Consider the following 72,089-nt stretch of genomic DNA (forward strand, 5'->3'; position numbering starts at 1 on the left):
CGGTTGTTGATAAAGAGCACGTTACCATTACTAGCGAGGTGTTAGTGTAAACACATAGTCTAGTGGAGAGTGTGGCGTGACAGTCGATTCGGCCTTTGGAGAGATGTTGACTGCCCTTGGGTCCGGACCAAGAAGCAGTGGGCCAATCGTACTACAGATGGACAGGTAGAGTTCTTATTTTGATCTAACTGGGTAGGCCAACCGCGGTTTAGATCTAGCCTTCAGGCCGCACAACCTTGACCATGGGGGAATGCATGGCGTGGAGAATATCCTTAGGGCAACCATGAGTTACAAACGACACATAGATTGGTTACTGAAGACACTCATGAGCTAGATGTGAAATGGAAATGATAAATGAAAGAGTGTGAGTTTAATAACATAAATAATTAGGGCAAAGTAAAACTCTCTGCCCGAAGGCTTACTGAGTAAGGTGAGTTTCCTGATAAGTATCAGTTGCAGCCTCACCCGAGTTAATCAGGTAAGGTTACAAACAATATCAGAGCAGAGAGGAGCTACATGTATGGACATGTAATCTCGCCTATCCTCAGGAACTTTCGTTGAAAAATATGGGTTGCATGTGGATGAGTTTGAAAAAAAAAATGGAATTAAAGTTTATGTTTTATATCTATATGATTATGAGTATAATTGGTATATTTTCTCATATGGTATTATCACTGAAATGGGTATATTTTGATATAAAGAAACTCATACTGCCACACACTGTAAATAATTTATTCCATCTTACTGAGATGTGTCTCACCTAAATATCTAAATATTTTAAGAAATCGTGACAGACTAAGAGATAGAGCTTTGAGATAGAGGGAAGTTGGTACCCTGATAGACAGGGTGAGTGTTTTGAGTTAGGGATGTATCTTTCCCCTAGAGTTTTGGTTGATTTTTGGGAATGTGTTAGATATGTATTGTTGGAATTGGTGTATTTCCAAGTAGGGGTGAATTAGGTATTTAAAAATTTCTCCTCCTAGGTTTATCCAAATCGGCAATATTACACAACCTAGGGTTTGTTTATGCAATTATAAACCCAATCATTCACAATAATAAATCACAAACATTCAAGTATAGAAATTTAAATTGTGGAAAATAAAAGCAAGCACAAGAAAATGTTATTGGGGTTCGGCCAATATTGCCTACGTCCCCACCTCAGCTCGCAAGCCTGAGGATTACCACTATTGCTCCCTTAACGGGTGGAGTGGCACCATTTACAACTAGGTCAAATTATCGGGACTAACCACAGCCTTTACAAGTTCTCCTTATGGGGCAGAGAAGGCCCTAAGTCAAATTCATAGGGCTGACCCCAACCTATACAATCCACTCCTTAACAAGGCAGAGTATACCCTCTTCAGACCCACGCCTGGGATACAATCACTCAGCTCAATTTTTTGCGTACAAATAAAGTTGCTTCTAATACAAGCAGGTTATGTACCAATACGCACAAACAATAACTAATACACTTCCACATGATAGATCAATAAGCTAAGTGAAGATATGTGAACCTACTCTCAAGATATTATTAATGTGCAATCAAAGTGTGAGAGTATATTATCAAACTATCTTTGAAACGGTATATAGATATATATCAATCACAAGTAGGGTTTCAAATATTTCCAATAGAATGATCAAATATCTCAAAAATGATTTTCAAAAATATTAAGCATAAAAGATATTTGTAAAACAAGCTTGTCAAAAAATATTTGCCTCACAACACAAGACAAGCTTAAGAGTCTTGCAATCAAAATGCAAAGAGTCACAGGCTAGCAAGATTTCCCCACCCAATAAATTTATGAACTAAATCTATGGGGAAGATCTTTGGCTTAACTCTCCTTTAAAAAATCAACAATCCACACAACAAAAAGAGTTTAAGTAGTGTAGGATCTCTCAAGATACTCTCACTCAAAAGGATTTTGCAATAGAATGATCAATGGAAGAGTAATTGGCTTAGTATGGAAAGATAGAACTCTCAAAATTTCAGAGAAAATTTTAGCTAATCAAATCTTTAATCTTATGCTAATCTTGCAAATGAGCCCATATTTATAGACATGCCTAGAAAAATAACCTTTGGGGACACTAGGGGAATTATTAAATTTGTTTTAAATGTGTTTAATAAAATTAACCCTATTTTACCCCAATTAACAGGGGTAAAAATTAGGCCAACCCAAGAGTTTCAGCCGACTGAGCCATAAGTTCAGTTGCCCAAACAAACACATGAGAAAAAGAGAATTTTTGATGTTCGGGTGCCTAAAAATAAGTTTGGTTTGCTGGCAAGGCGATTTTCCAAAGTGTCCGAGGTTCGGTCGCTTGGACTTAAGTTCGGACTGCCAAACTTCTCAGTTCGGTCGCTCGAGGGTATCTTGAACATGAGGTTTGGGCGCCCAGGTTGGTGGAAAAGTCATGTTTAAATGTTTGGTTGATTGAGGACACTAGTTCAAATCAGTTCTTTTGCCCGAAGTCAGGTCAACACTTTTGACTTTTCCACGTTCGGTCGACCGAGGTGTTTTCAACGCGCAAGTTCAGTCCCCCGAAACCCTTACACACTTAAGCCTAGGTTCTAATTGAGAGTATAATTTTACCCTTGTTTTCACAGATATGATTTGTAAGTTTAAGGGGATTTTTCATAAAGTGCTCATGCAAGGACCTAGGGACTTTTTAAGCTTTAGGCTTCTTAATTTAGCCCAAAAACTTGGCGTCGGTTAACCAAAGTCTTGTCTAAAGTCTTTTGATTAACCTACGGTCTGTCTACGACATTATTGAGCTTACAAACCTACCATGCATGTAGATGCATTAATTATTATAAACCTTACATTATTATTATAGACCCAAAAGATAAAATGAAATATAAAAATATAACTTAAAATAGACAAGGGCTTCATGCTCTCCTTCTCAGAAATTCCATGGATTGCAGTGAATGATGTGCTCGTTTGAGTGCTTCTTAACTACCATTTCTCATCTGTCATCCATGTTTAGAAAAGTAAACCTGCTTAAATACTCAAAGCACACAGATGAGATACTGTGGTTTGTCATAATCAAAATAGGGATCTGACCAAAATTCAACATGTATGTATATATATATATGGATGGTTAGAACTCTCCTTATTTGTATTTTGAATGGTTTATAAATATTGACTTCTGCTGTTAGGGCTATTGTATGACTGTTTACCCGGCACCCTCTTCGAGTCGGGTTATGTTTAAATGGTATAAGAGTTTTTGACGTGGCCGATGTTTGATTAATATTTATTATTTATTAGGGAAGAAAATGGTATGAAAATCAGGGCGTCACAAAAACTCTCAAAAAGGTTTTTCAAATATGTATGAATATGAGAGAGTAATGCCAAGGAAATGATTTGAAATATGCACACAATAAAACAATCAAATATTCCTACACCTTGCAATTGATTTGCAAGTAAGGAGAACTAGAAAAACAAACTCTTTATTTCAAAATGATATTTGCTAATAAGTATGTAAGAGAGTATGAAAAATATGTTTGGAATATTGAGTATATAGCAAAATAGGTATAAAAGATTTGAGAGAATTTTTCCTAATTACTTTTGCTAATCTCCTTGCTAATCAAGACATATGAGGGGGTATACATAGATATCCCTCAAATTTTGACCATTGGGGACCTATTGGGTATTTTGAAATTGTTTTAGTAAAAATTAACCCCAATTTCCCTTAATAAATCACGGTAAAAATAAGGCAACCCGAGAGATTTGGTCTCCTAGACCTTAGGGACGGTCGTCCGAACAGACACACAGAGAAAAGTAACTTTTTCACATTCAGGTGCCCGAGGGAAGGTTCAGGTGGCTGAGTGATTACGCGCTTAAATTACATAATTAGGTGTTTTAATTCATGCATTACGAATTATATTTTTTATTAAAATGCCTAATTACTATCAATATTCTAACATTGTGTTCTATCTATAAAATTTGGGTTTTATTGAGTAATGTATGAAATTTTGGTATTTTTTATTGCAGGGCAACTATTAGAAGCTAAAAACCGATGGTACTTTGTAATCTGTGCGTAACTCTCTCATCTGACCTCCGATTCAAATGATTTAGGATGCTATAGAAAGATAAGAAAACATTCTACAATTTTCATGTTTTGCGTTTTGTGAAATACTAGCTGCATTAAGGTTGAAATCAGACGTGAAATTACCATACGCTGTTTTATGGACTATTTCGACAATTCTCCGTAATATGGGTGTAACTTTTTTGTCTGAACTCCGATTGAGACGATTCATAATTATGGGGAAAGTTGAGAAATATTTCTACAACTTTTGTGTTTTGACTTTTGAGAGTTACGTACTATAGGAGGGTCAAAATTGGGCTTGAAGGTGGAGGGCAGATCGTGTACCTGTGAAAAAAGAAAAGAAAAGAAAAGTAAAAAAATATGATGCGACCCGGCCATGCAGCCGGGTCATCTTAGAGCAACACGCTGGGTGAGGAGCAAAAGAAAGAAAAGGAAAGAAAGAAAGGAAAGGAAAGAAAAGGAAAGAAAGAAAGGAAAAGAAAGGAAAGAAAAGGGAAGTTGGAAAAGTAAAAAGGGAAGGAGACATTTTTTTTAGGTTTTCTTGGTGGGGGGAGCTAGGCAGAAGGTTTGGACAAGGAGACATGTGCTGGGGCTGAAAAGAGGAGAGGCCGCACCACACAGGAGGATTGAAAAAAAAATTTATTTTTTTGGTAAGACACATAAGGGAGGCCGGACCACACACAGTTTCAGCAAAGAAGAGGTGGCTACGCACAGAAAATTAAAATCTTTTCGGGAACTGGAAGCAGCGAGCAACGACGGTGTTCGCGGCGAGCGACGGCGATGTTGCGAGTGTTGATTTTTTCTTTACTCTCTAAATAAAAGAAAACATGGTGAAATCTTTATTTGTTGGATTTAATTTTCAGAATGAACTAAATTTTTGTATTCTAGGAAAACGATGTAGCCAGTTTTGAACTATGCTTGCTCTTTGATGCTAACCTGAAGTAGTTTTCATTAATGTTTGTTTGAGTTATTTTGTGCTTAATTCTTTTAATTAATTGGCCATTAATTAAATTATATTAGTCTTGGGATTTGCTACCGAAAGGGGGGATTATAGGATAGATCTTGGATAATTCAGCGTAGGTAAATATAGAGATCGAAAGATTTGTATGAACCTATGTAGCATTAAAAATCAAGGGTCTTATTGCGTTCTTGCGTTATTAATTTGTATAATCGTATGTTAAATAATAAACAAGAATATGTTATGATTGACTATCAAAAAAGGCTTTTGGAAAAATTGGAGATTTGCTAATAAACAGAGAATACGAATTCGAATTGGCTAGATGAGTAAAACATAGTGAGAATCTTGGTGAAATCAGTTTCTTAGAAATTCTCACCATTAGTAATTTGATACGCGGCATCCAGTTTTAAATTCTCTTGAATAGTTTATTTAAAGTAGGTTTGTTTAAATTTCGCAGTCTAAAATTATTAATTTTTCTAAATAAAATCAAGGGTATTATAAATTCGGTACTTGGTAAAATGAAGACATCAATCCCTAAGGACGATACTCTACACATCATTATATTATAAAACTACGATACTGTGCACTTACAATTTGCACCGATAAAGTTTTTGGCGCCGTTGCCGGGGATTGAGTTTTTTTTATTTTTGCGAATATCGATACAAAGTAATCTTGATTTTAATTTAGAATTTTATTTATTTATTTTTATTTATTTATTTTTATTTTATTTTATTATTATTTTTTCTGTACTTTTGGTGTGTTTTTTTATGTTGGATGTACAGTGCTAGAACATGTGCCATTATTCCTTTTGATTCGGAGATTGAAAGAACACTTAGAGTACTAAGGAAAAAGAGGGTACTAGCCATGGAGAATGGACAAGTTAATGCACAGCCACGCGCCTTAAGGGATTATGTACGGCCAGTTGTGAATGACAACTATTCGGGTATCAGACGCCAGCCCATTAATGCCAACAATTTTGAGCTCAAACCCGCATTAATTAGCATGGTGCAGTAGACCCGGTTCAGTGGATCACCACTTGATGATCCCAATATCCATCTGGCGATGTTTCTAGAGATTTGTGATACTGTGAAGATCAATGGTGTTACTGAAGACACCATTAGACTGAGATTGTTCCCTTTTTCTTTAAGGGATAAAGCAAGAGGTTGGCTACAGTCTCTACAACCAGGGAGTATCACTAGTTGGAGGGACATAGCAGAAAAATTTCTTGCTAAATTCTTTTCACTTGCAAAAACAGCTCAACTCAGGAGTGAGATTGGTTAATTCAAGCAACATGATTTTGAATCACTTTATGAAGCATGAGAAAGATATAAGGATTTGATTCGACGCTGCCCACAACATGGATTTTCGGATTGGCTGCAGATTCAGATGTTCTATAATTAATGGGTTAAACAGGAAAACTCGAACTTTAGTTGATGCTACATCTGGGGGAACTTTGATGTCAAAGACACCTGAGGGTGCTACTACTCTTTTGGAAGAAATGACCTCAAATAACTATCAATGACCAACTGAAAGAACTATGACTAAGAAAGTTACTGGAATTCATGAATTGGAGCCGTGTGCTGCACTTTCAGCTCAAGTTGCTTCTTCGTCTCATCAGATTTCAGCTTTGACAACCTAGAGGATACCACAAAGTGCAGAATATGTGGCAGCTACAAGTAGGACAAATCCGAGCAATGAAGCGAGTCATGAACAGGTTCAATACATCAACAATCAGAACTACAATTATAAGGGTAATTCAGTGCCACAATATTACCATCTAGGGCTTCGAAATCATGAGAATTTGTCTTCTGGAAATACAAAAAATGTGCTACAACCTCCTGCAGGATTTGATAGTCATCAAGGTGAGAAGAAAATATCACTTGAGGATGCAGTGATATCTTTTGTTGAGGAGACAAAAGCGAGGTTTAAAAAGACAGATGCACGACTAGATAACATTGAGACTCATTGTAACAATATGGGAGCCACCATGAAGAATCTTGAAACACAAATCAGGCAACTAGCCACGACCATCAATACCCAACAGAGAGGAACTTTTCCTAGCAACACATAAGTGAATCCTAAGGAACAATGCAAGGCTATCACACTTAGGAGTGGAAAAAAAATTGAGAAGTCACCAGCAAAGGAAACCATGTCCACACCTACAACTGAATAATGGCCGAAGCAAGAATAAAGGGGAAGAAGAGGAGATTGTGGATGATACACCAGGAGAGACTGACACACATCCAACAATTTCATTTCCTGACAATCCTCCTATTCTCTTTACTCCACTTCCCTATCCTCAACGTTTTCAAAAGCAAAAATTAGATAAGAAATTTTCTAAGTTTTTGGATATTTTAAAGAAAATTCACATTAATATTCCTTTTGCAGATGCCAAACTATGTCAAATTCCTGAAGGAGATCATTTCCAAGAAAAGAAGGTTGGAGGAGTTCGAAACAGTGAAGCTTACCGAGGAGTGTAGTGCTATTCTCCAAAAGAAATTGCCTCAAAAATTAAAAGATCCATAGAGTTTTACTTTGCCTTGCACTATTGGAAATTCATTTTTTGATAAAGTTTTATGCGATCTTGGTGCTAGCATTAATCTTATGCCACTTTCTGTTTGCTAGAAAATTGGGACTTGGAGAGATGAAACAAACAACCATTTCTTTGCAACTAGCAGATCGATCCATCAAGTATCCACGTGGAATCATAGAAGATGTATTCGTAATGTGGATAAATTTATTTTTCTTGCTGATTTTGTGGTATTAGATATGGAGGAAGACCAAGAAGTTCCACTAATTCTTGGCCGACCATTTTTTGCCATTGGAAGGGTCTTAATTGATGTTCAAAAGGGCGAGTTAACATTAAGAGTGGACAAGGAAGAGGTTATGTTCAACATATACCAAGACATGAGATTCCCAGAAGATCCAAGTACTTGCTTTCAGGTAGATGTCATTCAGCAAGGTGTAGAAAAAGTCTTTCAAAAAGATGTATCATCTGATCACCTAGAATGATCTTTGTAGCAAATTACAACACAGCAGCGTGTGGGGAGGCTAGAACCTATGGTAGCAAAGAAGGATTCTATAATCTCTAAAGAAAAGATGCAGCAACCTATATCTCCAGAGTTGAAACAATTCCTTGAGCATCTTCACTATGCATTCTCAGGTGATGCGTATGAAAATGCAAAAATCTAAAAAGAGCAGACGAAGAAGTGGCATGAAAAATAGATTCTTAGGCGTGAGTTTGTTGCAGAACAGCAGGTTCTACTCTTCAACTCGCGATTAAAACTCTTCCCAAGTAAGTTAAGGCCAAGATGGACAAGTCCTTATACAATTGACAAAGTTTTCCCTTTTGGAGCAATAGACTTGAAGGACAAGCTAGGGAAAATATTTAGAGTTAATGATTAGAAACTGAAGCACTACTATGGAGAACAAATGGAGAGGAACTATGCATTTATTCCTCTTGGAGATCTTGGTTGATGAAGATTGAAACGTCTGGCTGGAGACGTTAAAACAAGCGCTTATGGGAAGCAACCTAAAGATTTTTATTTTGTTTATTTCTTTTATCTTTATTACTTTATTTATTTATTTATCTATGCACTTTTGAATAATTTAGATTTTTGATGCAGGTTTATTTGGAACGAGTATAGAGCTGAAAATTTAATTCCTCGACGGATTCACCAAAAAGCCAGGGAAGTTTCTTCCTTTTCTTCACTCTTTCTCATTTTTGAATAACATTGAAAAAAAAATTGTGTGAATATGGATGATTAGGCAATGCATGACACTATTAATGCCCTTCATATACTTGCATATAACCTAGGAGTACACACTTGGGTCATTTATGTGTCGTTTCTATTTATATGGCTAAACTATGAATCGTAACTCATTGAAGGTTGATTGGTAGTTCAATTGTGTTAATCTAGCTATATAAACTCTTGTATCTACATGGTATCTCTTGAGGCTAAAAAAATACACGTTCATGTGACTTGTTGCACTTAGGGTTCCTTGTGAACACTGAGAGAGCGCCTGTGGTGACTGTGACTCCTTGTGAGGTACTATTGAGCCATTTATCATTCTTTTGAGTTTTTAACGTCAACTCAGAGTTCATAAAACTCAACTTTCCCTATTTTTTTTTTCTGGGTATTCTTTGTACACTAGTCTTGGTTTTTGAATATCTAGCCTAAAGGTGATATCTAGTGGGGAGATAGAAACCTAAGTCGTGTAGCCTACTCAAGATGTGAAGGCTGAGCCACCCCTTGAAATAGACTTATTTCATGGGCTCTTGCGCAAGCTTAATGCACATGGGTGGTATGAAAACAATAAAAGAAGTGTTATGATTGTCCTAATTTACCATGAAAAGAAAGAAATTGAAAAATGAGCATAAGAAAGAAAAAGAGAAATAAAAATACCCTAGAAGAGGTGAAAGATTAATACCTGCTCCACACAACTACAACAAAAGTCAGGGACACGACACATGTTCTCCACATATGAAGACTCTTCACTCGCCTAATGCCTCAGATGTATTCATGCCTAGTTTGTGAATAAGTTGATCTAGGGTGGTCTTGGTTGGACATGGTGAGTAGGTGAGAAGATGCTAAGGTGAAGGACCCGACACCTCGTAAATAGGTTGGATCCTTTTCAAATTGCTCAACTTCGTACATTTAGCGTTTGTTCCTTGCAGTATGTGAGATGTTTGATCATGACACTCTTCCTCACATACGATAAGTGAACTCATCCTTTTTGAGTGTTTTTGAGGGTATACCAGTTAGGCCGAGTCAAAGCGACAATTCTTTAGGTGTCCACGGATATCCTGGGTGTAACGAGTCACACACATTACACATGTTTTGAGATTTTGCCTATTTATACTCGAATTTATATGACTACATTAACTCTGAATTGTGCTCGCTGGTTAATTTTACGTGCGTTTACTATTCTTAATGGCTATATAATGAGGAGACTTGCATGAATGACTTACTTCGGAGTTGCGAGCATTGTGTATGAATGAGATTGTGTGTAATTTGGTGATATTCTTGTATATGAAATGGTATAGTTGTGTTGCATGTGCGTTCATTCATTGAAATTTTTGGGTACCACCCTGAATTGCATTCACGTTATTTGCTAGGGACTAGCAAAACTTTAGTTGGGGGGGTGTGATTTCGCGCTTAAATTGCGTAATTAGGTGCTTTAATTCATGCATTACGAATTCAATTTTTTTTATTAAAATACCTAATTACTCTCAATATTTCTCATATTGTGTTCTATTTATAAAATTTGGGTTTTATTGAGTAATGTATGAAATTTTGGTATTTTTTATTGTAGGGCAACTATTGGAAGCTAAAAATCGATGGTACTTTGTAATCTGTGTGTAACTCTCTCATTCGACCTCCGATTCAGATGATTTAGGATGCCATAGAAAGATAAGAAAACATTATACAATTTTCATGTTTTGCGTTTTGTGAAATACTGGCTGCATCAAGGTTGAAATCAGACGTGAAGTTACCATATGCTATTTTATGGACTATTTCGACAATTCTCCGTAATCTAGGTGTAACTTTCTCGTCCGAGTTTCGATCGAGACGATTCAAAATTCTAGGAAAATATGAGAAAGAGTTCTACAACTTTTATGTTTTGATCTTTGAGAGTTATGGACTGAAGGAGGGTCAAAATCGGGCTTGAAGGTGGAGGGCAGATCGTGTACCTTTGAAAAAAGAAAAGAAAAAAATAAAAAAATAAAAAAAAGTGTGATGTGACTCGGCCATGTGGCCGAGTCATCTTAGAGCAGTATTCATCTTAGAGCAGTATGTTGGGTGAGGAGCAAAAGAAAGAAAAGGAAAGAAAGAAAGGAAAAGAAAGGAAAGAAAGAAAGGAAAAGAAAGGAAAAAAAAGGGAAGTTGGAAAAGTAAAAAGGGAAGGAAACATTTTATTTAGGTTTTTTGGTGGGGGGAGCCAACAGAAGGTTTGGAGAGAGAGGCATTTGCTGGACCTAAAAAGAGGAGAGACCGCACCACACAAGAGGGTTGAAAAAAATTTTTTTTTTTTAGTGAGACACACAAGGGAGGTCAGACCACACACAGCTTCAGCAAAGGAGAGGTGGTTGCGCACATCAAATTAAAATCTTTTTGGGAACCGAAAGTGGCGAGCAATGGCGGTGTTTGGGGTGTTCGCGGCGAGCGATGGCGATGTTGCGAGTGTTGATTTTTCCTCTACTCTCCAAATAAAAGAAAACATCGTGAAATATTTATTGTTGGATTTAATTTTTGAAATGAACTAAATTTTTGTATTCTAGGAAAACGATGTAGTCAATTTTGAACTATGCTTGCTCTTTGATGCTACTCTGAAGTAGTTTTCATTAATGTTTATTTGAGTTATTCCACGCTTAATGCTTTTAATTAATTGGCCATTAGTTAAATGATATTAGTTTTGTGATTTGCTTATGAAAGGGGGGATTATAGGATCGATCTTGGATAACTTAGCGTAGGTAAATATAGAGATCGAAAGACTTGTATGAACCTATGTAGCATTAAAAATCAAGAGTCTTATTGGGTTCTTGCGTTATTAATTTGCATAATCGTATGTTAAATAATAAATAAGAATAGGTTCTGATTGACTATCGAAAGAAGCTTTTGGAAAAATTGGAGATTTTCTAATAAACAGAGAATACGAATTCGAATTAGCTAGATGAGTAAAACATAGTGAGAAACTAGGTGAAATCGGTTTCTTAGAAGTTTTCACCATCAGTAATTTGATACGCGGCATCTAGTTTTAAATTCTCTTGAATAGTTTATTTAAAGTAGGTTTGTTTAAATTTCGCAGTTTAAAATTATTAATTTTTCTAAATAAAATCAAGGGTATTATAAATTCGGTACTTGGTAAAATTAAGACATTAATCCCAAAGGACAATACTCTACACATCATTATATTATAAAACTACGATACTGTGCACTTGTAGTTTGCACCGATCAGTGAGCCAAGGCAATTTTCGAAACTGCTCGAGATTCGATCGCTTGGTTCATAGTTCGGTTTGCCGAACATGATAATTCGGTCGCCTGGGGTATTTTTGAACTAAGTATTTGGGCGCCCGGGGAAGGTAAAAAGTGATCGTTCTTATGTTAGGTCGCCCGTGGACTTTCAGTTCCAATTAGGTTCGGTCACCCTGTCTATGGTCAATTGTTGACCCTTTGCACATTCGATCTCCTGAGCCATTTTTAACTCTCTAGGTTTGGTCGCCCGAATCCCTATTTTTGTCCTATTTGAGATTAAACAATTTACCCCTATTTTCATAGATATGACTTGTAAGATAGAGGGGCTTTTCCAAGTGATGTATAAGGACCTATGGTCAGTCTACAACCTAGGCTTTTTAATTAAGCCTAAAAATCTAGTGTCGGTCGACCTAAAGTCTTTTCTATGGTCTTTTGATTTCTCTATGGTCAGACTATGACCTTTGAGCATAAACCTATCATGCATGTAGATGCATTATTACAGATTATAATAATTATTACAAACCCAAAATGAAAACATAATGTACTACAATACAACTTGAAACAAACAAAAAACTTCATGCTCTGCTCCTCTGCAAATTCATGGATTGCACCAAATGGTGTGCGCATTTAAGTGCTTTTCGGCTTCCATTGCTCATCTGTCATCCGTGCTTAGAAAAATAAACATATTCAAACACTTAGCACACAGATGAGATATTGTGGTTTGTCATAATCAAAATAGAGATCAGACTCAAAAAGTTAACACTCTCTTTTAAAATGAGAAGTTTTTGGACCTGTAGTCTAGACACCAGAAGATGTCTAACCCAATGGATACAAATGGGTATTTGTGCGTAAGCGGAATGAAAATAATGAAATTACTCGATATAAAAATAGGCTTGTGGCACAAGGTTTCTCGCAGAAACCCGGAATTGATTATAAGGAGACATATTCTCCTGTAATGGATGAAATCACTTTTAGATTCCTAATTGGGCTAGCAGTCGTTGAACAACCGAGCATGCGTCTTATGGACGTAGTAACAACATACTTATATGGATCGTTAGATAGTGAAATTCAAATGAAAATCCCTTAAGGATTTGAATTTCCTGAAGCAAAACCTAGTAATTTATATTCAGTTCCAACATTCCTTATATAGATTAAAGCAATCTGAACGCATGTGGTACAATCGATTAAGTGAGTACCAAGTGAAAGAAGGATTCATAAACAATCCAATTTGTCCATGCGTTTTTATTAAAAGATTAGAATCCGGATTTGCTATAATTGTTGTTTATGGTGATAATTTGAATTTAGTTTGAACTCCTGCAGAGCTCAATAAAGTTGCTAATTATATAATGACAGAGTTTGAGATGAAAGATTTAGGAAAGAAAAAATATTATCTTGGTTTACAGATTGAACATTTAAATGGTGAAATTCTTGTTCATCAATCTAAATATATCGAAAAAGTATTAAGGCAATTCAATATGGATAAAGTTCATTCTCTGGGATCTCCAATAATGGTGCGATCACTTGATGTTAAGAAAGATCTATTTCTATCTTGTAATGAGAGGGAGGAATTACTTGGTCTTAAAGCACCATATTTAAGTGCTATCGGTTCTTTGATGTATTTGGAAAATTGTATAAGACCTGACATTGCATTTGTTGTGAATGTACTAGCAAGATATAACTCTGCTCCTACTTGGCGACACTGGAATGGGATTAAATACATTTTACGTTATTTGAGAGGTACATCTAATTTGGGTTTATTTTACTCCTTTGATTCCAAATCTCAACTAGTAGGATATGCAGATGCTGGATATCTATCTGATCCTCACAATGCTAAATCTTAAACTGGATATATATTTCTTTATGGAAAAACTGCTATATCTTGGAAATCAATGAAGTAGTCGATTACAACAACGTCCTCCAATCGTTTGGAAATGCTAACTATTCATGAAGCTAGCAGAGAATGCATGTGACTTAGATCAATGATTTCTCATATTTAAGAAAATTATAGCCCTCAAGCAATCAAGGATATTCCAATAGTTTTGTATAAAGACAACGACACATGTATAGCTCAACCGAGAGGAGGATACATAAAGGGTGACAGGACAAAGCATATCTCTCCAAAATTTTTTCTATACGCATGAACTCCAGAAGAATGAAAATATAAATGTACAATAGATCTGATCAAGTGATCATCTAGCAGATTTATTCACCAAGACTTTACCAACTACAACATTCAAGAGACTGGTTCATCTTATCAGAATGAAACATCTTAAAGATCTTAGTTAGATAAATTAATATATGGGTGACATCTAAGTAGGAGTGTTGTGAAATGAATGATGGATATCACCATCCCCATAAATGTCTTCAACACACCTACCCCATCTCTAATCTCCCTCACGTTTCCCACTTGAATCCATTATTATTATTATTAGACAAACCATTTGCCATTTCAATTAGAAACTAAGAGTGCAAAGTACAAAATATAGAATGCAGAATACTGAGCGTAGAACACAGAAAGAAAAGAACATGTAGAAAATAGAGAAGAAAGAAGCAGGAGAGAAAAGAGAAAGTGAGATATTTTGTAAGGTAAGAAGGTGACATATTTGTAAAAAAAAAAAAATGCTTTTATATGTTTGCAATATAAATTTTTGGGTAAAAGACACTTACTTTCCTTACAGTTTAACAAATAAATATGAACTTTTCTTAAGGTTTTAAAAATCACACATGCTTCTTCTGATATTTCAAACATCCAATATCTCTTGACATTTGATTTTTAAGACACTTGTATATCTCAAAAAAATTATTTTTTTGTCAAATATAAAGAGAGTTCATTAGACAAATCTCAAAAAGGGTTATAATTTTTTTTAAATTTCAGAAAAGTCCTTAAAATTTATAAAACTTTAAATAGAATTATATTTAAAAAAAAATATTTCTAGGAGTTTAATGTCTTTTATCTTAATTTTTTCGTTATGTTCCTTCCTTTATATATGTATAGATTAGAAAGACTCTGAAAGCGGTTTCCAAGGATGATTTTAAGGCAGCTCAATGCAGCTGAAACAGGGCCCTCTGTTTTTAACTTTTTCCTATTAAATTGAGGCACCCAGATGCGTGCTCCACGCGGGCCATTTTTCTATTATTTTTCTCAGCATCTCGTCAACCCAGAAATTTAAACTCCCTAATCTACAAATAAAAATGCCCAAACAACTGAACAAGGCACTGCCTTGAGTGGCTTCTCCATTTTCTTAGTAATTAATAATATCTCTCTTACATGAATAAACAAAATTACAGAAACAAAGAGCCACTGCATTCTTATTTTTTTAATATTGGTCTTGACCGCACGTCTCTCCCTCTCTCGCTCACCTCGTGCTTGCTGTCCCATATGCCCATTTTGTTGCCCGCAGAGGAATCTCATTCTACCCACCATTTCCAGAATCCCCTCTTCATCTCTTCTTTCTCCCAATATTTTCTGAAAGTCCCCCTTCAGAGCTCAAGGTAGTTTGCACATTACTTGCTCTATGGGTCTCATCCATGCTTCTTGCATCACTGGCTCCCATGTAACAGAAGGGTAAGTGCTCTTTCTCTTTTGCTTCCTTTGATAATTATTGTGCACTTTAAACTCTTTTTCCTTCTCATTCTCGTCCAATGATTTGGGTCTGTTGAAATTTTCTCAAATACAATTTTTTCCTAGTTCATGCAACCGTAGACGTATAGTATTTGTGTATGAATTGCTTCTATTTTACGTGTTTCTCTTATCTATGCTGTTGGGTTTTCTCTATTTAAATTTCTTATCTTGATGGGTCTCCCAAATACCATTTTCTCTATGTGAAAATTTTCTGTGTTCTTTGTTTCTGAAGTCATGCGCTTGTAGAAGAATATAATATATGATTTGTTCCTGATTTTACATATTTACTTTTGTTGTCCCACTCTCCATGGCAGATTGATGAAGGATGTTTTTGAGAAGCTACTTTGAAGCATCAAGGTCGGAATTTTTTTTTTTTCTCTGTTTCTTTGTTTTCTGTCGAGTTGGCCAGTAACCATGTCCTCTGCTTCTTGGCTCACATCCTTGAAATGTTCAAGCCCTGTTGTTCATTCCTCAGATAACACTGCCTTTTCTGTTGCAGTCCACTGGTTGAGATTCATCTTACTCTCCCCATGTCCACAAAGAGTGCTGTTGTCATCCATTGATCTTCTCTTTTTAGTCACCCTCCTTGTGTTCTTGATCCAAAAGTTTTTTTCCAGGTTAAGCTCCAATGGCAATTCTAGCTCCTCCATTGATAAGCCTCTTCTTGGAAATAGCAGGTCCTTCTCCAGAATTTCCCTCTGGTTCAAATTGACACTGCTTGTAACAACTGTATTGGCAATAGCTTACACAGTACTATGCATCTTAGCCTTTAGTGAAGGTATTTATTCACCATGGGGGCTAACAGAAGCTCTCTTTCGGTTAGCTCAAGCAATAACCCATGTCTCAATAACGATTCTTATTGTACACGAGAAGAAGTTCGATGCTGCTGCTCATCCTATGCCCCTTCGAATCTATTGGGTCACGAGCTTTGTTATGGTGTCCCTATTTGCTGCTTCGGCAGTAGCCCGCTTGGTGTCTGTCGCAGTCCTAAACAACTATATGAGAATGGATGATGTAGTTTCTTTAGTTAGCTTTCCAATATCTGTTTTTCTGTTTATTGTTGCCATTCGAGGATTTTCTGGCATTAGTAAGGTCAGAGAAACTGAATCTAGATTTGATTCAAGAAGACGATTGGGTGAATCCATTCCCGCTGAGTCCAATGTGAGTGGTTATGCTTCAGCTTCTTTGTTCTCTAGAGCTACGTGGCTTTGGTTAAATCCATTAGTGAACAAAGGATACAAATCCCCTCTCAACATTGACGATGTCCCATCACTTCCACCAGATTATCGGGCTGAAAGAATGTCTGAGTTCTTTGAGTCAAATTGGCCTAAGCCAGATGAGATTTCGAAGCACCCAGTTCGGACAACCTTACTCCGGTGTTTCTGGAAAGACATTGCTTTTACTGGTTTCCTTGCAATTGTGCGTTTGGCAGTAATGTACGTGGGCCCAATGCTCATCCAAAGGTTCATTGATTTTACGTCTCGGAAGGGAGACTCTCCATATGAAGGATACTATCTGGTGTTGACCCTCCTAATTGCAAAAACCATTGAAGTCCTTAGTGCTCATCACTTCAATTTCCAGTCTCAGAAACTTGGGATGTTGATCCGATGCACCCTTATCACTGCTTTATACAAAAAAGGGCTCAGAGTATCATGTTCTTCCCGGCAGGCTCATGGGGTTGGACAGATTGTCAATTACATGGCTGTCGATGCTCAGCAGCTTTCTGATATGATGTTGCAGCTGCATCCCATATGGCTAATGCCACTGCAAGTTGGTGTTGCTTTAGCCCTTCTTTATGGCTATTTGGGTGTCTCAATGATTGCGTCATTGATTGGAATTGTGGCAGTTTTTTCATTTGTTTTTTTGCGGACCCGAAAGAATAACATTTTCCAGTATAACGTGATGAGGAACCGTGATTCAAGGATGAAGGCAATGAATGAGATGATTAATAATATGCGTGTGATTAAATTCCAAGCATGGGAGGAGCACTTTGGCAAGAGAATTCAATCTCTTCGTGGACTAGAGTATGGATGGATTAGCAAATTCTTATATTCTGTCTCCTGCAACATGGTTGTGCTGTGGAGCACTCCTGTTCTTGTAGCTGCTCTTGCATTTGCTGCTGCGATTCTGTTGGGTGTCTCTCTTGATGCAGGGACTGTGTTCACTGCGATGACAATATTCAGAATCTTGCAGGAGCCGATCCGGAACTTTCCACAGGCCTTGATCTCTATTTCACAAGCAATGATCTCTCTTGGGAGGTTGGATGGTTACATGACAAGTGGGGAATTAGCAGAAGGCGCAGTGAACAGAGATGCAGGTTGTGCTGGCAAGGTTGCTGTGGAGGTGAAGGGAGGGAAATTTTCATGGGACGATGAGGGGGATGAGGTAGTCTTGAAAGGTTTGAATCTAGAGATCGAGAAAGGAGAGCTTGCTGCAATTGTTGGAACAGTTGGCTCAGGGAAATCTTCCTTATTGGCTTCAATTCTTGGCGAGATGTACAAAATCTCAGGGAAGGTATGATTTGATCCTTGGTTTTTTGTAGACAAGTGCAGGCATAATGATAGATCTATACGCATGTGATGCTAATTGTTTTGCCATAGATTTTCTATAGATAAAATAATCTTGCTTGATTAACAACTATCGTTCACATGGTTGTAATGGTTATGCTGAAGAGAGAAGCTGCTCAATTTTATCATATGTCATTCAATTTTTTTTTATGTCATTCAATTTTTTTTAAGTATTGCCACTAAAGAAAGCTACTCTCTCTAACCATCACCCCCCAAGATTCTATGTAATGCATGATTATAGGCATCTGATAATGAATGATAAACACTCCTGTGTATTAGTGGTTGTATGATTTGGCGACAATCACATGCACTTACTTGTAAAGTTGCTTAGATATCTTCTCTAAGCTATGTATCTCCAAATCACTAGGCACAGATTACTAGTCCAGAAAACATATTTTGAAGGAAAGTAACTACTGTATGGCCCAACAGCTTGGCTGACACAAGTAAGCTTTATGAGATGATTGTTTATGCTTCTTCTTTTATCAAATGGAGTGAAGGCCATTATGAGTGTAAATTGTCAAAATGGTTAGATTGTCAGTGTTAAGTAGCTTGGGGCTTGGTGGTTTTTATTGTACTGGATTGGGTTAAAAATTTAGACTTGTAGACTGCTGTGATGCTAAATTTAATGAATTTTGTCCAGTTGTGTAGGTTAACAACCATCCATTCTCATCTATTACATCAGAAACACAGACCTTGTTCAAAGTCCTATCTTTTTTTTTTTTCAATGTTCATGAACATGGTGCCTTTGGATTTATCACACTAGTATTGAAGACAAATGTTAATGGACTGCAAACAATTTCACTGATGCCAATATTGTCTTCTTGACTTTTTTGACATTTAAGTGACAATTCCAGTCCACATTGCTTGAAAATATTAAATGGAGTTATGAAATTCTATATTTTGTTTTGTGTGACAACAGATAATTGATAACTTGATACTTTGTCTTTTATATGCCAAGGTTAGTACGCTGTTCAAATTGTCTTTAGGTTACTCTGAAATGGATATAAACTCTTTGAGTTTACTATGAATTCTTCAGTTTCTAATGCTGTCAAGTGTCAACATTTGTTTTTGTCTTTTCCCTTCCTTCTGCAGGTCACTGTTTGTGGGACTACAGCTTATGTGGCACAAACATCATGGATCCAAAATGGGACCATCCAAGAAAATATACTATTTGGTTCACCAATGAATAGAGAGAGATACAAGGAAGTGATTAGAGTTTGTTGCTTGGAGAGGGACTTGGAAATTATGGAATTTGGAGATCAAACAGAGATTGGAGAGCGAGGAATCAATCTTAGTGGTGGCCAAAAACAGCGGATACAACTTGCTAGGGCTGTTTATCAGGACTGCGATATCTATCTTCTGGATGATATATTCAGTGCTGTTGATGCTCACACTGGATCAGAAATATTTAAGGTTGTGGCAACCATTAAATCATAATTCCAAATATAGTAACTTTTTGTTATTTGATACAGTTAAATGTGCATAATAATGATGCTGATACTGCTAAAGCTGTCTTTCATTTGATTAAAGACGACCATATAAATCACTACAATAATAAAAAAAAGAGAAAGCAGCTCCATGAATTACAATTGGGCAGTGTGGGGCCTTTCCTTACACCCAATAAACTACAAATGCATGTTCTTTTAAAGAATAAAAACGGGCAATTACTAGTAGAACTATCTCGTATTAGTTTTGTAAAAGAGTTGACGTTATCATTGGCCTTGGAGCGTGGAATTTGGTTTCCATGTAAAATAAATTGCAACTACCTAACTTTGGTAACTTGTTGCAGGAATGTGTGAGGGGAGCTCTCAAAGACAAGACCATTTTACTGGTAACTCATCAAATTGACTTCCTGCACAATGCAAACCTCATATTGGTGAGTAACATTCTCTTGTTTGCAAAAAATCATGCATATTTTGTTGTGGAATGTTCTATTCTTGCTTGTATAGATTGTAAAAATTAAGCTGTCTTTAGCATCACAGAGGTGCATTGGAGAATCGATCATGTGTTATATGTCGAATAAGATACATCTTGATCACAAATATAGGCTCTTATCTTCTTTTAGACAGTTTTGAAAGTTTATTTTATTTTATTTTATTTTTCCCAAAAAAAATGACTTGGCAGCTGGTGTGACACAATCAGGTGATATGATATTATGATGGACACAATCAAGTAGATCAGAGATAGGAAATTCTTGCTAGGATTCTCTGTATACCACCAATTCCTTCATATTGTGAAGTTGCAACTTGTATCTGTTGAATGAAGCCTGCAACCTCTGATTTTTTTTTTTATAAGTAGTCATTTTTATGACATATCATCAGAATACTATCTTTAGTCTATGCTCTGACTTCTTATTATAAATTTGTAACACCTAATAACCAGGTCATGCGAGATGGGATGATTGTACAATCTGGAAAGTATGAAGAGCTTTTAAAATCTGGAATGGACTTTGGTGCTCTTGTAGCTGCCCATGAAACCTCCATGGAACTTGTAGAAATGAGCTCTTCTATGTCTGGTGAGAATGCCCAACAAACCCCAAAGTCACCCCTGTGCTCTTCAAGCAAAGGGGAGCCCAATGGTGAAAACAAGTCTCTGGATCGACTCAAGTCTGACAAGGGCACTTCTGAAAAGGGTACGTCAAAGCTTATTGAAAATGAGGAGAGAGAAACTGGTCATGTCAGTTTCAATGTGTACAGGCAGTATTGCACTGAGGCCTTTGGTTGGTGGGGAGCGATGGCAGTGGTACTGGCATCTTTAGTGTGGCAGCTGTCTCTGATGGCAAGTGATTACTGGCTAGCATATGAAACATCAGAACATCGTGTTTTTAATCCCTCTGTGTTTATTAATGGCTACTTGATAATTTTGGCCATTTCATTTGTGTTGGTGATGGTCAGAGCATTCCTTGTTACTTTCCTGAGTCTCAAAACAGCCCAGAGTTTCTTCAATCAACTTCTTTATAGCATCTTGCATGCTCCAATGTCGTTCTTTGATACCACTCCTTCAGGAAGAATTTTAAGTCGGGTAAGTACTGCCGTCCCAGATTCATATTGTTGTGTTCTCATGTTTAGTTTTAGCACTTTTCGGATAACTTTTTATTGGCTGGGTGGAAACAAAATCAACCATGTTACTCGTATATAATGCTTGGACTGATGACCATTTACTTTTCAGGCGTCAACGGATCAGGCCAACATTGATATTCTCATCCCCTTCTTTTTGGCTATGACAATTGTAACGTATTTCTCATTGCTTGCCATCATTGTAATTACATGCCAATATGCTTGGCCAACAGCATTCCTTGTCATTCCAGTGGCTTGGCTGAATATTTGGTACCGGGTATGAAATTCGCTGCTGATAAATCTTAGCCTTCAGGATGAATTTGTGATCCAATTGGTGAAATTCTTCATTAAACTGTTTTAAGGCTTCACAAAAATCTAAAAACTTCTCTGATTCCTTTTAACTTAAAAGATCTAGAGACTTTTAATGCTTCTTCTGGTGGTAGAGCCTTCTCTGGGATTAACTCAGTGAGTGTCTTGTATGTGTTAGACAAAAGGAAAAGGTTAATTTTTGCACTTCTCCTGTCCTTTTCTATGCAGGGATATTACCTTGCTTCATCTCGTGAGTTAACTCGCCTTGATTCAATCACCAAAGCCCCAATCATCCACCATTTTTCTGAGACCATATCTGGTGTAATGACTATCCGCTGCTTCAGGAAGCAGAGAAGTTTCTGTCAAGAGAATATTGGCAGGGTCAATGCAAATTTGAGAATGGATTTCCACAACAATGGATCAAATGAGTGGTTGGGGTTTCGCTTAGAACTTCTTGGGAGCTTTTTCCTGTGCGTCGCCACCATGTTTATGGTCTTGCTTCCAAGTACTATTATCAAGCCAGGTATGGTTTTCCTCATATTTTATTCCTTCCAACTCTGAAATCCAATTAGCATTTTTAAACATGGTGATGGTGGTGTGATTTACCAATATTACTACATAGGGATGTGAATTCTCCGATGATATAATTCTGGCAATTGAATGGATATTTATTTCTGTAACATATATGAGCCAAACTCTGCTTACTTGTCTATGTTCAAATTAATTGTTGTTAGCTGTATTAATTGTTGTTAGTGTATTAATGGTTATTTTTCCGTTAATTGACTGCCTGTTGACATGTATCTTGAGAAACTTTCTTTGTGTGCGCTGTGTTAAGAGGACTGCTGTTTTCTCATGATAAAAAGAATCTCTCTCTTTATTATGTAGCCAATTTTCTCAATGGAAAACTGACTAGTGGTTATATGCTGTAGAGTATGTTGGTTTGTCTCTTTCCTATGGCCTGTCCCTCAATGTTGTGCTGTTTTTCTCCGTATATTTGAGTTGCCTTGTTGAGAACCGAATGGTTTCAGTTGAGAGGATAAAGCAATTTACAAACATCCCGTCTGAAGCTGCTTGGGTGAACCCAAATTGTCTTCCTTCTTTGGATTGGCCAAGCCGTGGCAACATTGAGCTAAAGAGCTTGCAGGTAACTTTCCTGAGCTTTTAATATCTATATTGTTAAATAAATAAAATGATATATTCCGGAATTTATTCAATATGCAAAAAAGAAGAATACAAGGGTATATATATACAATAACCCAGAACTTAACAACTAAAACTAATAGCTGAATTAACAACAACTAAACTAACAACTGAATTAATAATTTTCATACGCCCCCTCAAGATGGAGATGGTGAATATAGATTTAACATCTCCATCTTGTTGTTAGAGAAACTACTTTGCTGATCTTGAGAGGAAGAGTTGGCGTCGGCGACGGCGAGTGAGATGCACAATTGGCATCAGCAAGACGAGAAAGATGCACAGCTAGCATCGGTGAACTAAAATCTCAGATTCCAAATCTGAAAACAAGAAAATGATGAGAAAGACAACGACGCTGAGAGAAACTGGAGATTGCTTTGAAACTTCGAGAAAATCATAGTTCTCAACTCTGACGATTAAATCAAAACATGCCGGTGAAGAAGAAAATTGCTGGGAAGTGAAGACCAAAAAAATATGGCCAAGCTGAAAGCAGCAGTGAGACAAAAACGAAGGAAAAACCTGCGAAAAACTTCCTTCAAAATTCAAGAAACTCCAGCTCGTGTAGAAGACGAATTCTTCAATTGAACTTCAACGAATTGATAACGCGAAACAAGAACCACTGGAACTTGATGTTCAAAAGAAAATACTTGGTGTTGATCAAAGACAGTGCCTTCTATCGAAAAGAAATTTTTGAAGAAGAAGAAGACAAAGCAGATCAATCTGCAGTATTATCTGAAATTTGTCGAACACTCCGAGGCAAGATCTGAAGTTGTTTTAGAAGAATAGATCAACTGTCTCTGAGTAGGAGTGACGAAACATGGCATAGCCAGAACAAGGGAATGGCTGACCAGCAAATTAGACCAAATACGAGTGAGCCGGAGACGAGACGAAGACGATGACACTGACTAGTGGATCAAAGCAGAGATGAGAGTGGAGAGTTGCGAAGTCACTCTAAAGTGCGAAGCTCTAGACTGACAATCATTGCAACTAAAAAAAAATCAAAGAAAACAGAGATATGGGGCCGCATTCTAGCACGGGTGCTGGAATAAGGACATCGGAGCTGGAGAAGTAGCCGGAAAACCTGAGGTTGCGAGAGAGGATCTTGACATTGATGTCGTTCTTGCAGGAAATCTAGTAAAATTAATGAGGACTTTCCTGAAGACCTGTTTGAAGCTGTCATAGCCAGACTTCCAATTTTTTTTTTTGGATAGCGGGTCAAAGTCGGAGTCCTTGACGTGAGAAGGCCAAACAAAAATTGGGGCTCTTGAAGCAGAGCAAAAACATAGCGGTCATACGGTGTATCGACGGTACCGGCGAGCAACCTCTTGTATATCTCCGAACGCTGGAAGCCGAACTTGAAATCGTCATCGCCGGTGGCGACGGCGTTGACGGAATTTTGAGCCGCGGACATGGAGAATGCGAGGGATTGCAGTGGGAAGAGATCGCGAAAGCCTATGGAGAAGTTCTCTTGACCGTTTGCGGATTTACGTCGACCAGATCAAAGATTCATCCACAGATCTAGTCCGGAGGCACATATTTCTCTATGTCACTTATCCAAATACAACAACATCATCAGAACCAAGATCGTCGCGTGAATCTTCTAATCCATCACGCATCTAATAGAAGATCTGTCTTAAATGAAGCCTTCGAAGGGATTAAATGCATCCATCGTCAAAATAAAAATCGCAAATCGATCAATTGTCCAAGGACTTCCTGAAATTAAGAAATAGACAACAAAGGTCAAAACCTTCATCGAACAATATGAATCCACAATCAAAATGAAGATCATAAAATGATCTAAAAAGATCCTAGGAGACGATGATTCTGCTGGCGGAGGTGGGAGAGCGATCTCAGACAGGGGACAGTTCGAGCGGAGAGTCCACGCGATAAGTGACTGCACCTCGCCGAAAGAATGAGACTGTGATTGATCGCCAGCGAGAGCGAGACCATCTAAGGGGAGATCTCAACGAGGGAGAGTTAGAGGAGTGTTGGGGTGGATCTAGAAGCAACAATATCACACGAGTAAAAATAAATAACAAAAATGGAACACTGGATTTACGTGGTTCGGTCGAATCGACCTACGTTTGCGGAGCATACACCAATTCACTATAACTGGGAGAATAATACAAGGAGAAGGAGGCTACTGCCTTCAACTCAACTCTCTCTCTCTCTCTCTCTCTCTCACACACACACACACACACACACACACACACACACACACACACAACACACAACTCTACACTTCCCCTCTGCCTCACACGCTATGCACAGCTTCAACACACACCATCTTGCACACACACAGACATCCCATTTATAGCCATGGATTATTGGGGTGGGGGTGGGGGGGGGGGGGGGTGCAAGTCAACCAAGATGGGAAATGTAGGTGAAGGTGGCTACCAGTTTCCACCTACTGTAGCTCAAAATTCAACATAAGCAGCTAGTTGGTGCGGCTGTCAATGACTCCACCAGCTGCAATCTCAATAATCTCCCACTTGAAGACAGATGCAGCATCTCAACTATTGTATAGGCAAATGATGTGCTTATATCTGTCTTCAAGCATGAAGACCAACCGAAGTTGAGCACAACTTTAGCTTCTGAGTAGTCACCACCTTCATCAACATGTCTGCTGGATTCTTGCTACCTTGAATCTTTTTAAGTGCCAACACTCCATCTTCTAATAGAGATCTAATGAAGTGATAACACAGTCCAATATGTTTGGTTCTGGAATAAAATGCAGAGTTTTTTGCCAGATGTATTTTACTCTGATTGTCACTACACAAAACATTCCTCTCCTGCTTTAATCCAAGTTATGTCAACAAACCTTGAAGCCAAATCATCTCTTTGCTAGCTTTAGTCACTGCAAAGTACTCAGCTTCTGTAGTGGATAGGGAAACAATCTTTTGTATCTGCGACATCCAACTAATAGCTATTGTATCAACAATGAACACATATCCGCTGGTGCTTCTGCGGTGATCAACTTCACCAGCAAAATCGGCATCTACATACCCTTTGACTTTCAAGTCTTCTTTGCCAAAACATAAACACTTATCAATAATGCCTCTGAGGTACCTGAAGATCCACTTCACTAGTTCCCAGTGAGTCTTCCCTGGATTTGACATGAACCTGTTGACTGCTCCCACTGCTTGGCCAATGTCCGGTCTGATACAAACCATGGCGTACATGAGACTTCCAATGGCTGAGGCGTAAGGTACCTTAACCATGAAGTTCTGTTTGCAGAGCCTAATCCTTGGAGAGGTGAAAGTGTCTTGCCAATGATGTATTTACTGCTTTGGTGCTGCTCATGTTAAACCTCTGTAAAACACGGCTAATGTACTCCGACTGAGATAACTGCAATGTTCCCTGTCGCTTATCTTTAGAGATCTGCATTCCAAGTATTTGCTTCGCTGAGCCTAAGTCCAAACTCCTTTGACAATTTCTGCTTCAATTTTTTGATCTCTTCTATATCTGGTATTACGATTAGCATGTCATCCATATATAACAATAAAATGATATAGTTATACTGATACCTCTTGAAGTAGCAACAGTGGTCGGCGTTGCACTTTAGAAAATCATTCATGTGTATAAAATCATCAAATTTTCGGTACCATTGTCCGAGAGCTTGTTTGAGACTGTACAAACTCTTCTTCAACCTGCACACTAGATTCTCTTTACTTTTCTTTGAGAATTCTTCTGGCTGATGCATGTAAATTTTCTCATCAAGATCATCATGAAGAAATGCAGTCTTCACACCCAATTGCTCGAGATGTAGGCCCTCTGAGGCAACAATGCTCAATACTGATCTGATGGTTGTTTGCTTCACAACTGGTGCAAAGATGTTGGTGTAGTCAATTCCTTCCTTTTGCTCGAAGCCTTTGACTACCAACCGAGCCTTGTACCTCTTGGAACTGTCATGCTCCTCTTTGATCCTATACACTCACTTGTTGTGAAGGACCTTCTTACCTTTGGGCAACTCAGCTAGTTTCGACATTTTGTTGGAGGTGAGGGATTTCATCTCGTCCTTCATTGCAAGCTCCTACTTGCTCACATCTGCCACCTGACATGCTTCATCGTAGCATTCGGGCTCTCCATCTATAAAAAGTAAGTAATCTATAGACCTTCTATTTGGTATATAGGGCTGAGAAGATCTCCTAAACTCCAGAGCTAGAGTAGGAGGCGGTGGTGCGACGATTTGCTCCACTGGTTCCTCCGCTTGAGGATTCTCGGCATTCTGCTGTTGCGTCCCAACACCTTCTGGGACATCATCCATATCTACATAGGTTGATTCTCTCTGAACTGGTTCGGTGGATTCTGTTGTGTGTCTGTCCTTGTACATCACCTTTTCGTTGAAGATCACGTCTCTACTTCTGATCAACTTCTTATTTTCATAATCCCAAATGCGATATCCATATTCATCTTCACCATAACCAACGAAGGTGCATTTCTAGGACTTAGGATCAAGCTTGTTTCTGACATGATCACTGATATGTGCATATGCAACACAACCAAAAACTTTCAAATGTGAAAGTCTTACCTCTTTTCCGCCCCATACCTCTTTTGGTATATTGTGGTCCAATGGTACTAATGGACCCCTGTTCATCAAGTATGCTGTTGTGTCGACTGCGTTTGCCTAGAATTGCAATGGTAAGCCTGACTATATACACATGCTTATGACTCTTTCAGTCAACGTTCGGTTCATCCGCTCGGCTATGCCGTTGTGTTGAGGCGTACCTGGTACAGTTCTTTCTATCTTGATATCATGCTCATAGCAGAATTTCTTAAACCCAGTGTCTTCATACTCACCACCATTGTCTGTTTTCATCTTCTTGATTCAAAAACCAGTTTCGTTTTCAACCATAACTTTACATACCCTGAAAGCATCAAAGACTTCCGACTTATACTTCAGAAAGTAAACTCATACCTTCCTAGAATGATCGCCAATGAATGTGACGAAGTAATTCCTTCCGCCTATGGATGAGACAGGTGTCGGTCCCCCTACATCTGAGTGGACTAGTTCTAGTCTCTCATTCTTTGGGGCACAGGTGTTTGTCTGAAAACTGACCCTCTTCTGTTTCCTGAATATGCAATCCTTGCACATATCAATCTCGACCGATCGTAGACCACGCAATTTTCCTTTTGAGTACATCACCTTGAGTCCTTTCTCGCTCATGTGTCCGAGTCGTTGGTGTCAGATGTTGCTATCGTCATTTCTTGCAACAACTGAAATAGACATGGAGGCATTGGAAGTTAGATAAAGTGCTCCACTTATCTTACCTTGTGCATTTGTTAGTACACCCTTTGAAACCTTCCATTCATTGCCAATGAATGTCGTCGTGTATCCCTCATCTGTCAGTTGACCAACTGAGATCAAATTCTTTCTCAGGTCTGGAATATGTTTGACATCCTTTAGCTTCTATATTGACCCTTTTATCTTGATCTTTACAACTCCCTTGCCAACCATGTCACAAGGATGATCGTTGTCAACGTACACCTTACCGAAATTACTTGGTGTGTACTCCTTTAGGCAATCTCTACTACAAGTGACATGAAATGAGGCTCTAGAGTCTAAGACCCAAGACTCCTACATGCTCTCCAAAGAGCATATCAATGCATCTTTTTCTCCTGAGAAAGAGGTGAGATTTGCTTCTGTTTTTGCTTCAGATTCCTTTTTCGAACTTTTGCATTGGTTTCTGAAATGTCTGACCTTTCCACAGTTCCAACACTTAACGTTCTTTACGCTCTGGGAACCTCTAGGATTTTTGGATCTAGACCGCCTGGTCCTAGATCTGCCGCAATTGTTTGATCGTTCATGCCCGCTTACTTTTCCTCGGCTTTCCACGTTCAAGGCTGAACTTGAAGTGGAGGCATTATTCGACTGCATTCTGATCTCTTCCGTCAAAATCATGCTAATGACCTCATCGTACTTTAGCTTTTATTTTCTTGGGGATCTATTGATTGCAGTAACAATACTTTTCCAACTCTCAGGCAGCTGACTAAGAATCAGTAGGGCACGAATCTCACTGTCAAATGTAATTCCAATCGAGGCGAGCTGATCCGATAGCTCGTTGAAATTATTCAGGTGTCTGCTAAAACTTTCACCTGCAGATATGCTCATGGTAAACAATCTTTTCATCAAGTGTACCTTTTCGTGGTTGATGGCTACTCGTACATATTGGATAACACATCCATGAGGGACTTGGTGGTTGTCAAGTGCTTGATATTGAAGGCAACTCCCACACGCTCTCCTTCATAGATTCTGGCTTCTTCTTCAATGGTAAGTGCAATTCCTTATCAAACCAGTAGTCCTCAATCTGCATTTTCCAAAAATCGAAGTTCGTGTCGTCAAACATCTCGATCTGTGAGCTCTTTTCATTCCACATCTCGATTCTCTGACCTAGAGATGAAATTAGCTCAAACGGACAACACGGTTGGATCCGGAACGATCAAAAACCTTAGAAATGGTTCAATTCGTTTGAAAACTCGGTCAAAGTTTTGGTCAAACCTTTGGTCAACTTTAACGGAATATTCCCTTTTGACGAAATATTCTGACTGCGTTAGTGACGTCTCCTGTCGACGTGGCAGGGTGGGGACCACTGCTGATGTGGCACTATAGGGCCCACTTGCTGGTGTTTCGCTATGGGGCCCAGATGCTAACATTGTAGCTAACGTGGCGTGGGGCTCGGATGACGTGCGGCTGACGTGGATGATTGACAAGGCGGATTGCTGGCGCTGATGTGGCACGCTAACCGAGTGTTGACTGTGCGTTGATGCAGACCGTCTTCAACCTTCCGCTGCTTCACCAGCCGATCGCCAGCACGTGGGAGCGCATGAGACCACTTGTCGATCACCTATCGGCGCGTGAGGGCGCGTGTGGCACGTGGGAATGTTGTTTGACTGTTGGTGGCGCGTGCGGGCGCGTGTGTCGTCATCTGAGTTCCTTTCGAGCTCCGATTACTACCGTTGGCTTCGTGTCAACGAGAGGAACGCGATGGTGGCCTCAAAATTGAGTTTTGTGCTCCTCGACAGAGTCCAATCCGGCAACTTTGCTTCGATCTGTCAATTTTGGTCTAACCTTGCTCAGCTACCAATTGTTGGGGTGGATCTAGAAGCAACAATCACACACGGGTAAAAATAATTAACAAAAATGGAAATATGGATTTACGTGGTTCGGTCGAATCGACCAACGTCCATGGAGCACACACCAATTTACTATAACTGGGAGAATAATACAAGGAGGAGGAGGCTATTGCCTTCAACTCAACTCTCTCTCTCACAACGCACACAACACACAACTCTACACTTCTCCTCTGCCTCACACACTACGCATAGCTTCAAGGCACACCATCTTGCACACACACTGACATCTCATTTATAGCCATGGATTGGGGGGGGGGGTGTAAGTCAACAAGGTGAGCAATGTCCGTGAAGGTGGCTGCTAGTTTCCACCCATTGCAGCTCAAAATTCAACATAAGCAGTTGGTTGGTGCGGCTGCCGATGACTCTAGTAGCTTCAATCTCAATAAGGAGAGCGTGAGCGGAGCGAAGAGAAAAACACTCTGATACCATGTTAAATAAATAAAATTGTATATTCCGGAATTGATGAAAAGTTATTTTATCGTAGTATTTATACTAGTATATGAAATGAAAAATACAACTGAATTAACAACTAAATGAACAACTCTAATATGTATAATGCATATGCGCACTGCTCTTTTTGCTCATTTTTTATATGGATTTCTCTAATAACCCTTTATTACATGGAATTCTTTCATAATCTTGTATATTTTTGGAAAAAGACATGACCTTTATCAAAACAGTGCCTTCTTTCAATATGCCAAGAAAAACTTTGCATTAATGATCTAAGAATATTTGGAAATTGTTCCATACATACTCCAGTGGGTAACAAAAAATAACTGTTTTTCATGTGTATTGATGCATTGGACTGAGAGGCTTTTACTATCAAATGAATATAATTCATTATATCTGATCTCCTTGATTGTGCTTTATGGTTGGCTCAAACACAAAGGCAATGCCATCAGATAGAATTGCTCAATTGAAAACCTACACAATTTCTTTAAAAGAAAAAATAAAAAAGAAGAAAAAAGATAATTGATATAATATATTTTTTAAAAAATTGTTGTTTTGTTTTGTTTCTTTCCTTTCTAGTTACCCTCGCTAATATCTTGATCATATTCCCTTGTGTTGCATAGGTTGTATTAATTGGAATTTATTGTCGTTTCAACTTTTGTTCCATTTGCTTTTGGTTCCCATGAACCTTTAAATGGTCAAAGACTTTGCATACACTGTCTATGAGAATGAGTTGATTAGACTCATAGATTTATCTCGTATATTATGATGTTAGGAGCTTCTGGCCAACAAAAATTGCAAATCTTGCAGCAGTTTGCAAAAAATAGAAGGGGGGGGGGGGTGCACAAGGGTACAATAGTTTATGTTATGGTTTACCTCTGGGGGCTAATGCATTTAATTTTTTGATTCAATATGGCTTTAGTTAATATTATCTTACCTGCATTTGTTAGCTCTTGGGTATGAAAATGTTGACATGGTATATCTGAGCAGGTTAGATATCGACCAAACACTCCTCTAGTTCTCAAAGGCATCACTCTTAACATCCGAGGAGGAGACAAGATTGGGGTTGTTGGTCGAACGGGGAGTGGAAAATCAACTCTGATCCAAGTTTTCTTCAGGCTTATAGAGCCTTCAGGTGGCAAAATTACTATTGATGGAATTGATATTTGCAAGTTGGGCCTTCATGATCTTAGGTCTCGTCTTGGTATCATTCCTCAAGAACCTATCCTTTTTCAAGGAACTGTAAGAAGCAATATTGACCCGCTTGGGTTGCATTCTGATGAAGCAATATGGAAGGTAAATGTTTCCCTCCTTGTGTTTCTTTTTACTGTTGTCTATACACATAAAAGGAAATGCCCAATTTTATTGGTTTGTACATGTACGCATATGGCTTCCCTTGCACCCATATTTCTTGGTCAAGGCACATGTAGCCAGTAGCCTAGAGTTTGATCCCTGTTGTTAAATTTCATTTCTATATGCTTAAAACTGCTTTTGATATCTGTAGAGCCTCGAACGCTGCCAGCTTAAAGATGTTGTTGTTGCAAAACCTGATAAACTTGATGCTTTAGGTCGCTCTCTATCCGTCTCTCTCAATTTCATCCACTTGTCAATTTCTACGTTCTTAAAAAATGCAATTGGTTTTCACATTAACAATCTAGATAGGGCTAACAACTGCAGAACTTTTATGTTTCTCAGTGACTGATAGTGGGGACAATTGGAGTGTGGGACAGAGGCAGCTTCTCTGTTTGGGACGGGTCATGTTGAAGCACAGCCGGATTTTATTCATGGACGAGGCAACAGCTTCTGTTGATTCCCAAACTGATGCAGTTATACAAAATATCATCCGGGAGGACTTCTCAAACTGTACAATCATTAGCATTGCTCACAGAATACCCACGGTCATGGACTGTGATAGGGTATTGGTTATAGATGATGGTATGTGTTTTGCTTCATTTCTTATGTACAACTGCATCAACTTTTCAATGAATTAGTAAAGCATTTTATGACACATTTTGAGTGGTCAGCCTAATGGTTTAATTTGGTGGCTTTTTCTCAAGCTGCAAAAACTATGTGTGAGCTGCAAACTCTGCTGTTGCCATTTGTTGCTTACTAGTATGTGGTTGTAGTGTGACTAGAATTATAACTTTTTTTTTTCTTGTTTGTGTGGACAGGATGGGCAAAAGAGTTTGACAAACCATCTCATTTGCTCGAGAGGCCCTCACTTTTTGGGGCCCTGGTGCAGGAGTATGCTAATCGGTCATCTGGATTATAAACCTGTATTAATCGCTGTTGCACGTGGTGCCTTTGGTTCGACTTTTGGGGATGCAACATATTTTTGCCAGTGGATAGGAGACCATGATTCGCACATGGGAATCTTTCCTTTGTACCATTTTCCCTCATATTTTTCTCGAGTGCATCTCAACTACCAAAATTTTTATGCTTTCTGTATCTGGGTAAATGTGAGGGAGGAACATCTGATATATTTCTTGTTTCCGAGTTGTGGATTGGCCATCAAGGTGTTCGGGAGAAAATCTTTGGTGCAGACCGAAGTCCTTTATGCTTGTTTTTGTAGTCCTTTTGGGAATTCAGCAACAGTAGATGAGGTTTCATTTGGTTCACAAAATAGAATGGAATAGGAGTGCAATGAAAAAGAGAATGAAGGTGGAATGAATAAAAAATATAAAGAAGTCGAGTAATCAATTCAACATGCTCCACAACCTTTTTGTCTATAATTATATTCAAAGTGCAAAATGTTTGTTTTGTTTTTTATAGTTAGTTACACTTTTCATGATTGATGCTACCATTGTTGCTGTTGCCAGCATGCCAAACCATTATATAAATCCAATGCTTTTTTTTTTTTTTTTTCATTTATTATCCCATAAATTTTAAAGAATGTCATTTATCAAACATGTCTCATTTGAGTTGGGAAAATGGATCTAAAAATTAAAATTTAGAAAACTTATTGATTAAGGTGTGCATAGTACTGCCTTAGGGAAGATTTTGCCCTTCTAATACGTTAGAACCAAAGGAGTCCATAGATGAGTTTGATACATATGGGTGAGCACCAACTTGACCCAAAAACATGAACCTATTGAGTCTTGGGCCCAACCATGTATATAAACACATCATCCATTCAATTTTTTCATTGTGGGACAAACTTGCAAGTGAAATTCTTAATAATCTCTCATTCACCTGTGAGTTCCAATTGCTTCCTCTTGAACGAAAACTGTCTCTCTTATGGGAGTAAGCTCAATTCTCCAGCAGTTGCTCAAGTGGGCCTTACCACCGCGTCTTACGTGCCTCAGATTATATTCCACGTCAATCCTTCTTCCTACGTCTTGACCATATTCAAATCCATCTTCCAAGCCTAAATGATCCTTATTAGCCTTAGTCACACACTTGGTCCTCCAATTATTAGTATGTCAGGAGAATTAGCTTCACGCCTTAACTTTTTCTATAATATTGCTCACCTAGAGTTACGAATCGTCGACTTTGATACCACTTTGTTGGGAGAAACTTGTCCAATACTAGCCTATATGTGGAGAGGCTCATTTGGAATATAGCTAATAACCCTATCCTTTGCTGCTACAAAGATATGTGAAAAATCAGAAAAATAAGAAAGGAAAGAAGAGAGCTGCTGTTGCCATATAAAGTGAGAGAGAAAGAAAAGAGAGTTTTTGAAATTTTATGTCCAGTCTTGATCAACTATTTCGATCAACGAGCATTTGTGGTCCGATTGAGCTGAAATTTTTCAAGGATGTTCATGAAACGTGAATCTTCATTGTGAAAGGTGGAGATTAGATTATAAGCATTCGGTATTGGCATTTAAGCCCATGGACAGTAGCCTCTGTTTTGATGAGATCATTCTTTAATTCTTGTAAAAGTTGATTTAAGCCAAGAATTTGTATATCTCGAAGATAGTTGCTGATTGTATGCCTCTAGTTTAGACTATAGAAGACTCATGTATTCCTGTAATTGTTGATAGTGGAATTATTAGAGTGGACTACGGTCCCATGGTTTTTCCTTTCTCGCACTGAGAAAGTTTTTCCCGTAAAAATTGTATGTCTTGTGCTTATGGTGTTTGAATATATATATATAGCTCTATTTTATAGTTTCCTTACAGATTCACACAAAGAGGGATTTTGAGCATTGTTGTTTCTCCCAACATAATATGGTGTAGAAGGCCCATTGATGTCTACCCTTGAAATAAAACACCTTTCCAATTGTGTGCACTTCCAATTGGAAGATAGGAGCAACACAACTTGGTTAATCTAGACTATTTTGCAGCAATGACCATAAGAAAGTTGCCATGCTCGGATCAGCAACCAAAAAAAAAAAAAAATTGTTAGAAGAATTAATATAGGAAGAAGGAAATCACAGGATTTTCATACTCCTAAATCTCTACCTCTAGATATATATATATATATATATATATATATATATATATAAATTAATTTTAAAACGGTTATAAAATAACCACAAAATGATCACAAAAATGTTTAGCAACAACGGTCAACAATATTTTATAATGATTAATAAAATTAAATTAAATACTTTAACAATAGCTAAAGGAAAGTAATAAAGGCTTTTAAAATACTTGTACACACACTATACTCCCCCTTTGTTATAAAAGACTAATGAATATATGGGTTAACCAACTAGAATATAATGTATCGTATCTAATGTCTTCTAGGATCAAGCTTGTTTTTGACATGATCACTAATATGTACATATGCAACACAACCAAAAACTTTCAAATGTGAAAGTATCATCTCTTTTCTACTCCATACCTCTTTTGGTATACGGTGGTCCAATGGTACTGATGGACCCCTGTTAATCAAGTATGCTGCTGTGCCGACTGCGTCTGCCTAGAACTGCAATGGTAAGCCTGTTTGTATACGCATGCTTTTGGCTCTTTCAGTCAATGTTCGGTTCATTTGCTTGGCTACGCCATTGTGTTGAGGCATACCTGGCACAATTATTTCCATCTTGATACCGTGCTCATAGTAGAATTTCTTGAACCCAATGACTTCATACACACCACCATTGTCTGTTTTCAGCTTCTTGATTCTCAAACCAGTTTCATTTTCAACCATAGCTTTCCATACCCTGAAAGCATCAAATACTTTTGACTTACACTTCAGAAAGTAAACTCATACATTTCGAGAATGATCGTCAATGAATGTGACAAAGTAATTCCTTCTGCCTAGGGATGAGACGGGCGTCAGTCCCCATACATCTGAGGGGACTAGTTCTAGTCTCTCCTTCTTTGGGGCACGGGTGTTTGTCTAGAAACTGACCCTCTTCTGTTTCCCAAATATGCAATCCTCACACATGTCAATCTCGACCGATCGTAGACCACTCAATTTTCCTTTTGAGTACATCACCTTGAGTCCTTTCTCGCTCATGTGACCGAGTCGTTGGTGCCAGATATTGCTGTCATCATTTCCTACAACAACTAAAATAGACATGGAGGCATTGGAGGTTAGATAAAGTGTTCAACTTTTCTTACCTCGTGCAATTGTTAGTACACCCTTTGAAACCTTCCATTCATTGGCAATGAATGTCGTCGTGTATCCCTTATCTGTCAGTTGACCAACTGAGATCAAATTCTTTCTCAGGTTTGGAATATATTTGACATCCTTCATATTCTATACTGACCCGTTTATCTTGATCTTCACAACTTCCTTAACGGTTATGTCACAAGGATGATTGTTGCCAAGGTTTACCTTACCGAAATTACATAGTGTGTACTCCTCTAGGCAATCTCTGCTACAAGTGACATGAAATAAGGCTCTGGAGTCTAAGACCCAAGACTCATGCATGCTTTCCAGAGAGCATATCAATGCATCTTTTTCTCTTGAGAAAGAGGTGATATTTGCTTCTGTTTTCACCTCAGATTCCTTTCTCGGACTTTTGCACTGGTTTCTGAAATACCCGACCTTTCCACAGTTCCAACACTTAACATTCTTTATGCCCTGCGAACCTCTAGAATTTCTGGATCTAGACCGCCTAGTCCTAGATATGCCGCGATTGTTTGATCGTTCATGCCCGCTTCCTTTTCCTTGGCTTTCCATGTTCAAGGTTGAACTTGAAGTGAAGGCATTATTTGACTGCATTTTGATCTCTTCCGTCAAAATCATGTTGATGACCTCATCGTACTTTAGCTTCTATTTTCCTGGGGAGCTACTGATCCCAGTAAAAATACCTTTCCAACTCTCAGGCAACTGACTAAGAATCTGTAGGGCATGGATCTCATTGTCAAATGTAATTCCAATTGAGGCGAGCTGATCCGACAGCTCGTTGAAATTATTTAGGTGTTTGCTAAAACTTTCACCTGCAGACATGCTCATGGTAAACAATCTTTTCATCAATTCTACCTTATTCGTGGTTGATGGCTACTCGTACATATTGGATAGCACATCCATGAGAGACTTGGTGGTTGTCAAGTGTTTGATGTTGAAGGAAATAGATTTTGCCAACGTTATTCTGATAGCTCCGAGAACTTTTTGGTCAAGCAACTCCCACTTGCTCTCCTTCATGGATTCTGGCTTCTCCTTCAATGGTAAGTGCAATTCCTTACCAAACAAGTAGTCCTCAATCTGCATTTTCTAGAAACTGAAGTTCGTGCCATCAAACATCTTGATCTGTGAGCTCTTTTCGTTCCACATCTTGATTCACTGATCTAGAGACAAAATTTTCTCAAATGGACAGCACGGTTGGATCTGGAACGCCCAAAAACCTTAGAAATGGTTCAAGTCATTCAAAAAATAGATCCAAAATGGCTCCGAAAAGCCCGGTCAAAGTTCTGGTCAAACCTTCGGTCAACTTTAACGAATATTCCTTTCTGACGGAATATTATGACTGCGTTAGTGACGCCGCCTGCTGGCATGGCATGGTGGGGACCACTGTTGACGTAGCACTGTAGGGCCCACCTCCTGGCATTTCGCTGTGGGACCTAGATGTTGACGCAGTAGCTGGCGTGGCGTGGGGCCCAAATGACGTGCGGTTGACGTTGACTGCTGACGAGGCGGATTGCTGGAGATGATGTGGCAAGCTGACCGAGTGTTGACTGTGCACTGACGTGAACTGTCTTCAACCTTCCGCTGCTTCGCCAGCCGATTGCCGGCACGTAGGAGCGCATGAGGCCACTTGTCAATCACCTGCCAGCGCGTGAGGGCGCGTGGGAACATCGTCCGACTATTGGTGGCGCATGCGGGCGCGTGTGTTGTCATCTGAGCTCCGTTCGAGCTCTGATTACCACTGTTGGCTTTGTGTCAACGAGAGGAACGCAATGGTGGCCTAAAAATTGAGTTTTGAGCTCCTCGACAGAGTCTCCAATCCAAATATTTTGCTCTGATCTAGAAATTTTGCTCTAACCTTGCTCTGATACCAATTGTTGGGGTGGATCTAGAAGCAACAATCACACATGGGTAAAAATAAATAACAAAAATGGAACACCATATTTACGTGGTTTCGGTCGAACTGACCTACGTCCATGGAGCACACACCAATTCACTATAACTAGGAGAATAATACAACGAGGAGGAGGCTACTGCCTTCAACTCAACTCTCTCTCTCTCTCTCTCTCTCTCTCTCACACAACGCACACAACACACAACTCTACACTTCCCCTCTGCCTCACACACTACGCACAGCTTCAATGCACACCATCTTGCACACACACTGACATCTCATTTATAGCCATAGATTGGGGGGGGGGGGCGGGGGAGGTGTAAGTAAACCAAGGTGGGCAATGTAGGTGAAGGTGGCTGCTAGGTTCCACCCACTACAGCTCAAAATTCAACATACGTAGATGGTTGGTGCAGCTGCCGACGACTCCCCCAGCTGCAATCTCAACAAGGAGAGCGTGAGCGGAGCGGAGAGAAAAATGCTCTGATACCATGTTAAATAAATAAAATTGTATATTCCAGAATTTATGAAAAGTTATTTTATAGTAGTATTTATACTAGTATATGAAATGAAAAATACAACGGAATTAACAACTAAATGAACAACTGAATTAACAACTCTAATATGTATAATGCATTTGCGCATTGCTCTTTTTGATAATTTTTTATATGGAATTCTTTCATAATCTTGTATATTTTTGGAAAAAGACATGGCCTTTATTGAAACAGAGAGCATATATTGCCCTCTTTCAATATGCCAAGGAAAACTTTGCGTTAATGATCTAAGAATATTTGGAAATCGTTCCATACATACTCCAGTGGGTAACAAAAAATAACTGTTTTTCATGTGTATTGATATATTGAACTAAGAGGCTTTTACTGTCAAATGAATATAATTCATTATATTTGATCTCCTTGATTGTGCTTTATGGTTGGCTTAAACACAAAGGCAATGCCATCAGATAGGATTAATTGCTCAATTGAAAACCTACACAATTTCTTTAAAAGAAAAAATAAAAAAGAAGAAAAGAGATAATTGATATAAGATTTCTTTAAAAAATTTTTTGTTTTGTTTCGTTTCTTTCCTTTCTAGTTACCCTCGCTAATATCTTGATCATATTTGTATTAATTGGAATTTACTGTCGTTTCAACTTTCGTTCCATCTGCTTTTGGTTCCTAGGAACCTTTAAATGGTCAATGACTTTGCATACACTGCCTATGAGAATGCGTTGATTAGACTCACATATTTATCTCGTATATTATGATGTTAGGAGTTTCTGGCCAACACAAATTGCAAATCTTGCAGCAGTTTGCGAAAAATAAGGGGGGGGGGGGGATAAGGGTACAATAGTTTATGTTGTGGTTTTCCTCTGAGGGCGAATGCATTTAATTTTCTGATTCAGTATGACTTTTGTTAATGTTATCTTACCTGCATTTATTAGCTCATGGGTATGAAGATGTTGACCTGGTATATCTGAGCAGGTTAGATATCGACCAAACACTCCTCTAGTTCTCAAAGGCATCACTCTTAACATCCAAGGGGGAGACAAGATTGGGGTTGTTGGTCGAACGGGGAGTGGAAAATCAACTCTGATCCAAGTTTTCTTCAGGCTTATAGAGCCTTTAGGTGGCAAAATTACTATTGATGGGATTGATATTTGCAAGCTGGGCCTTCATGATCTTAGGTCTCGTCTTGGTATCATTCCTCAAGAACCTGTCCTTTTTCAAGGAATTGTAAGAAGCAATATTGACCCGCTTATATGCATATGGCTTCTCTTGCACCCATATTTATTGGTCATGGCACATGTAGCCCGTAGCCCAGAGTTCGATCCCTGTTGTTAAATTTCATTTTTATATGCTTACAACTGCTTTTGATATCTGTAGAGCCTCGAACATTGCCAGCTTAAAGATGTTGTTGTTGCAAAACTTGATAAACTTGATGCTTTAGGTCGCTCTCTATCTGTCTTTCTCAGTTTCATCCACTTGTCAATTTCTACATTCTTAAAAAATGCAACTAGTTTTTACATTAACAATCCAGATAGGGCTAACAACTGCAGAACTTTTATGTTTCTTAGTGACTGATAGTGGGGACAATTGGAGTGTGGGACAGAGGCAGCTTCTCTGTTTGGGATGGGTCATGCTGAAGCACAGTCGGATTTTATTCATGGATGAGGCAACAACTTCTGTTGATTCCCAAACTGATGCAGTTATACAAAATATCATTCGAGAGGACTTCTCAAACTGTACAATCATCAGCATTGCTCACAGAATACCCACGGTCATGGACTGTGATAGGGTATTGGTTATAGATAAGATGATGGTATGTGCTTTGCTTCATTTCTTATGTACAACTGCATCAACTTTTCAATGAATTAGTAAAATATTTTATGACACATTCTGAGTGGTCAGCCTAATGGTTTAATTTGGTGGCTTTTACTCAAGCTGGAAAAACTATGTTTGAGTTGCAAACTCTACTGTTGCCATTTGTCGCTTACTAGTATATGGGTGTAGTGTGACTAGAATTATAACTTTTTTTTTTCTTTTCTGGTTTGTGTGGACAGGATGGGCAAAAGAGTTTGACAAACCATCTTATTTGCTCGAGAGGCCCTCACTTTTTGGGGCCCTGGTGCAGGAGTATGCTAATTGGTCATCTAGATTATAAACCTGTATTGATCGCTGTTGCACATGGTGCCATTGGTTCGACTTCTGAGGATGCAACATATTTTTTCCAATGGATAGGAGACCATGCTTTGCACATAGGGTTCTTTCCTTTGTACCATTTTCCCTCATATTTTTCTCGATTGCGTCTCAGCTACCAAAATTTTGATGCTTTCTGTAATTGGGTAAATGTGAGGGAGGAACATGTGATATATTTCTTGTTTCTGAATTGTGGATTGGCCATCAAGGTGTTCGGGAGAAAATCTTTGGTCCATATGACCGAAGTTCTTTATGCTTGTTTTTGTAGTCCTTTTGGGAATTCAGCATCAGTAGATGAGGTTTCATTTGTTTCACAAAATAGAATGGAATGGGAGTGCAATGAAGAAGAGAATGAAGGCGGAATGAATAAAAAATATATAGACGTCGAGTAATCAATTCTGTAATTATATTCAAAGTGCAGAATGTTTGTTTGTTTGTTTTTTTTTTTTTTTTTATAGTTAGTTACACTTTTCATGATTGATGCTACCTTTAACGATCTACTTAATTAACTAGGTTTTTTTTTAAAAAAAAAAACATAACATTTAAAATGCTCTGATACCAAATTGTATCCTCAACCTAAACAGCAAGAAGCAAAAATCATATAAACATAACCATAAATCATTACATACAATACCAGAGTTCTGAAATGTTTCCCAAAATATACCAATATAACTGTATCCCCAAAATACCCTCAACCATGCTAAGGCTATACAAAAATACTCCCACAATACTCACTTTATTGTCAGGGCAGTACTGAAGCCCTTTTATCTGCGAGTCTGGTCTGCTCGCCTACTTGGATCACCTGAAAAATGGTTCAACACTGGGATAAGCCAACGCTTAGTAAGACGAAATATGCTATTACTAGTGTGTGGCAAGTGAGCTACAATATCATGAAAATACGTTTTCATATAAACATGTATAACTGAATATGTAAATACAGTATAAGTAATAAAATTCACCCCCTTTCTATGTTGCTTAACATAACAGTATCGTAGGTTACTATTCAAAATACTTCTATTATACATAAGTATGTTTCCTATTTCTGTAAATCTGTACATACGTAATAGTAACTGAAAACTTTCCCTGTGGATAACTGTGTGTCATGATTTAACCCCTCATGACAGAGTTGTGCGGCCCGTAGGCGGGATTTACCCTGGCTGGCCAACTAGGAATAAATCACTATACTTCATCGGTCTGATCTGCCCACCCCAACCTATATCTGATGGGGAGTCTGTTCACGTCAAGGGCCTAGGTGATCGACCTACTACCACGTATTATCTAAATAGGTGGTTGCACTCATAACATAACATAATATCTGTAGCAACGGTATTGTGCTCTATAACTGCATGGTCCAACAGGGTCTGATATTATATAATATATCTCTATATACCACTATCTAATTTACTATGATTTTGAAATAACCGTAATAACCATGATGCTGCATAAACTATAACTGTAATTCATACGTTATAATACTGAGAACTGCATAATCATAATACTGAAGGTTGCATAATCATAATATTGAAGTTTGTATAATCATAGTACTAGCATTCATATAATCATAGTACTAGAATTCATAAAATCATGGTACTGAAATTCATAAAATCATCGTACTAAAATTCGTAAACATAACTCCGTACTATATTCATATTCTCAAGCCACACCATACTTTAATACATAATTTCCATAATTTAATAAACTGTACAATGTTTTAAAAATACCTAGCATAACATATTTCCCTTACCTGTTTACTGAAAAGCCCTTATGATACACTAGCCTAACACCCGCAGGGCCTTCTACATAACACCCTGAAAACAATATTTGTCAGAATAGAATATCAGTATCTCTTCGCCTACATCATTTCCTATAACTGTCATAAGGGCAAAAATGGACTAAAAGACCTTACCCTGAATTTGGGATGAAATCCAACTCGATCCCACCGACGATCTGTCATAGCAAACTTGAATAGAACTCCGCCAGGAACGTCGTGGTGGCTTCAGATTGTTGATACAGCGTCTGGCGGGGCTGAAAACGAAGAGAGAAGTGAGAGGATCCGTAGGAGAGAGACAGAGAGAGAGAAGAGAGAGAGCGGCGATGAAAATGGATAAAAATCCAATTTTTAGCTATTTAAGGGCTAGATTCGTCGACGAGACATGTACTTCGTCGATGAATCCTTTAGTAAATTCGTTGACGAACCCCTGTATTCGTCGACGAAATTCACAGCAGCCTAAAACCTTTGCTCGGTATTTTCTCTTTGACGAACCCCTATATTCGTCGATGAATTTCCTTATCCACTAGTCGACGAAGTCTACTGCCTCCTTTTGTTCTTGTTTCCATTTTCCTCCCTCTTTATTATTTAAATAATACTATTCTTTGGGTCACTACACTACCATTGTTGCTGTTGCCAGCATGCCAAACCATTATACAAATCCAATGCTTTTTTGCATTTTTTTATCCCATAAATTTTAAAGAATGTCATTTATCAAACATGTCTCATTTGAGTTGGGAAAATGGATCTGAAAATTAAATTTTAAAAAACTTATTGATTGAGATGTGCATAGTACTGCCTTAGGGAAGATTTTTCCTTTCTAATATGTTAAAACCAGAGGAGTCCATAGATGGGCTTGATACACATGGGTGAGCACCAACTTGACCCAAAAACATGAACCTATTGAGTCTTGGGCCCAACCATGTATATAAACACACATTATCCATTCAATTTTTTCATCGTGGGATAAACTTGCAAGTGGAATTCTCAATAATCTCCCCTTCACTTGTGAGTTCCAATTGCTTCCCCTTGAACGAAAACTGTCTCTCTTATGGGAGTAAGCTCAATTCTCCAACAGTTGCTCAAGTGGGCCTTACCACCGTGTCTTACGTGCCTCAGATTGCATTCCATGTCAATCCTTCTTCCCACATCTTGACCATATTCAAATCCATCTTCCAAGCCTAAATAATCCTTATTGGCCTTAGTCACACACTTGGTCCTCCAATTATTAGCACGTCAGGAGAATTAGCTTCACACCTCAACTTTCTCTATAATGTCACTGACCTAGAGTTATGAATCGCAGACTCTGACACCACTTTTTTGGGAGAAACTTGTCCAATACAAGCCTATGTGTGGAGAGAGCTACTGCTGCCACATAGAGTGAGAGAGAAAGAAAAGAGAATTTCTGAAATTTTCTGTCTAGTCTTGATCAACTATTCTGATCAATGAGCATTTGTCGTCCGATTGAACTGAAAATTTTCAAGGATGTTTATGACACGTGAATCTTCATTGTGAAAGGTGGAGATTGGATTATGAGCATTTGGTATTGGCATTTATGCCTGTGGACAGTAGCCTCTGTTTTGATGAGATCATTCTTTAATTCTTGTAGAAGTTGATTTAAGCCAAGAAATTGTATTTCTTGAAGATAGTTGCCGATTGTATGCTTCTAGTTTATACTATAGAAGACTTATGTATTCCTGTAATTATTGATAGTGGAATTATTTGAGTGGACTACGGTCCCGTGGTTTTTCCTTTCTCACACCGAGAAATTTTTTCACGTAAAACTTGTGTGTCTTGTGCTTGTGGTGTTTGAATATATAGCTGTATTTTATAGTTTCCTTATAGATTCACTCAAAGAGGGGGTTTGAGCATTGTTGTTTCTCCAAACATAATATAGTGCAGAAGGCCCATTGATGTCTACCCTCAAAATAAAACAACCCTTCCAATTATGTGCATTTCCAATTGGAAGATAGGAGCAGCACAACTTGGTTAATCTAAACTATTTTGCAGCAATGACAATAAGAAAGTCGCCATGCTCGAATCAGCAACAAAAAAAAAAAAAAAATTAATAGAAGAATTAATATAGGAAGAAGGAAATCATAGAATTTTCATACTCCTAAATCTCTACCTCAAGATATATATAAATTAATTTTAAAATGGTCATAAAATAACCACAAAACGATCACAAAATTTTTTAGCAACAATGGTCAAAAATATTTTATAATGATTAATAAAATAAAATTAAATACTTAAACAATAGTTAGAGGAAAGTAATAAAGGCTTTTAAAATACTTGTACACACACTATGCTCCTTTTTTATAAAAGACTAAGAATATATGGGTTAACCAACTAGAATATAATGTATCGTATCTAATGTCTTCTAGGATCAAGCTTGTTTTTGACATGACCACTGATATGTACATATGCAACACAACCAAAAACATTCAAATGTGAAAGTCTCATCTCTTTTCTTCTCCATACCTCTATTGGTATACGGTGGTCCAACGGTACTGATGGACCCTTGTTAATCAAGTATGCTATTGTGCCTACTGGGAATGCCTAGAACTGCAATGTTAAGCCTGACTGTATATGCATGCTTCTGGCTCTTTCAGTCAGTGTTCGGTTCATCCGCTCGGCTACGCCGTTGTGTTGAGGCGTACCTGGCACAGTTCTTCCCATCTTGATAGCATGCTCATAGCATAATTTCTTGAACCCGATGTCTTCATACACACAACCATTGTCTGTTTTCAGTTTCTTGATTCTCAAACCAGTTTCATTTTCAACCATAAGAATTCCATACCCTGAAAGCATCAAAGACTTTCGACTTACACTTCAGAAAGTAAACTCATACCTTCCGAGAATGATCGTCAATGAATGTGACGAAGTAATTCCTTCCGCCTATGGATGAGACGGGCGTCGGTCCCCATACATCTGAGTGGACAAGTTCTAGTCTCTCCTTCTTTGGGGCATGGGTGTTTTTCTAGAAACTGACCCTCTTCTAATTCCCGAATATGCAATCCTCGCACATGTCAATCTCGACCGATCGTAGACCACTCAATTTTCCTTTTGAGTACATCACCTTGAGTCATTTCTCGCTCATGTGACCGAGTCGTTGGGGCCACATGTTGCTGTCATCATTTCTTGTAACAACTGAAATAGACATGGAGGCATTGGAGGTTAGATACAATGTTCCACTTTTCTTACCTCGTGCAATTGTTAGTACACCCTTTGAAACCTTCCATTCATTGCCAATGAATGTCGTCGTGTATCCCTCATCTTTCAGTTGACCAACTGAGATCAAATTCTTTCTGAGCTCTAGAATATATCTGACATCCTTCGGCTTCTATACTAACCCACTTATCTTGATCTTCACAACTCCCTTGCCGGTTATGTCACAAGGATGATCATTGCCAAGGTTCACCTTACTGAAATTACATGGTGTGTACTCCTCTAGGCAATCTTTGCTACAAGTGACATGAAATAAGGCTTTGGAGTCTAAGAACCAAGACTCATGCATGCTCTCTAGAGAGCATATCAATGCATCTTTTTCTCCTGAGAAAGAGGCGATATTTGCTTATGTCTTCACCTCAGATTCTTTTCTCGAACTTTTACACTGGTTTCTGAAATGTCCGACCTTTCCACAGTTCCAACACTTAACATTCTTTGTGCCCTGAGAACCTCTAGGATTTTTTGATCTAGACCGCCTGGTCCTAGACTCTCTGCGATTGTTTGATCGTTCATGCCTGCTTCATTTTCCTCGGCTTTGCATGTTTAAGGCTAAACTTGAAGTGGAGGCATTATTTGACTGCATTCTGATCTCTTCCATCAAAATCATGTTGATGACCTCATCGTACTTTAGCTTCCATTTTTCTGGGGAGCTACTAATTATAGTAAAAATACCTTTCCAACTCTTAGGCAGCTGACTAAGAATCAGTAGGGTATGGATCTCATTGTCAAATGTAATTCCAATGGAGGCGAGCGGATCTGACAGCTCGTTGAAATACTTTAGGTGTCTGCTAAAACTTTCACCCGTACACATGCTCTTGGTAAACAATCTTTTCATTAAGTGTACCTTATTCGTGGTTGATGGCTACTTGTACATATTGGATAGCACATCCATGAGGGACTTGGTGGTTGTCAAGTGCTTGATGTTGAAGGCAACAGACTTTGCCAACGTCATTCTGATAGCTCCGAGAACTTTTCGGTCAAGCAACTCCCACTCGCTCTCCTTCATGGATTCTGACTTCTCCTTCAATGGTAAGTGCAATTTCTTACCAAACAAGTAGTCCTCAATCTGCATTTTCCAGAAACCGAAGTTCGCGCCGTCAAACATCTCGATCTATGAGCTCTTTTCATTTGATATCTCAATTTTTTGATCCAGAGATGGAATTTGCTCAAACAAATAGCACGGTTGGATCCAGAACGACCAAAAACCTTAGAAATGGTTCAATTCGTTCGAAAAACAGACCCGAAATGGCTTCAAAAATCCCGTTCAAAGTTTTGGTCAAACCTTCGGTCAACTTTAACAGAATATTCCCTTCTGACGGAATATTCTGACTGTGTTAGTGACGTAGTTAACTGACACCACCTGTCGACGCGGCATGGTGGGGACCACTACTGACGTGGCACTATAGGGCCCACCTACTAGCATTTCGCTCTGGGGTTTAGATGCTAACATGGTAGCTAACGTGGCGTAGGGCCCGGATGACGTGCGACTAATGTGGACCGCTGACGAGGCGGATTGCTGGAGCTAATGTGGCACACTGACCGAGTGTTGACTGTGTGCTGATGCAGATCGTCTTCAACCTTCTGCTACTTCGCCAGCCGATCGCCAACACGTGGGAGCGCATGAGGCCACTTGTTGATCACTTGCTGGCGCGTGAGGGTGCATGGGAACTTCGTCCGACTATCGGTGGTGGTGCGGGCACGTCCATTGTCATCTGAGCTCCGTTCGAGCTCTGATTACCACCGTTTGCTTTGTGTCAACAAGAGGAACGCGATGGTGGCCTAAAAATTGAGTTTTGAGCTCCTCGACAGAGTCTCCAATCTGGAAATTTTGGTCTGATCTAGCGATTTTGCTCTAACCTTGTTCTAATACCAATTGTTGGGGTGGATCTAGAAGCATTAATCACACACGAGTAAAAATAAATAACAAAAATGGATCACCAGATTTAAATGGTACGGTCAAACCGACCTATGTCCATGGAGCACACACCAATTCACTATAACTGGGAGAATAATACAAGGAGGAGGAGGCTATTGCATTCAACTCAACTCTTGCGCTCTCTCTCTTTCTCACACAATGCACACAACACACAACTCTACACTTCCTCTTTGCCTTACACACTACGTACAGCTTCAATGGACACCATCTTGCTAAACACTGACATCTCATTTTTTCTAGTTTGTGTGGACAGGATGGGCAAAAGAGTTTGAAAAACCGTCTCATTTGCTCGAGAGGCCCTCACTTTTTGGGGCCCTGGTGCAGGAGTAGGCTAATCGGTCATGTAGATTATAAACCTGTATTGATCGCTGTTGCATGTGGTGCCATTGGTTCGACTTCTAGAGGTGCAACATATTTTTTCTAGTGGATAGGAGACCATGATTTGCACATGGGGTTCTTTCCTTTGTACCATTTTCCCTCATATTTTTCTTGAGTGCGTCTCAACTACCAAAATTTTGATGCTTTCTATATTTGGGTAAATGTGAGGGAGGAACATGTGATATATTTCTTGTTTCTGAGTTGTGGATTGGCCATCAAGGTGTTTGGGAGAAAATATTTGGTGCATATGACCAAAGTCATTTATGCTTTTTTTTGTAGTCCTTTTGGGAATTCAACAACAGTAGATGAGGTTTCATTTGGTTCACAAAATAGAATGGAATAGGAGTGCAATGAAAAAGAGAATGAAGGACAAACAAATAAAAAGTATATAGAAGTTGAGTAATCAATTCAACATGCTCCACAACCTTTTTGTCCATAATTTTATTCAAAGAGCAAAATGTTTGTTTTGTTTTTTATAGTTAGTTACACTTTTTGTGATTGATGCTACCATTGTTGCTATTGCTAGCATGCCAAACCATTATATAAATCCAATGCTTTTTTACATTTTTTATCCCATAAATTTTAAAGAATGTCATTTATCAAACATGTCTCATTTGAGTTGGGAAAATGGATCTGAAAATTAAATTTTAGAAAACTTATTGATTGAGGTGTGCATAGTACTGCCTTAGGGAAGATTTTTCCTTTCTAATACGTTAGCACCAGAGGAGTCTATAGATGGGCTTGATACACATGGGTGAGCACCAACTTGACCCAAAAATGTGAACCTATTGAGTTTTGGGCCCAACCATGTATATAAACACACATCATCCATTCAATTTTTTCATTGTGGGACAAACTTGCAAGTGGAATTCTCGATAATCTCCCCTTCACTTGTGAGTTCCAATTGCTTCCCCTTGAACGAAAACTGTCTCTCTTATGGGAGTAAACTCAATTCTCCAATAGTTGCTCAAGTGGGCCTTACCACTGCGTCTTACGTGCCTCAAATTGTATTCCACGTCAATCCTACTTCTCACGTCTTGACCATATTCGAGTCCATATTCCAAGCCTAAATGATCCTTATTGGCCTTAGTTACATACTTGGTCCTCCAATTATTAACACGTCAGGAGAATTAGCTTCACGCCTCAACTTTTTCTATAATGTCATTGACCTAGAGTTATGAACACAGTTCAGATTCAAGTTTCTAGATTGTTTGGGATTTCTTTTGATAAATTAAACAAACATGCAATTTAAATAATAATTCCTAACATGCACTGAATTTAATAACGAGAAATGGAAAATCTACGTTAACAACCGAACAAGAATTGAAACACCCGTTGAACTTTAGAATAAAACTAAAGATGATAACTTTCCTACGTAATTAAAACATGCAATAAAAAAAAAAAAAACTCAATCGAACACAAACTCGAACAAGAAAAACCGAACTTTTAACAAAATCAAGAACCTAAATCAAGATCAAAATTTAAATGCAATGAAGAACTTGAACAAAATTTAAAGCTTTAACATCTTAAACAATAACTAAACACGATAAGAATGGGAACTTCAAACAAATTAAACCTAAACTAAATCAAACTTCAACAAACAAAACTTAAAATTTAAGGAAAGCTACTAAAACTTCTAAAAAATATTTTTTTTCTTTTTGTATTTTATTTTTTTTCAAGAACCAAATCAGACTTTAATCAATTAAATAAATAAATTGAGCAATAATTTTATCTATTACTAATATTAAATAAGAAAGAAAGAAAACAAATAACCTTAACAATAGCTCCCAAACACGATTTAAGAATTAAAACCTTAATTAAAATTTTATTAAAAAAAATACAATTATTCAAGTAATTAAAAGCAATAACAAAATAAAAATAAAAGAAAAGAGAAGAAAGAAAAGAGAAAGGAAGAGTAAGAAAAAGAGAGAGAGAGGGAGAAACAAAGCTGGCCGTTGGAGGAAGCAGCAGCAAAAGTTGTTGCTTGCCGTTGGTGAAGGAGTAGCACAGTAGCTTCTCAGCTTCTTCAACAACACAGCAGTGGCAAGGATGCTTTAGGAGGACCTTCTAGTAGTAGCAACGAGACCCAACAGCAAAGCATGGCTTCTAGGAGAACCACGGGTAGCAGCAATGGAGGAGTTCCCGTGCGGTCAGCAGCAGGCCATGGTGGTTCTCAGATGCAGCTACAGCAGGGAAAGATCATAGGCTCTTGGTTATCATGGTAGCAGCAGAAACATGAGCTCCTTGGATTGGAGGAGGAGCAGCAAAAGCACAAGACTGGAGGAGTAGCAGCAACCAGCAGTGGAAGCAACTGTGGAGGCGGGGAGGAAGGGAAGAGGATGGGGAGAAAAGAGAGGGAGAAGAGAATTCAAGATACATAGAAGAGTTGAGAGTTGAGAGAGAAGGGAGAAGGGAGAGAAGAGTTGAGCGAGAGAGAAGAGACTGAGATGGAGAGAATGGAAGAAGAGAGGAGGGAGAAGAGGGAGGAAGGAAGAAAGGAGCCCCCGGGTGCTGTCCATCCCAAAAAGAAGAAGAAAAAAGATATATATATGAGGAGACCCATAAAACCTACCCAGTGCACCAAGGGTTACGACCCAAATCCGACTACATGGCCGAGTCAAATCAGGAAATTTTATTATTATTATTATTATTTTTTTCTTGTTTCTTCTTTTCTTCTTTTCTATTTCCCAGCGATCAAGCCTATTTTTGACCATCTTGGAGCCTGTATCACTCAAAGCTTAAAACACGAAAGTTGTAGATAATTTTCTCGACTTTTCACAAAATTTTGAATTGTCTCGATCGAAGCTTGGATGAGGAAATTATGCAAAAATTACAAAGTAGCGTCGGTTTTAGCTTCCAATAATCGTCCTGTGATAAAAAAAATATCAAAAATGCATAATTTACTCAATAAAATCCAAATATCATAAATAAGACATCGTGATAAAATATTGAGCATAATTAGTGTTGGCCTTACAAGGCTCAATATCCTATTTTTATGCTAACAAACAAGTGGATCTTAACATGCTATGTTAAGTGATGTATTTTCAAGACTAAATGAAGAATGCAAGGTTAAAGAGTTCATGAGAGCTTGTACCTCAGATAAGGATGATTATATCAAGCTTGAAGCATGAATTTAAAGATTAAAACTTGAGGATCATGAGAGCATTGATATTAAAGAAAAATCTTCAAAAATGAAAGCCAAAGTGATCAACATGGAAAGCTCAAAGAAAGATGAAGCAAGCATAAAGACCTCAAGGATTTCAAAGATTGAAAATTTGAAAGAGTCTAGGAAATTTCATGTAAGTATTTCAAAGAATTTCAGTATGGATGCATGAAACTCTTAGGTTAATTTCTTGGACTTAGATACCTTTGAACATACTTGGAAAATATTTTTATAAGGTCAAAAATTATTTTAAAAAGGTTAAAATCAGTTTTGGAATGAAAAGCACCAAAAAGAGGATTTCTCAAATGCTGTCAATTTTTGTATATTTGCATTGATGTGAATTTTTATCCATCAAAAAATCCTTATTTTAAAATGTATTCAACATGAAAGTTTTAGGATTTTCTCTTAGCTTTCATTTGACACCAAGATCATCAAATTTTGAGTTACAAAAAAAAAAAGTTATGACTAAAATACTGAAGGGTGCTTGAAGTTGATAGCATAACAGACGACTATCAAGAATTGGACAGTCTACTGCCAGTGCACTTTGAGGCATCTGTGTGGGTTGGACAGACAACTGCCACCTTTTTGCCTCTTTGTTTTAATTGGACAGTCATCTGTCACGCGGCTCTTATGAATTTTCTCATAACTGTCAAATTTTTAAATGAGGTTGTTTGTGGCTCAAAACTTATGAAAACTTGGGGAATACTTCAAACCACTTGAGGATCAAGTTATACACTTTTTAAGGTCTATAAATAAGACTTAAAGATCATTGAATCAACACAACCAAGAATTCAAATTCTGAAAAAATTCAAAGTCTCTCTCAAATTGCTCTCAAATTCTCAAGGCTCTCTCTTGCTCTTAAGCTCACATATTGTGCACGAATTCAACTGAGTTTTAGCTGATCTTCTTCCATCGAAATTGTGCTACAAAACTAAATCTTTCAATCATTGAAATAATTAATCGGTGATATACTTCATTGAGCTTCAAGTTAATTTCCATATTGTGATTTACTTTGAAGTATATTAGTTGTGCTGTAATTGGTGTACTAACCGGCTCTTTGAGGAGCAAGTTCTTTGTACGCATCTATTTGATCTTCATCTTGTAGATTGAAAATTCTAAGGGTTGTTTGAATCATTGGCTAAGCAAGGGGATATTAGTTAGAGAGGCGGGCTCTAGCCTAGTTAAGGAGTAACCGGACAAGGGGATATTGTTTGGAGAAGGCGAGCTCTAGCCTTAACCAAGAAGTGTTGTAAATATTTGTTGTGCCCGTTAAAGGAACATGTTTAGTGAATCCTTTGGTGGTTTAGCAAAGGTGAGGGCGTAGGCTGGGTATAATCCGAACCTCGTAAAAATCTTCGTCTCACTCTCTCTTTCTCTACTCTTTATTTTCAGTATATATTTAAATTGCGTGGATGGTTTAAATTGAATATCATATATACTATGTATATTTGGGAATCAAGTAAACTTAAAGTTTTATTTTGATTTGGGTTGCGGAAACCTAAAGGGAGTACGTTGGTTAAACCATATCTTCCGAAAACCATACGAGAGTACGTTACTTGGTTAAACATCCCAAAGAGAAATTAACTAAGAGTTTATCTGAATTCTAAATATTTGGAAAGAGTGATTGGATTTTATATTGCACATCATATTGAAGAAGCAAATTCATTTATACAAGGCTTGGTTCAAATTTGGCTAATATAAACAAACAACCATCTTGAGTTTTTATATTATATTAGTATTGTGTATTGGTTTGGTTGTTTGCTTTCTAATTATAGTTGATTGGTTTGGTTGAATGATTGGATGTTTGTATGGTTAAGGATTAAATAAAGAAACTAAGTTCTTGAGTGCTTAACAAATTAAACAAACAAGTCACAAATTGGTTAAAAGAAATAAAATAAGTTTAAGAATTCTAAAAAGGAATTAAAAGAAATTTTTTAAAAGTCCAATTCACCCCCCCTCTTGGGAAGCTATTCCTAATTTCAATTAGGTATTTAATTAAAAATATAAGCCTCAATGTATAAATTAAAACACCTAATTATGCAGTTTAAGCGCGTAATCAGTAGTCAACAAATTCAACTATTAAGACTTGTACATCAAATTAATCTCAAGTTACAACATATATTTATATACCTTATCAATCAACATTAAATAATGTTAGTTTTGGTGGCTACATGATCTTAACTATCATGTTTTGATGATAACAACCCATTAGTGGTTCTAGGTAAACTAATATTTGCATATCAAGCTATAATAAGTACAAACTCAAATGTAAAGATCAAGTAAAATCTTAATAGGTTAGACATCATAAAAAAGGGGGAGATTGTTAGTCTTAGTGGCTAAATAATCATATTTAATGTGTTTTGATGATATTAACATATTTTTTGTTCCAAGTGTATCCTATTTTTGTAGATCAAGTTAAGTACTGGTATAAGTGACAAATATATAAAGGTACTAGATCAAAGGCAAAGATCGGACCGAGTAGACGTTCGAGTAGGAAAGTTCAAAAGGACACTCATTCGGAAGAACTCAAGCACATCCAAGGAAGCTAATGTAGAATCATATGTAATGGAGAGTGTTTGGGGTAATATTTGTTGTAACTCTTGTGGTTTTTTTTAATACATGATTACTAAGCAAGAGTTGAGCAAATTGCATATCCATATTAGTTCATACGAATATATAGGATATCACTTAAATGAAAAATAAGTTTTTTATAGTTTGGGACTTATGGTTTTCAAAGACAAAACAAAGAGTTTAATAAAAATATCCTTTACTCAAATGTATTTTTATATGAGACAAGTTTTAAATCATTTTAGTGTTATAATCTTTTAAAAGTTTGGTCCTGGTTGGGTTTAAAAGCTCAGTTATGCATTTCTCAAATTTTCTGAACACCTTTTGGTATTTGGAGCATAACTTTTACTAGAAAACTCCAAAAAGGGCAATCTTGGTATCAACGGAAAGCTAAGAAAAAATACCACAACTTTCATGTTGATGACTTTTTTTATTTGGGCAATTAGTTGACGATTTGGGGTAATTCGTTGACGATTTCAAGCAGAATGTAGCCCAGCTGAAATAGTTGTCTAATTGGGGTAATTAGTTGATGAATTGGGTCAAATAGTCGATGATTTGCATCGGGATTTAGTACCCAATCGCTATAAATGGCTAGTTTTCAAAGTAAACAACTATTTTACGAGCTCAACAGCCATAAAACGGTGAGTAACCCATTTTGTCACGCCTTGAACCTAGTAATGGGACCCAGGGGTGATTAAGTAACCTAACTTGCCCTTGTATCATACAAATAACCAATGAAACAACACAATGAATGAGGGTCTGACCCTATGGGGTTCCCAGACACCCTATACACATTCATACACAAAACATATATGATTACACGCCGAAACTGCGTAATTGGGCATGTCAACCCGGGCTTTACGGTTTATATTTTTAATTAAATGTCCAAAATTGTCCAATATTTTAATAAAGTGCCAAAATCATCATTCTTGAACTTTATTGCACTATTTATGAAGTTTTGGTAATTTTTTGTCGCAGGAAAATTCCCAGGAACCAAAACCGGTACCTGTTCGTATTTCATGTATAACTTTTCCGTTCGAGCTCCGATCGAGATGATTCAAATTTTTGGAGAAATAGGAAAGGATTATCTACAACTTTCGTGTTTTAAGTTTTGTGAGATACAGGGTCTAGAAGAGTCAGATTTGCGACGAACAGAGAACAAATAAAATGAGAAAATAAAAAATATATTTGAAGGAATATTTGATGTGACCCGGCCATGCATGGCCGGGTCGGGTCAGTGCTATCTGGGTAGGGCTTCTGTATTTGCTTTTTAAGCTCCTCCAGCGCAGCTTCTAAAAAAAAAAAAAAAAACCTCTTCTTTCCCATCTACTCTTCTTCTTCTCCTTCTTCTTCTTCTTCTTCTTCTTCTCTTCTCCTTACTTTTCCTTACTATTTCCTGTCTTCTCTTTTGGTATTTCTTTTAGCTTTTCTATCTTTCAGTATTTCTCTTCTTCTTTTTCCTTTTTCTTCTTCTCCTTTCCCTTCTTTTTCCTCCTCTGTTTTCCTGCTGAAATTCCCTCTGCACAGCCACTCTGAGTCCACGGATCTCCAGCAACTCAGTCCCATTTGTCCCTCTACTCTAGCCACATCTGAGAGGCCACCATCACCCGAGCTCTCCTCTACTCTAGCCGCAACCCCCTGTTCGAGCTCCAGCCATCACCATCCCAGGAAACTCTGCAACTTACTGCAACAGTCCAGCCTCCACCCGAGAAGCTGCTGCAACCAGTTGAAGCCCGGGAGCTCTCTCTTCTGCAGGCCACACCAGTAGCAGTCTGCTGCCAAGAACACAGCACCAGTGCTGCACAGCTTCTCCCTTCTCCTCAAGCTTCAGCCACACCAGGCAGTCCCCGAGCCACTCCAGTAGAACAGAGTAGTAGGCTTTACTGCTGCTGAAACTGCCGTGGACCTCCACCTCTCCAGCAACCTGTGAGCAGCATTTCGGCCAGTCTCCACAGCAGACCCGAGAGCACCAATCCAGCACAGCAGGCCTCCCTCTGCAACCACCCTCTGTTTTACTTTCTCTCTCTCTCTTCTTCTTCTTCCTTTCTTCTTTCATTTATTTCTTTTGATGGATACTATTGTGTTTATTATTTTTTATCTATGTTATTTGCAAGTTTGAATTTTAATGTTTTATTTTGTAATGGTTATTTAATTGTTTTTTTCTTTGTGTTTTGTTTTGTTTTGTCTTCCCATAAATTAGTAGTAGATTAATTTAGTTGTTCTCTTCTCTTAAAAAAACATTTAATTTTTAATTGAAGTTTGATTTAGTTTAGTTTTTTTTTTTTTTAAAGTTCGTGTTTTTATATATTGTCTGGGTATTTCTTAAGTTTTCAAAATACTAAAATTTGGTTCGAATTCTTGATTTTTGTTAAAGTTTCGATTTTTAATGTGTGTGTGTGTGATTGGGTTTTGATTATGTGCTTTAATTCCATGATTAATGTTACCATTTTTATTAACGTGTATCCCAATGTTTCCTTAAGTAGACGTAGGGTTTCTATTCTTGTTTTCTTTTATTTAGTGCATGTTAGTTTAGAGTTTTAAATTACGTGTCATTTAATTCATCAAAAGTGAAATTGAACAATCTTGAAAAACCTGAATCTGAACTGAGTTCAGTACCTTTTTAATTTCGATTGGAAGAACGTAAAATTTGAGATTAAACGCATTCCCTGAGGAGACGATCTAGCCCTTGGGCTTAATATTACACGACAGAACTCCTATACTTGGGATAGCTTCCGAGCTGCTCATTTTTCGAGTGAGTCAATATACACAACGGAAAAAAAAGTCTTTCTATATATATTCTGTATCATGCCAGAGTCTATACAAAAGAAACTAGGATCCATAATACAAAATACAACGTGGGCGTCAACCAAACGACAAAAGACAACCCAGCACAATCCTAGTACTTACCCAAGGACCTCTCGCAGTACACCGACCACTACGCTCCCAATACCAGGACGCTAGTTCTGGTTACTCGAAGAACCTAAAAAATATGTACGTACAGCAGGGGTGAGACACCTCTCAGTAAGGCAGATACATGTTATATCGGTGTATGGCATATAAGTGTTATTATGTTACACAAAACATGCACAGTTAAATGCAATACCAGTATTTTCACAAAACAGTTCCAATACAGTGCATACACGCACACACACACATGATCAAGCAACTCGATGTTGTCACACCCTTCGACCCGAAGCCGACCCACATTACATAGCGTCCCTAGCACATGGCGTAGTCCCAGACTCCCATGGCTTCGTACCGGTACAACTAGTGGATCCACACCCTTCGGTGATCAGCCAGTAAGGCTCACGCCCTTGAATATAGAGCCAGAAACTCTTTCCAAACATGGCAGGCGATATTTCATGTCCTTGGATAAAGAGCTGGACACTCTTTCAGTACCTAGAACAATTCGGAACCCAGTTCCTATTACATTTCTACAAAACACAACCATGCATGCTCATATAACCAAACAAACCATACCCATTTGGTAATATAAAATCATGATTCGAAACATATATGGTTTAAACAAGTCAAGGCACGGTCATCCCTATAACACAATATATATCACAAGATATTTACGGTTTTCCAACAAAACCATAAAAGCAGCTGATCACCCCCTTTTTTCCCAAAATTGTAACATAAAAAGCCCATAATTTTTACCCGTTAGATTTTCCCAAATGAGTAACTAAAACACACGCAGGACCGTGAACCATAGTTCTACCGAGTTCGATTTCAAAAATAACCAACATAAACTGAATCTCCTTACCTTTCCCCAAACGACAAATCCTAAACTCTACGACCCCTAAATAGCAAACCGAGTTTCCAAAACCTACAAACCACAGTACATAAGATACTCACAATCATATCCTCTACGTAACTACTAGATCAAAATTAAAAATCGAGCTTTACCTCAATTTCGAGCCAAAACCCAAAAATACCCGGAACGAAGATCCGATCCGTAGATCTTGTAGAGAATCCTTCCCTGATTCTCATGGTAACTTTAGATCGACGATTCCCGCAATATACGACGAAGAAATCTAGAGAGAGAGAGAGAGAGTATGTTGAGTTTCTAGAGAGATAGAGAGAGGATTTAATGTTTCTTAGCTGAGAAGTTATGAAAATGGATATTTATAGCCTTCTGACTTGACCGCCCTCGTCGACAAGACGGTGTCTTCGTCGACGAGGAACTGAAGATAGCTCGTCAACGAGCTTGAGATTTCTGATTTCCCGAAACCTTTCGGCTTCTCCTCGTTGACGAGCTCCTACATTTCATCACAATCTGGAAACCTCTCGACTTCTCCTCGTCGATGAGCCCCCGCACTTCGTCGCTGAGCAACATAAGGCCTTCGTCGACGAACTCTAACTTCGTCGACGAAGCCTGCTCAATTTACCATTTTACCCTTCTATTTATTAATTAAACCCATATATCACGGTTTGGGTTCTTACAACCTCCCCTCCTTAAAAAAATTTTGTCCTCAAAATTTGCAATCTCTTATTCACGAACTCATTCATACAACCAAATACATATTCGACTCTAGAAAGAACTAGCGACTACTACAACATAGCCCCATCACAATATATATACATACCCTCATTTATGACGAAGGAATTTCGTGGTTACATACATAAACCGTCTCAGAAGTTCACAATACACGCACTCCCTAAGACTAACCATCTATTCCAATACAAAGTAGGGTGATGTACACATACTCAGAACAATTGTGGATACTTCCGGCGTACTTTCGCTTCCAGTTCCCAAGAAGCTTCCTCAACCTCGTGATTTTGCCACAATACCTTCACTAACGGTATGTCCTTGGTACGTAGCTTCTTAACTTTACAGTCCAGAATCTGAATAGGTACCTCCTCGTATGCTAAAGTATCCCCAATCTCCAAGTCCTCACTAACAACATGCGATGGATCCAACACGTACCTTCTCAACATGGATACGTGAAACACGTCGTGGATCCTCGAGAGTGCTGGGGGTAGTGCAATCCTATAAGCTACCAGATCCACTCGCTCAAGAACCTCGAATGGTCCAATAGACCTTGAGCTCAGTTTGCCCCTTTTCCTGAATCTCATTACCCCTTTCATCGAAGCAATCCTCAAAAATACCTTACCCCCCACTTCAAATTATAACTTACTATGGCGAACATCTGCATAACTCTTTTGTCAACTCTAAGCTGATTTAATCCTATCCCGGATCAAACCCACATTCTCAGACGCCTGCTGCACAAGTTCAGGTCCTAACACATGACGTTCACTAACCTCATCCCAATACAGAGGAGATCGACACCTCCGACCACATAGAGCCTCGAACGGTGCCATCCCGATACTTGCCTGGAAGTTATTGTTATAGGCGAACTTTACTAATGGCATAAACTGTATCCAGCTACCTCCGAAGTCTAACACACAAGACCGTAACATATCCTCCAAGATATGTATTGTTCTCTCTGATTGTCCATCAGTATGGGGGTGGAACATTGTATTGAAAGTAAGCTTCTTTCCCAGTGCTTCCTGTAAGCTCATCCAGAATCGAGAAATAAATCTCGGGTCTCGATTTGATACAATGGACACTGGTAACCCGTGTATTCTAACTATCTCATGCACGTGCATGTCTGCTAGCCTACCCAAAGGGTAGCTAACCATCATTGGTAAAAAGTGAGCAGATTTCGTCAACTTGTCCACTATCACCCAGATAGCATTCTGCCTATGAAGTGATGGCGACAATCCGGTCACAAAATCCATGGAAATATGCTCCCATTTCCATTTCATAATAGCTAAGGGCTGTAATGGCTTTGTCGACCTTTGATGTTTAGCTTTCACCTACTGACACATCAGACACTACTCCACGAACTAAGCAATCTGCCTTTTCTTACTACTCCACCAGAATTTCTCATGCAAATCTTGATACATCTTCGCACTACCCGGATGTACCGTATACAAAGAACGATGTGCTTCCTCCAAAATTGTCCTTCTGATCCCGTCTTCATTCAGAACACATGACCTGATCCCAAACCTCAACACACCTCCTTCAGAGATGTTAAAATTTGTAGCCAACCCCTGTTGCACTTTCTCCACAATCTCTGCTAACTCTGCATCACTAGCCTGTGCAGCTTTAATATGCTCGAACAAAGTCGGCTGGATCACCAAGCTAGCAATGAAAGCCTGATGATCACTAAACACCAACTCTATACCCAGGCTCTCTAGATCCTGTCTGATGTGATGCTGAGCCACAACTGCAGATACCGCCGCATGTTCTAACTTCCGACTCAACACATCGGCTACCACATTAGCTTTCTCCAGGTGATAACTGATGGTACAATGGTAGTCCTTAATTAACTTAAGCCACCATCTCTGCCTCATGTTCAACTCCTTCTACATGAAAAAGTACCTGAGGATTTTGTGATAAGTGAAAATCTCGCATTGCACACCATACAAGTAGTGTTAGCATTACTATGATCCCAAGAGGGGGGTGAATTGGTATTTTTAAATTTTAAGCTCTAGGTTAATCACCTAATACTAGTATATTCACAACCCTATGGTCAATCTAGTGCAAGTAATGTAAATGTATACCAGAAAGTAGATAAAGCAATTTAATCAAACATACATGCACTAGAAAGCAGTAAAGTAAGGGTGACACAGAAAAAGTTATCGAGGTTCGGCTAATTGCCTACGTCCCCCCTTGGCTAACAAACACAAAGATTACCACTATAACTTGCTCACTTAAACGGGTGGAGTGGCACCTATACAAAATAGGTCAAATTAGCACAGGGCTGACCTCAACCTTTACAACTAGGTCAATTATCACAGGGCTGACCTCAACCTACACAATCCTTACTAGGCTCGATTACCGCCCCCTCAAGCCACCCCTGGAATGCTCAAAATTACAATCAAATGGTACAATCAGAATGCTTTCATATAAAGCGGATATGTACCCAAATAAGCTCAATCAAATACACCACAATATGATTCAATATGTAAGCTCAATGTGATCTTATATTTTAACTCTCAAGTATGTTTACTATCAATGTAGTGAGTGCGTGAGAGTATCAACAAACAATCTTTGTATCTCAAGATATTCAAGCAATCGTGTTCACACAAAGATGTCAATCACACTTCATATATTTCAAACAATAAGTTCTCTCAATATAAGTATATGAAGTTCTGTATAAGTTTGGTTTGCAAAAAGGCGTTAATCTTTGTATCCAATAAAAGATATAACTCAATGAATGTTTGTCACAAAGATTTTTATCACACAAACAAATATCTATTCAAAGATTTATCAAAACAAAGCACACTAGATATTTGAAAGTATTTTGAAAATATTTTGCAACCAAAAACAAATACAATATTCTTAAGATGTTGCAATGAAAGTGCAATTCTTAGAAGATCAAATAAAGTTTTCTTAGGATGAACTTATTAGAAAAGTTCCCTAAGAATCCCTTTTGGTTTGACTCTTAAGAAAATTGTGTCAATCAAACAGACCAAGAAGAGCAAACCTTTCCAAGAAAAACACTCAATCGACTTATAGCATGTTTAGACAATAGTTGCAGGTAAGTATGAGTGGATGGATATTCGAAGTTGCAAGATAAAAGCTCTGGAGAAATATTCTTAATCGTATATTTTCAATCTGTATCTAATTTCTCAAAATGGCAAGTATATATAGGTATACCATAAATGATGCTCGTTGGGGACACGATCAAAATTATTAGAAAAGAATAATACCATTTTTAGTAATTAATATAATTAAATATGGAAACTTTTTGAAATATCCCGAAAGCACCGGTCGACTAGAAACATTTTCAGTTGACCCAAGTTCATATGGTTTTGTCGACTAGGTCAAAAATGAACTTCAGAGTCGATCGACCAGACTAGTATGTCCAAGGCGATATTTCAAAATCAGCACGGTTCGGTCGACCAGGGCAAAAATGAACTAAGGGCTTGGTCGACCGAAAAGAGGCGATTTTTCAATTCTCTGAGATTCGGTCGACTAGGACTAGAATAAACTAGACTAGTCGGTTGACCAGACCATTGGATCCCATACGTGGGGATTTGGTCGACTAGGTTGGTGTAGTATAAAAATCTCTCGGTCGACCAGAAGGTCAAAATGTTGACTCCCAGATGGTTCGGTCGACCAGGGTCAAATGAACCGCAGAGGCTCAGTCGGCCGAATAGTGGTCAACTTGTTGACCTGGACCGGTTTCGATTGACCTGGAGAAAATGACCTGTGTAGGTCGGTCGACCGAAAGTACAAAACTTGTACATTTCTATCATTTTTCAAGCATGCAATCACTCAAATCAAATGATCAATCATATGTATGCATGAGTGAGTGTCCTAGGGTCATTTCAGGCCTTTTTGAAGACACTGAAAAAATCTGGTGTCGGTCAACCAAAGTCGACCGAAGGGTGTTCCCTAAGGTCTTTCTATGGTCATTATGATTTTTAGGAGATGTTCGGTTTGAGCTTACAAATTAGATCATGCATGTGATGTGTGTGATTGTTACAAGTAATAGCCCTAGTTACTATTATAGACCCTTTGCATAAATATTAAATACAATACATATAACACTTGAGTCTTCAACTTCACTTTCTCTTTGTGGCTTCTGATCTGCCAATTTGAGTTCCTGCACATAACCTCAAACACCCATAGATATAATGAGTATTTGTCATTATCAAAATCAGGCGTGACCTATAAGGTTAACAAGTAGTGTTGCCAGATCTTTAGTGCATAAACAACAGCAGCTAACTCCAGATCATGCATAGGGTAATTCTTCTCATATTCCTTCAATTGTCAAAAAGCATACGCTATTACCTTACCCTGCTGCATAAGCACACACCCCCAAGCCTTTCAGAGACGTGTCGTTATAGATCACAAAATTGTCATCCCTAGAAGGAATGGTCAAAACCAGAGCAGTAACCAGCTAGTGCTTCAACTCCTGAAAGCACTGCTCGCAATCACTGGTCCATTCAAACTTTACCCCCTTCCTGATCAATCGTGTCAGAGGCCCAGACAACTTAGAGAACCCTTCCACAAACCGACGATAATAACTTGCCAGTCCTAGAAAACTCTGAACCTCTTGCACATTCTTCGGCCTCACTCAGTCAATCACAACTTCAATTTTTCTAGGATCAACTGAGATTCTGTCCTTAGATACCACATGGCCTAAGAATGCAACCTAATTCGACCAAAATTCACACTTCTTCAGTTTAGCATAAAACTTCTTCTCCCATAGAATCTGTAATACTAACCTTAGATGGCTTTCATGCTCTTATGGACTCCTCGAGTATACCAAAATATCGTTGATAAATACAACTACAAAATGATTCAGGTACTCATGAAAAACCCTGTTGATAAGATCCATGAACACTGCCAGAGCATTCGTTAACCCAAAAGGCATGACCAAGAACTCGTAGTGGTCATATCTAGTTTAGAAAGCAGTCTTCACAACATCCTCAGATCCAACCCTCACTTAATGATACCCTGACCGTAGGTCAATCTTCGAAAAGACCTGAGTCCCCTGTAACTGGTCAAAGAGATCATTGATGCGAGGCAAAGGGTAACGGTTCTTCACAGTCACCTTATTAATCTCATGATAATTAATGCACATACGCATCGATTCGTCCTTCTTCTTCACAAATAAAACTGGAGCTCCCCAGGGCGAAACACTACGTCGAATGAATCCCATGTCCAGTAATTCCTACAAATGCTCTTGCAACTGCTCCTTCAACTCCTGAAGTTCTGCTAGAGCCATCTGATACAAAGCTTTAGAGATCGGTGTCTTATCAGGCAGAAACTCTATCGTGAACTCCACCTCACGATCTGGAGGTAAACTGGCTAAATCTTTTGGAAACACATCCGGAAACCTTTTAACCACTCGAATGTCCTCGAGCCTCAACTCATCCCGCAGCGGTTCCCTCATGCAAGCCAGGTACCCTTGACATCTGTCCAAGAGTAACCTCCTCTCCTGTAATGCCGATAGAACCTGTGGCGTCAAATGCACACATGATCCTACAAACTCCTGCTCCCCAAGAGGTCTGAACACTACCACTTTTCTACGATAGTTGATCACAGCATAACTGGAGAATAACCAATCTATCCCCAATATGACATCAAACCCTAACATATCATATACCATAAGATTCGTCGGTAGTAATTTCCCCTGAATTACCACTAGGTAGTCTCCTAACATCCTCCTACAGAATGATACACTCCTAGATGGTGTAGCTATAGACAATCCTTCTTTCATGACTTGGGTCTCCACCCCACATAGTTTCACAAAATTAACAGATATAAAAGAGTGGGTCGCACCCAAATCAAACAAAACCACAACTCTATTTAAAAGTAACATCATAGTACCTGTCACCACATTCCCCACATGCTCAGCGTCCACTAGAGTAAGTGAGTACACCTTTGCTGGAGCTGTGTTCACTTGATACATCCCCTGGGATACCTAATTAATTCCCCAATTCTGACTTGAAGAATGCGTACCCCTCTTTGGTGCATGACAATCCCAAGCCATGTGACCTGACTGGCCATAGTTGTAGCAGTTACCCCCAAACGGCTGGCATTCACTGCTATGCCATTTGTGGCACCTAGTACAACGATCACCCGAATGGCTCATTTGAGAACCCTAGCGCTTGGTATTTTGGAGGTAACCCGAGCCCCTGTTCCTCTTCTTCCATGATCCCTGGAGAGATCCAAACTGAGAACCAGAAGGTACTGGCCTCTTCTTCGGCTCCTAGTCCACCTCATCCTGCCGGACGCTAGTCTCGATCACAGTGTCCTTATCCACTATAACCAAAAATTCTCGAATCTGAAGCATCCCCACCAACCTGTGGATGTCCTTCCTCGAGCCCTTCTCAAACCTCCGAGTCTTCTCGTACTCGTTCGAGATCAAACACAGTACAAATCGGGATAGCTTTATATACCGCGTAGCAAACCCCTGCACTGTCATACTTCCCTGAGTCAGAGCATAGAACTCATCCGCCTTAGCGTCACATGTGGAATCCGGGAAGTATTTGTCGAAGAACACTTTCTTGAAACGGCTCCACATCATCTCCAAAGGACCAGCTCCCTGCTTCTCCAGCATACTCACCGCAGTCCACCATCGCCCTACTTCCCCAGATAGTTGGAAGGTAGCATAGAGGCTCTATGCCTATCAGTGCAGTGCAAGACCTCTAGAATCCTCTCTGTCTTCTTAACCCAATCCTCAGCTATCATCGGGTCAGGTCCCCTAGAGAACATCGGAGGGTGCACGTGTGTGAACCTCTCAATGGTGCACCCCATAGATGTAGGAGAGTGCTCGCGTCTCCTAACACTCTGCATGATCTCCCACAAAACCTGCCTCGTCAATCCTCAAGGCACAGAAGGAGACTCATCACTCGCAGTCGAAGCCACTTCCCAAGTCATTATCCTTAGGCTCCATTCTTAAAACACAACAGGGATCTATTCATACTCCTATAACACGTACAATTAGTACAATTATCTACAACCAATCATGTTAACTACCACCTCACAGGTCCAGGTCTGTCCTATCACATCGACACAAATATCATCAATGGTTTGCCATAATTTTACTGAAATCGTCATTCTTGGAAAAAAAGGAACATCATCGACTAGTCCCTATCTAGCAACAAAACAACCCTCGACCTACTCTACCCATTTCCAACATCCTATACTCTGGTATATACACACAGCTATGCCTAACCAAGTCTACAAGACCTAACAACTCGGTTAGCTCTGATACCAAGCTGTCACGCCCCAAACCCGGTAATGGGACCCAGGGGTGATTAAGTAACCTAACCTATCCCTGTATTATACAAATAACCAATGACACAACACAATGAATGAGGGTCCGACCCCATGGGGTTCCCAGGTACCTTATACACATTCATACACAAAACAGATACACAGCGGAAAAAAAGGTCTTTCTATTCATATTTTGTACCATACCAGAGTCTATACAAAAGAAACTAGGATCCATAATACAAAATACAACCTGGATGTCAACCAAACCATAAAAGACAACCCAGCACAATCCTAGTACTTACCCAAGGACCTCTCGCAGTATACCGACCACTACGCTCCCAGTACCAGGACACTAGTTCCGGTTATTTGAAGGACTTGAAAAATATGTACGTACAACAGGGGTGAGACACCTTTCAGTAAGGCAGATACAGGTTATATCGGTGTGTGGCATATGAGTGTTATCATGATACACAAAATATACACAGTTAAATGCAATTCCAGTATTTTCACAAAATAGTTCCAGTACAGTGCATACACGCACACGTGCATGATCAAGCAACCCGGTGTCCTCGCACCCTTCGGCCCGAAGCCAGCACGCATTACACAGCGTCCCTAGCACATGACATAGTCTTAGACTCCCATGGCATCGTACCAGTACAACTGGTGGATCCACACCCTTTGGTGATTAGCCGATAAGGCTCACACCCTCGAATATAGAGTTGGACACTTTTGCCAAACATGGCAGGTAATAGCCCTCAGATATAGAGTCGGACACTCTTTCAGTACTTGGAACAAATCGGAACCCAATTCCTATTCCATTTTCATAAAACACAACTATGCATGCTCATATAACCAAACAAACCACACCCATTTGGTAATCTAAAATCATGATTTTTCAAACATATACAGTTTAAATAAGTCAAGGCATGATCATCCCTATAACACAATATATATCACAATATATTTATGGTTTTCCAACAAAACCAGGGATGCAATCCGTCGCCCCATTTTTCCCAAAACTGTAACATGAAAAACCTATAATTTTTACCCGTTATATTTCCCCAAATGAGTAACCAAAACACACGCAGGACCGTGAACCACAGTTCTACCGAGTCCGATTTAAAAAATAACCAACATAAACTAAATCCCTTTACTTTTCCCCAAATGAAAAATACCAAACTCTATGACCCCTAAACAATGAACCGAGTTTCCAAAACCTACAAACCATAGTACAGAAGATACTCACAATCCTATCCTCTACGTAACTACCGGATCAAAATTAAAAACATAGTCTTACCTCGATTTCGAGCCAAAACCCAAAAATGCCTGGAACGAAGATCCGATCCATAGATCTTGTAGAGAATCCTTCCCTGATTCTCATGGTAACTTTGGATCGACGATTCCCATAACGTACGATGAAGAAATTTAGAGAGAGAAAGAGAGAGTATGTTGAGTTTTTAGAGAGATAGAGAGAGGATTTGAGGTTTCTTAGTCAAGATGTAATGAAAATGGATATTTATAGCCCTTTGACTTGGCCGCCCTCGTCGACGAGATGGTGTCTTCGTCGAAGAGGCACTGAAGATAGCTCGTCGACGAAACGGTGGCCTCGTTGACGAGCCTGAGATTTTTGGTTTCCCGAAACCTTTCGGCTTCTCCTCGTGGACAAGCCCTGCATTTTGTCGCAATCCCGAAACCTCTCGGATTCTCCTCATCAACGAGCCCCTGCACTTCATTGCCGAGCAACATAAGGCCTTCATCAACGAACTCTAGCTTCGTCAACGAAGCCTACTCAATTTACCATTTTACCGTTCTGTTTATTAATTAAACTCATATATCACGATTCGGGTTCTTACACATTTTTCCTATAAATACAAGTCCAAAGACTTGTTTTACACATTGATTTTAGTTATTGCATATCATTCACAAACACACTTTATTTTAGTTCATCATTATTGTGCTCGACATCTCTCTTGCTTATTAATCTTGCTGTGAATCATTACTTGGAGAGATATGTGTGAGGTTTTGATTGTATCAATTATCAACTCATTCAAGGAACATTTGTTTTGTAAATCATTTTTCATCATCTTGTTGTATTAAAGGTTCTTGGTGAACCGAATTGCAAGGATTCTTGGTGAACCTTGCGGCTCTTGGTGAGCGAAAGGGATTGGTTCCCGTGTGAAGGTTCTTGGTGAACCTTGCTGCTTTTGGTGAGCGTTAAGGGATTTATTCCTGGGTTGTAAAGGCTTCTCCACCGGTGAAGGAGTTTATAGTGGATTGTGGAATCCTTGAGTGTGTCTCAAGGCATGGACGTACGCTGGGTGCCGAACCACGTTAAAACATCGGTGTCAAGCTTTTCTTCCTTATACTCTTTATTTTATGTCTTGTGCATGATTTATATTTTATATATTATGATATAATTGTTTGTATTTTTCCAAGAATTATTTTTTCTAGAGAAAAGTGAAAATACGCGAAATAGCCCATTCACCCCCCCCCCTCTAGACTTTACTCCCAGGCCAACAAGTGGTATCAAAGCAAGGCGCTTAATTTTTCAGAGTAACTTCCAGAATGGAAAGATCAAATGGCGTATATAGTAGACACTTTAGTTTCTAAAGGGCAATCCATGAACACACCACCGATGTTCAACGGCACCAACTACCCATTGTGGAAAAACCATATGGCCATCTTCATTCAAACATGCGATCTAGATATGTGGGAGATCATCTCAAATGGAGACTTCTCCTTCACCAAGAAGAATGAAGATATCCCAAAGTCAATAATGGAGCTTACAATCGTTGAAAAGAGGTTAGTACAACTTAACTTCAAAACAAAACATTATCTCTATTGTAGCTTGTGCGATGAAGAGTACATATTTGCGGATGTGAAACCGCAAAAAAAAAAAAAAGGACAAGCTCCAAGACACATACAAAGTTAAGAACGGTGATGTTGATGCTACAACTTGGGACAAACTTGATGAACATTCCACCGACAATGAAGTAGAGGAGGAAGCAGAACATTCTTGTCCCATAGCTAACAAGCAAGAAGAGGTAAAATCCGATGACGAAAAACATACTCCTATGTATGATGAATTGGTACATACTTGCACAAAATCATTTGATGAATTAGTTTTAGTTAAAAGTAGGAACAAGAATCTTAAGGAAAAAACTTACAAAGTGTAAACAAAAGGAACCTTGTCTCTGTTCCTTATTGAAAGAAGAAAATAGTTCCTTGAAAAGGCAAAATGAAGAGCTTATTGCAAATGCTGAAGATTTGAAAAATCAAATTAGAAATTGTTTAAAAGAAAATGCACAGTTGAAAAGGAAGATTGATGATGATAGTAAGATTATTTGTAAAATCACCAATGGGAAAGAAAACTTTAAAAAACCCTTAGGAACCCAAAGAAATAGATTCCAGAAAAATGGTTTGAATTATGGTTCCTCTTATAATTCCCATGGTCATACTAATTTTTATGCATCATCAAATAGGGCAAATAAATCAAGTCCTTCACATGCAAACAAGACTTGCTTGTGTTGTGAAATAAAATGTCATATCCATTACACTTGCCCTTTTAGAGGTGCTAAAGGCAAAGAAAGAAAGCTAGAATGGGTAGTTAAGAAAACCAACCCATTGGAACCCAAGGAATAATGGGTACCAAAACAAATTACCTAATTTTTAGGAATATTGCTTCCTTAGAACCTAGGTTTACTTAATAGAATTTAGGTAGATTTAACCATACCTAGGCAAAATGGGGTAAGTGTTGACTAAGTAAGCATATATAGTGCAAAATTAAAGACGCTTGCCATAGTAAAGCTCAAAGTCTAAAAACCCAGTTTATGCATAATAATTGGTTGATTACTACACTGGGGACTTTAGAAGATCAAGCCAATATGATAAGTTCAAATGTTAAATCCAATATGATCTTTAAATTGTGTATAAACTTGTTAATTGGTTAATGTTTATATGAAAATATTGGCTATTGTTTATAGGATGAAATAGCATGCACACCCTCACAAGCTCTTTATTCAAAGCTTGTTCTTTAGGAATAAATTTATGGGTGACAAATGGAAAAACCTTGTATTTATGAGATGAACAGCCTAGGTCATCTACTTTCGATTAAAATCTCATAAGCATGCCCAAATAACCCACCTCTTATAGACAAGAGATGTCTTCCCTAGTCATATGAACATATAATGGCAAAACTAATGGATATGCATAGTCAGCATATTTCTTGCATAAAATTGAGTCTTAGGGAAAATTAATCATAACAGCATAAGTACTAGATGCAATCCAACCCTTAACTCATCGTGGGGTACCTTTTAAGCTAAAAGAATAGTTCCTTTCTTTTTGATGATAATCAAAGGGGGAGAAGTAGGTTGGTGTTATAGGTTGGGTACTATAAGTGGGTGTATTAAGTATAAATCTGTAGTGATGTTTAAAACGTTTTTTGATTAATGAAAATTCAGATTTGTTACTTAATCTATTTTAATGAAAGTTCAGTTTATTTGTTGGTTTGTTGTAATATAAAATGAACTTTCTAGTTTGTGTAATTGTATGCTAAAACTCCAATGGATATAAAGCATCTAGTTAAATTTTTTAATTATGACTTATATGAATATAGTAAGGGGGAGTAAAATTTTCATCGTATTCAACAATATGTATAAATTATGGGGGAGCTTGTAATTATATCATGTAAGAACGGAATTATATCCTGTAAGAACACCAATGGTTTGTCATCATCTATTGGCCTTATAAGGTTTAACGTCGTGTTTTGATGCTAACAAATAAGTAGAACTTAACATATTTAGTTAAGTGATAACATTTCTAGACTCGACTATGAGAAAGCAAGGCAAAGTGTTCAGAAAGATTCATGAAAGTTTATATTTCAAAGGAGGATGATCATATGAAGCCTAAAGCGTGGATTCAAGGATGATTTAATAAAGCTTGAAGAAAATGATTGACTCACTTCTGAAAATGAGTAGCACTAGGGTTATCCCAAGTATAAGAGTTACGCCGTGTAATAAGTAGCCTAAACAGGCTAAATTGTCTCCACGGGGAATGCATATTAGCTCTAAACTAGCGCGAAAAAAGAAAATAAAATAAGAAAACAATTTTACTGAACATGATTTAGATTCGATTTCTTGGAATTTTTGGAAGTTCGTGATGAAATTGAAGTAACAGAAAACCTAAACTAAAGATTTAACACGCATAAAACCAACCAAACAACTCACTAACTAAACAAAGATAAACTAAAATTAAACCCTCAACAATGACTTAAGATTAAACACCCAACTCAACACAATGATAACTTGACCAAAAAAATAAAGCAAACAAGACTCATTCAATAACAAGCTAAACTCACAATAAAAATAACACAAATAAAAATATTCAGCTTCAACAATGGCCAAAGAGAATTAAACTTAAACAAAGCGTTAAACGAACATTAAAGTGAATAACTAAAATGGCAAGGAAGAGATAAGAGAAAGAAGAAAGATGAGAACAAAAATAAAAGTAGCTTAAACATATCAATAAAACAAACTCAGCATTAATTTAATCTGCAAATAAACTCAATCCACTAATATTTTTAAACATAAATAGACTCAACATTAACTCTAAGCAAAAATACTCAATGTAATACTCAATTGAAACTAAATATTAAAACATGTATTGAAATGACGAATGAAAATAAATAACAATAAATAAACTAACAAAAAAGATTAGAGAGGGAAAGATTAGAGAGAGAGAGAGAGAGAGAGAGAGAGAGAGAGAGAGAGAGAGAGAGAGAGATAGAGAATAAACCCAACAATAACTTAAAATATGAATACTCAATTAATAAATAATCCAAACAACACTTAAAATATCCATAGAAAATAACAATAAAACATATATAATAACTCAACAAAACAACATTAAATAAACAAGAGGAGAGAGAGAGAGAGAGAGAGAGAGAGAGAGAGAGAGAGAGAGAGAGAGAGATGGAGTGGCCGTGAGAAGCTTCAGCACAGCAGCTACTGCTGTCTTTCCCCTTAGTTGCGGCGCAGAGGACTCCAAGGAAAAAGACCCCAGCTGCTGTCCCCTCCCAAGAAAAATATCCAACCTTACTCTACCTCCTTTTCCCTTCTTTTCTTTTTCTTTTCTTTTCTTTTCCTTTCCTCTCTTGCCCTCCAGCCCTTCTGCCCTTCACGTCCAGCCCAAAGAACTCTCCCCAGCGCCTCTTAAGTTGCATGGCCGGGTCACATCAATGGACCCGGCCCACATCTTTTTTTTCTTTCAATTTCTTATTTTATTTGTTCCATTTTAAGTTTCTATCCCCCAGCGAACAAGTCCAATTTTGACCATAATAAATTCTGTATCTTTCAAAACTCAAAACACTAAAGTTGTAGATTTCTTTCTCATCTTTTCCCATAATTTTTAATCAACTCGATTGGAACTCGGACGAGAAAGTTACGCTCATATTACGGAGTAATGCCGAAACAGTCCATAAAACAGTGTATGGTAACTTCACGTCTGATTTCGACCTTGATGCATCTAGTATTTCTCAAAATGCAAAACATGAAAATTGTAGATATTTTTCTTATCTTTCTACATCATCTTGAATCATCAAAATTGGAGGTCGGATGAGAGAGTTACGCACAGATTACAAAGTACCATTGGTTTTTAGCTTCCAATAATCGCCTTATGATAAAAAATACCAAAAAATCATAATTTACTCAATAAAACCCAAATATTATAAACAGGGCACAATTTTAATTTATTGAGATTAATTAGGCATTTAATTAAAAATATAATTCGTAATGCATGAATTAAAACACCTAATTATGTAATTTAAGTGCATAATCACACTCCTCAACTAACGTTTTGCTGGTCCTTAACAAATAACGTGAA

At 38.3% G+C, this 72,089-nt stretch overlaps 2 protein-coding genes and 1 non-coding gene across 3 annotated transcripts; 2 read left to right on the forward strand and 1 right to left on the reverse strand.

Annotated features, from left to right (window-relative positions):
* Positions 1–6,256: 6,256 nt before the first annotated feature.
* Positions 6,257–6,363, reverse strand: LOC131152538 (small nucleolar RNA R71). The gene has a single exon (XR_009136031.1). It is a non-coding gene; the product is annotated as a small nucleolar RNA R71 (small nucleolar RNA).
* Positions 6,364–15,315: 8,952 nt separating this feature from the next.
* LOC131150302 (ABC transporter C family member 4-like) lies at positions 15,316–33,044 on the forward strand. The gene is made up of 12 exons (XM_058100933.1): positions 15,316–15,541; positions 15,913–18,112; positions 19,258–19,578; positions 19,955–20,041; positions 20,548–21,186; positions 21,334–21,498; positions 21,759–22,053; positions 22,460–22,674; positions 31,302–31,607; positions 31,816–31,879; positions 32,007–32,246; positions 32,483–33,044. Exons 2-12 carry the CDS (start codon positions 16,013–16,015, stop codon positions 32,581–32,583), a joined length of 4,533 nt encoding a protein of 1,510 aa, XP_057956916.1. The 5' UTR covers positions 15,316–15,541; positions 15,913–16,012; the 3' UTR covers positions 32,584–33,044.
* Positions 33,045–38,127: 5,083 nt separating this feature from the next.
* Positions 38,128–40,385, forward strand: LOC131151211 (ABC transporter C family member 14-like). The gene is made up of 5 exons (XM_058102463.1): positions 38,128–38,181; positions 39,206–39,494; positions 39,606–39,671; positions 39,799–40,034; positions 40,281–40,385. Exons 1-5 carry the CDS (start codon positions 38,128–38,130, stop codon positions 40,383–40,385), a joined length of 750 nt encoding a protein of 249 aa, XP_057958446.1.
* Positions 40,386–72,089: the final 31,704 nt, after the last annotated feature.

This window comes from Malania oleifera, chromosome 3 (genome assembly GCF_029873635.1).
Source record: "Malania oleifera isolate guangnan ecotype guangnan chromosome 3, ASM2987363v1, whole genome shotgun sequence".
NCBI classification, from domain to species: Eukaryota; Viridiplantae; Streptophyta; class Magnoliopsida; order Santalales; family Ximeniaceae; genus Malania; species Malania oleifera.

Excerpts from the sequence above, each read along its gene's own strand:
- LOC131150302 (XM_058100933.1), top strand. The coding sequence starts at position 16,013 with ATGTCCTCTGCTTCTTGGCTCACATCCTTGAAATGTTCAAGCCCTGTT. Across the intron at positions 20,042-20,547 it reads ACAATGCAAACCTCATATTG|GTCATGCGAGATGGGATGAT; the intron begins GTGAGTAACATT and ends CCTAATAACCAG. Across the intron at positions 22,054-22,459 it reads AAGTACTATTATCAAGCCAG|AGTATGTTGGTTTGTCTCTT; the intron begins GTATGGTTTTCC and ends TATATGCTGTAG.
- LOC131151211 (XM_058102463.1), top strand. The coding sequence starts at position 38,128 with ATGGTTGGTGCAGCTGCCGACGACTCCCCCAGCTGCAATCTCAACAAG. Across the intron at positions 38,182-39,205 it reads GCAATCTCAACAAGGAGAGC|GTTAGATATCGACCAAACAC; the intron begins GTGAGCGGAGCG and ends ATATCTGAGCAG. Across the intron at positions 39,672-39,798 it reads TGATAAACTTGATGCTTTAG|TGACTGATAGTGGGGACAAT; the intron begins GTCGCTCTCTAT and ends TATGTTTCTTAG.